This window comes from Chiloscyllium punctatum, chromosome 9 (assembly GCF_047496795.1).
Source record: "Chiloscyllium punctatum isolate Juve2018m chromosome 9, sChiPun1.3, whole genome shotgun sequence".
NCBI classification, from domain to species: Eukaryota; Metazoa; Chordata; class Chondrichthyes; order Orectolobiformes; family Hemiscylliidae; genus Chiloscyllium; species Chiloscyllium punctatum.
In genome coordinates this window covers 38,184,493-38,241,196 of record NC_092747.1, presented here as the reverse complement: position 1 = coordinate 38,241,196, position 56,704 = coordinate 38,184,493, and the positions used below count along the sequence as shown (strand labels likewise).

General features: G+C 40.8%; 1 protein-coding gene across 3 annotated transcripts; it reads right to left on the bottom strand.

Moving 5' to 3' along the window:
* Window positions 1–6,842: 6,842 nt before the first annotated feature.
* Window positions 6,843–54,460, bottom strand: katnal1 (katanin p60 subunit A-like 1). Of its 3 annotated transcripts, none has more exons than XM_072577266.1 (11): window positions 54,166–54,460; window positions 43,552–43,727; window positions 24,425–24,588; window positions 23,001–23,166; window positions 19,200–19,327; window positions 19,009–19,114; window positions 14,325–14,483; window positions 13,356–13,482; window positions 11,214–11,348; window positions 10,852–10,978; window positions 6,843–9,139 (listed from the first exon to the last, which is right to left on the bottom strand). In XM_072577266.1, the coding sequence occupies exons 2-11, from the start codon at window positions 43,711–43,713 to the stop codon at window positions 8,941–8,943; spliced, it is 1,473 nt and encodes a 490-aa protein (XP_072433367.1). In that variant the 5' UTR covers window positions 43,714–43,727; window positions 54,166–54,460; the 3' UTR covers window positions 6,843–8,940. The 3 variants fall into 3 exon arrangements, with proteins under 3 accessions (XP_072433367.1, XP_072433368.1, XP_072433369.1); XM_072577267.1 differs by having other exon boundaries at window positions 54,313–54,458; XM_072577268.1 differs by lacking the exon at window positions 54,166–54,460 and adding an exon at window positions 48,205–50,040.
* Window positions 54,461–56,704: the final 2,244 nt, after the last annotated feature.

Sequence of the window (56,704 nt, the reverse complement as noted above, 5' to 3'; positions counted from 1 at the left end):
ATGCCGGTGTTAGACTGGGGTGTACAAAGTTAAAAATCACACAACACCAGGTTATAGTCCAACAGGTTTAATTGGAAACACCAGGCTTTGGAGCGCTGTTCCTTCATCAGGTAGTTGTGGAGTTCACAATTATAAGACACAGAATTTATAGCAAAAGTGCACAGGGTGATGTAACTGAGATTATACATTGAAAATACTTTGATTGTGTGTTGAGGTTTTCATCTGTTAGAATACTATGATAGTTCCACTTCTTTCATATGTAAATCACAAAACCTTTTTTAACAGTTACATTCTCAGGTTAACTGTAACAATTGGTGTTAGCCAGATGATATATTGAAGGTGTTAGCCCCCCTGTGTTCCCTGTCTGTGCCATAATGTTTAGACTGATTCTAATCTAAAAAGTGAGTTAACAGAGTCTTGCATGGATTCACGCAGTTTTTGAGTGAAGTACAATGTAACTCTGCAAGTACAAATTCACCCACAAACGTATATGTGTGCATGTGGGTTTTTGTGTGTGTGTTTGTCTGTCTGGGGTGGGGAGCTGTGAGTGTGAGAGCGTGTATATGTGTGTGTGTGTATGTGAGTGTAGAGTGTCTAAGTTTGTGAGAGGGTGCATATGTCAGTGTGGGAGTGTGTGTCTGTAGGAGTTGGTGTGTGTGTGTGTCTGTGTGTATAGTGCAATAGTGGTCACCTGTAGCGTAACATGAACCCAAGGTCCCAGTTGAGGCCCTCCCTATGGTTATGGAACTTAGCTATCAGCCTCTGCTCGGCCACTTTTCACTGCAGCATGGTATTATAACAGATGAAAGACTCAACAGACAATCAAAGTATTTTTCAATGTATAATTTCAGTTACATCATACTGTAAACTTTTGCTATAAATACTGTGTCTTACAATTGTGTCCTCCACAACCACCTGATGAAGGAGCAGCACTCCGAAAGCTAGTGCTTCCAATTAAACCTGTTGGACTATAACCTGGTGTTGTGTGATTTTTAACAACATGCTACCCATGCAACTCTCCACCTCAAGGATGTCACTCAGTATCCGTGTTGAGCCACCACTTGAGTTCCAAAACACATAGCTCAAGTATTTTCAGTGGGGAGTATTTTCTGCACACATTGTCATTCTGAAAGCTAGTAGGATCCACGAGATCCAATTCATGACAGGTCACACTTCCATCGGTGAACTTCACTTGCCATGACTTGAACTTACTTATTCTTATTCCCAACTTTTCACATTTCTTAATCATAGAAGTATTTCCTTCATCTTTACTTTGGTCTCCTCTTATTATCTGACTTTTACTTATCCCTGGTGTTCCTCAGTTAATTCCTGATTCATCTCCCAGCTCTTGGGCCTTGGTCTGCCCCGCCCCCACTGCTCTGTGAAATTAGATGAGAAAACAAGACAGCAGAAAGAAGAAAAACCTCCCTCCCTAACTTCCACACTCATCAAACTGCCACATTCCACTGTCTGCAGGTGGCACTCCACACTGGTTGCACAGAGGCATTTTTTTTATATACATTGCCTCAGTTTTTTTCAGGAACTATCTTAACCCAGATTAACTGTCAGCCCTGGTTAATTATCCAAATTACAATAGTTCCACCCACTAGGAGAGATTGTTTTTACTCTCCTCAGCCCTAAATGAAATAGAACTGTCTACACTTTAAAATTAAATCCTCCTTACCAAATAAGCTGATCGAGCAGGGTCAACAGAGAAATCATGCTCAATAAACCTGTTGAGATTGTTACTAAAAGAGTAAGAGGGAACCCCATTTCAAGGTCTGAGGGTGCAAACTGGATTAATGCTTCACAGCAGGGAGTTCTATATTATCAGAAGTGCCATTTTTCAGATGAGATGTGAAATAAAAGGTGCTGTTTACCTTTTCAGGTGAAGACTAAACTTTTCCACAACCCCTTTTGATATGGAGCAGGAAGCATTCCTGGTGTTCCAGCAAAAGTTCCTTTCCCAATTACCATGAGAGAAGATCAATTTGGTCATTTATCTCTTTCAGTTACTGGGGACATTGCTCTCTATAAACTGGCTCTATTTTAGCTAGTTCGCTGAAGCTATTCATTCAATGTGAAGCCCATCAGGATGTCAAAAATGTGATAAATGCAAGGTCTTTTGCTTCCTTTTTGTGTGATTCTCATCCAATGTGGTGAAAGAAATACCAGCTCAGTTTCTGTGCAAAGGAATTGAATGCTGTGCAATTATTAATTACAATTTTGTACAGATATTTTGGCAGTTCCTGGCAACATTATTCAAAGGCAAGTACAGTTGCTATGACAAGTCTGAATTAAAGTATAGCCTCTCAACAAGTAGTGAGTGAAACAAGAGGCAAACATTTCAACATTAAAACAAAGGCATTTAAACCATTTGTAATGTGATGATCAAGTTGAATTAGGACTTTTGGATAGTTATACAGCTAAGAGAACTTTATATTCTTACATTGCATTCAGATATGAACCTAAAATCATCTGCAACCTGCTTTTGGGGTGATTTCAGTTGTGTTGAAAATCAGGTCAAACCAACAAAACTGGGACTTTTACAGCTATTTATAACCAGAACCTACTGAGATTCAGATTCTTTTGTATCAATAAAGACAGGGCTCTTTCACAAAAATTAAACCCAGCAAGCTACTTGATTGAACAACTGTATTTAATCACAACAGACCTCCACGGAGTGTCATTTACTTCATTTCAATTTCCTCAACCTAGTCTAAAATTGGGAGAGGTAAGGCTTACAGTATAGTAGGGATATATTGTAAGGGAAAACATTTCTAAACTATTCAGCTACTACTCAGGGCCGAGTCAGGAACACAATGATGCAAATGTATTGAAGTCATATTTTAAAGAATCAGGTGTCATTCTTTTTTATTCTTTTCTTCTTCTTTGTTTCATGTGTTGCCATAGTTTTTAAAATATCTATGTTCAATTCAAGGCACAATTTCAACAAAATGCTTACTTTCATTTTGTTAAAAAGGCTTTCATGCAATTACATGAATTCATTATATATTACACAATAGATTATTACAGATAACTTAATCTATGCATAAAAACAAAAATGGTTGCATAATTCCAGTATCAAATTAAATTTGACTTCAATGCCCATTAGTGAAGAGCATTTTATTCAGCTTGATCTTGAGTGGAAATGTTGCATCATTTACCTGACATTCCGTTCTATTTACTTCAATGGAATATAGTAAGGCATATCTAAAAGGCTACTAATATATTCTCACTCACTTTGTGTTTCCACTGTTAACAGATTTCTACCCCAACACCAATTTTCATGGATCTTTTATTTTAAAATTAATTTAGATATTTAATTAATCTCAAGTTAGCATGGCATTGTGATATTTAATAATCTGAGAAACACCTTTTTAGACCAGAATGCCAAACTTCAGCCAAGGATTTAATTTTTTTGCATGCAAGGATTACAACAGTTAATTTGTAATAGCTGTACTGCAAGATAGATCAAATTGTTGTTTAATACTGCCCTCTATAGTCACACTATCAACTTCTCAACCTGTTTTCAGAAACCTCACATGATCGCAGACTTAATGCTGAAGTAAAACAGAAAATGCTGGCTATTTCAGCAGGTGTCAGCATTTGTGGTAAGAGAAACAAGAGTTAATGCCTCGAGTCTGATATGACTTCTTCAGAAGCTAACATACATAGGAACATAAAACTTGGGAGTAGGCATAGATCATTCAGTCACAGATTCATACAACACAAACAGACCCTTCAATCCACACAGACCAGACGTACAAATCTGACCTAGTCCCATTTGCCAGCATTTGACCCATATCCCTCTAAACCCTTCTTATTCATGTACCCACCCACATGCCTTTCAATGTTGTAATTGTACCTGCCTCCACACCCACTTCTACTTCCACTGGCAACTCGTTCCATACAGAAAGTTACCCCTCAGATTCTTTTTAAATCTTTCACCTCTCACCTTAAACCTATTCCATTTAGTTTTGGACTAAAGTCCTTTAAGTCTTGTCAATTATTCAATAGGATTAGTGCTGTTTGATTGTAGTTTGAACTCTACTTTGTTCACTCTCTCCCAGAACCCTTTACTTCCTTGTCTATAAAAAAAATCAATCCAATTCAGCCTTTAATAAATGCAATGACCAAGCCTTCACTGCAATCTAAAAAAGATATTTCCACACGATTAATCATCCTCCAAGATAAAAATAGTCCTCACATCCACTGGGAGATACCTTCTATTTAAACAGTGCCCCATAATTCTGGTCTTGTCAACAAGAGGAACCATCTTCCTAATATTTACCCTTTCAAGTCTCCTCAGGATTTTATATGCTTCAATAAGATTACCTCTCATCCTTCTAAACTCATAGGGTATTGGCCCAACCTAGACTCATCAGGTTTTGCAGCATGAAAAGAGGTCAGCAAGCACCTATCACTCTCATCTCATTTGCCAGCACATGCCCATGGCATTGTATGCTATGGCATTTGAAGTGTTCAACTAAATATTTTTCAACTTTTGTGAGGATTCCCACCTCTATCCTCTTTTCAGGTTCCCATTCCAGATGGCTCACACCTGGATGCAATTTGTTTTCAAGCTGCTTCTAAACATAAATCTATAGCACTTGATATTTGACCCTTCTATTAGAGGTAAAATGTGTTCCTATGCCTCTCAATTTTGTACACCTCAATAGACCACCACCCACAACCCCAACCCCCTGCTGTAGCCTTATGTATTTCCAGGAAAATCACCCTTGCTATCTAATCTCCTTTCTTAGCAGAAATACTCTAGCCCATGCAATATCTTAGTGAATCTTGTATGCACTAGTGCAATAGTCCAATAGATCAGTGACAAAAAAAACTGTACACACCACTCCAGCTGTGACCAAACATTATATATAGTTCTATTACAACCTCCCTGATTTTGTACTCAATGCCTTGAACAATAAAGACAAAATCCTATATGGCTTTTCAGCCACTTCATCTAGATGTCCTCTTGCCTTTCAGGTTCTATGGATATGCACACTAAGGTCTCTCTGATTCACTGTGTTTCCAAGGGTCCTACCCTTCACTATTTACATCATTTGTCTACCCTTCATTCGTCCTCTCAAAATGTATCACCTCAAACTTGTCAAGATTAAGTTCCATTTGGCACTGTTCTGTCCACTTGACCAAGCCATCTCAATCATCCTGTAGTCTAAGGGTTTCCCCCTCACTAGTTACCACACAATCAATTTTCAGGTCATTGGCAAACTTTTTGCTCATACCTCCTACATACATTTCTAGATCATTAATGTACACTATGAAAAGGAAGTCAGCACTGACTCCTACAGTTATCTAGTAGAAACATGCTTCCCATCACGAAAGAAACCTTCAACCTCTGCACCTCTTGACACAAGGCCAACTTTGGTTCCAATTTGCCAAATTTCCTGGAATCCCATATCCTCTTACCCTCTTGACTCATCTCCAATGCGTGATTGATCTTAACGCCTTACTGAGGCCTTTGTAGACCTTGCCTGTATATTAATTTATACGTCTTGTCACCCTCGAAAAATTCAGATTTGTTATGCATTAACTCCTTTCGATAAAGTCACCCTTCCTGAATAATGGTATATTAACTGTCCTTCAGTCTCTGTTGCATCTCCCGTGGCCAAAAGGGATTTGAAGATTAATGTTTGAACCCTGGAATCAGGCCCTTCCCCATCCCTTACTTACCTCCCAGAGCAGCCAGGGATTGAACTCTGGCTTTGGGGATCTATCCACTTTTAAGCCTGCTAAAACTATTTCCTTCAAGCTAATTTCTTCAAGTATAACACAGTTCCCCCAAGTACCAAAGCCTCAGCATCCCTGTGGGAAGCTAAGCCAAGTGCCTCAAGAGTTCCTGTGGTAATGTCCTTACCTCGATGCCAGAAGGTTCAGGTTCAATTCTCACCTGCTCCAGAAGTATACCACATCTGAACAGTTTGATAGAAAGTATCTATTACAGTCATACTCCCTGCTTTTTAATACCTATTCCTTCTTTATAGTGAATACAGACACAAAGTAATTTCAAACCTCATCCACATCTTCCAACTCCACACAAAAAGCCACTTGGGTCTATTAAAGGCCTTAGTCTTTCTTTAATTATCCTTTTTTTCCTCTAATATGTTTATAAAATACCTGTGGAATTTCCTTTTTTTAAATGCACCAGTGTTTTTCTCATTCTAGCTCTAAGTTCTTTCAATTTCTGCTTAAGTTAATTCCCTACAAATCACTTTGAACACTGGTGTCAGCACAGTTCAGGTAAAAACCATCCCATAGCACTTGATCTCCTGGACCAAGAGGTATGGGTTCAAGTCCCATCTGCTCCGGAGGTGTGTGTTAACATCTCTGAACAGGTTGATTAGAAAACTAGGTTTAAAAATAAAATTCATGAGTCTCAGATTCTCTACCTAATCTCTAACAAGCCATCCAGCTATAATCGAACTACTCCAAAGTCTGGAAAAAAAGGAATGAAACTGAATAGACTACTCGGCATCTACGAAGGTACTAGAAATGGCAACAGCATGCCTCGCTCTGTTTCCTCTGCAAAATCCTCCTTACTAACACCTGGGGACCTGTGTCAAAGACTGTTCAGATAACATGACATAGTCATTTCTCTCAGAATAAAGTCTTAATGCCTGAGCCCATCATGGTTCATATGGCCTGTCCCACTTACAAGGTAGATTCATCACAAGTGGGAGTACAGTGGCAGTATCAGCAAAAAGCTATTAATTCAACAATGTAGATTGACTAAACAGACTGATCAGAATTATCCCATTATTCCCAGAGATTTCACAACAACTAAGAAAGAAACTTTATTTAGAATTGTTCCATAACAGCAGGATAAAACATAAATAATATGCAAAAGTAATACAATTGCTCTTACCAAAATAGTACATAAAACATTTACAATGACAATATAAAATGACAAAACAACAGCATCCCTTTTTCTATAAAGTCTTTTATTACAAAAAGTGCAAGTACTAAAAGAATGCTCATAACTAAACATTAACACTGAATTAGCGATGCATTCAGCACTATTCAAGAGAGCCAAAACTGACACTTCCTTTTCAGTCTGAATGCTGAAAGAATCAACTAACTTACAGAACATACCAAATTTCAACTGATACAAGATATTCTGGTCTATTTATCCTTCTTTAACAAACACAGTAAAATAATAGAAAAAATGAAATGCTTCCATAAATACTGATGTTTCAATACATTCTACTGTACATCCAGAGATGGATTAGTCACAATTAGCTTTCCATATTGCTACCATGTAGACAGACTAACTCAGTAAGGGTTAATAGGACTGTTTACTTCTGCACTAGTATTGCAGCTGCATGACAAGAAAATTTCGTTTAAAAGTAGTAGTTTGTTTCCTGCTTTATATGTTAGAAATAAATTTAATTCGCACTTCTTGTATTAAAAGTGTAATGTGATATCTGAATCTGTTCTGGGACTATTCATAAATTAGTAGCATTGCGGTAAATGATTAACTGATCATAATGATGCATATGAAAGCAAAATTATTAACACAGAAAAGACAACTAAATTACTCTGAAGATTAAAAACTTGCACAGAAGTAGTGTTATGTGCCTTTATGTTCCCTTTTCAAAGAAAAATAAAAGTTATACCTTTGGTAAAAGAGTAGCCAAGATTATTTTTTAATCTAGACAGGCAACTGAAAATGGAGATAGGGCTTTGTAATGGGAGGTGGGACATAAGCAGATCAATCTAATAGCATGCTGAATGGCACAGCTAATAACCAAAATATCAAAACTAAAATAAAGCTTTCGAAAGCATAGGATAGGTTTGGGTAGAGTAGACCATCTTCTCAGCTTTTTGCCAATTTTCCTCTTTATACAAAGTCACATTGATGAGCAGTTTCTTCTCCTGCTGCTAAGATATGCAATGTGACATTAGGATTTTAGAGCAAATTGATGCTTATAACTCAAGGAGGCTTTGTAATTTGAAATGTGCCATTTTGAATGAATTTTAAAAAGGATTCAAATCATGTAACATTTAAATATCAGCATGCATGCCCTGGGTTCTTAAACAGAATAAAAATTTCATTGGAACAAATCAGATAATCGCATACCATACTGAAGGTAGAGAAAAATAAAGAATAATAGAAGCTTTCGTCATTTTTCACAGAACTTAAACTCTTCAGAGAAGTATTAATAATTCTGAAAATATATTACTGTCTGTAACCCAATATTTCAAATTATGTCCATGTACACAAGAGCCTGATTATGACTTGACTATTACATACAATATTCATCCCAATCAGTAGATATTGAATTTTGCAGTGTTCCTATCAAGCTACTTTAAAACAAAAGTTCCTTAAAAAGTGAAACTTCTTAAAATTTCTCCTAATGGATAAATAGATTGCTATAATTTTGTGAACTATGGTTGTTGAATACATAGCCCATAAAATCTAAGTAGTTAAGCAACATGGTTTTTTTCCAAATTTGGCAGCTAAACCAAGTAGTTCCATTACTATGATGTACCATATCACTTAACTTTATACATTTCAACTATCTAATAAAGGAATGCTTCTGACAATAAATATAGTAAAGAGAGAGAATGAGATGTATTCAATGTAGCGGTTTTATCTTTAAAATACTAAATAATCATCTGACCAACAATACGTACCGGGTGGGGGAATCCTATTTTCTTACTAACAGGTTAATACATCAAATAATTTGAAATGACTTCATCTTTCCCAAATGTGTCAGATTAGTTTAGTAGTGTATTAAAGTGCTTTGCAAGAGTCAAGATTGCTGTAAAGTTGATTCTCAAGGCTCAAATTGATCATGTCTTGTCTTTAAGAACCAAATGTGCAAAAATAATCTTCATATCCTACGACTTTACGCAGTACACATTACTCAAAACCTTCCATTTTATGAAGTATACTACATAAATTAGTTACACTGAACCAAACTCAGCCATCCATGTTGCATACTTTTCAAGATCTGATGCAGAAACTGATTTGGAGATTTTCTTAAGAGACAATTCAAAATCATCCATGGTTACAGGCATTTGCAATTCTTCTTTGGACAAAGCTTTGATTTCTTCTGGAGACAGGCCTTGAATGCGACGTCGCATTGCCATCATGGAAGCATCTCTAAAAGCAATTAAAGCAGTAATTGTAGAATTAAATCTTTAAGTAAGATTTCTATCATGCATCAGATTCTTTGTTTCAATCCACAATTACACTGTTCATCAGCTTGGATACATCCTTCATTATTGACCTCTTCATGATCAATCAATGAATGTGGTCAAACTAGCCTACAAGAACAATCTGTGATCTAATTGTCTGACTACATTCCTAGGAAGTGTCTTAGCCCAGTTCCTACATTAAAATGCAAGGTAACATTAAAGTTAAATTCAAGGGATTTAAGTTTGATTGTTGATGCAGGAATTCATATTGACTTTCAAAATGGAGTACATTTGTGTTAAGATTTGTGACTTGGGTGCCACTTGTTATGGTTGCTGTACATTTGCTGAGCCGGGATGTTGATTTGCAAACATTTCGGCCCCTGCCCAGATGACACCTTTAGAGTTTTGGAGCCTCCTGTGAAGTGCTACTGTACTGTTGCTTCTGGAATTTACTTTGCTTCGTTTCTGCTGCTTTCAGTGGCAGGTATATTGGGTCCAGGTCTATATGCTTGAAGATGGAGTCTGTGGTAGAGTGCGATGCTTCTAGAAATTCTCTGGGTGTCCTATGTTTAGCTTGTCCTATGATCATTGTGTGGAATTTGTGGTTCTTGTCATCTGTGTATTACTACTAGAAATAACTGGTCATGGGGTTTCATGGTTCACTGTTCTGTGTTCTTTGCACCATCACATCCAAGAATGGGAGTCGATTGTCGATTTCCTCCTTTCTCGTAAATAATCCCTGTGAGTATGGTGTTGATAGTCTGGTGTGTGTTCTCTATTTCTGATCTCTTAAGGATAACAAAAAATGTCATCTACGTATCTGATCCAGAGTTTGTGCTGGATTTGTGGTAGGGATGTTTGTTCCAATCTTTGCACCACTAAACACCAGGGCCAGCTGTGCCTGGTAGCCATACACACAGATGAAAAGGACCACAAATTCAACTGGGACAACACAACAATCAGAGGACAAGAATCATGTAGAATCATACAATCCCTACGTTGTGGAAACTGGTCTTTCAGCCCAACAAGTTCACACCGATCCTCCAAAGAGTAATACACCCAAATCCATTCCCCTAATATTATGTTACATTTACCCCAGACTAATCCACCTAAGGCACACATTCCTGAACACTATGGGCAAGTTAGTATGGCCAATTCACCTAACCTGCATATCTTTTACTGCAGGAGGAAACCACAGCACCTGGAGGAAACCCACGCAGACACAGGGAGAACGTGCAAACTCGATACAGACAGACAGTCGCTCAAGGCGAGAATCAAACCCAGGTCCCTAGCACTGTGAGGCAGTAGTGCTAACCACTAGACCACTGTGCTAAACATAGGACAGCCAGAGAATTTCTAGAAGCATGGCACTCAGCCACCGAAATCATCAACAAGCACATAGATCCAATATACCGGCCACTGCAACAAACAACCAGAACCGACAACAGGAAATAGCAGAAACAGAACCAAATAAATTCCAGAAGGCACAGTACAGTAGCTCTTCACAGGAGGCTCCAAAGCACTGAAGATGTCACCTGGACAGGGAACGAAATATCTGCAAATCAACTTCTCAGCTCAGCGAACATACCCACAAGCACAGAATACACTATTGTTTCTAAAGTTTCTAGGCCACCCTTTATACCATCATTTTATCTTAGATTCATTAAAAATACTTACCTGCAAACATTTGTGATGTCTGCGCCAGAATAACCTTCCATCTTCTCAGCAATAACTGTAACATCAACACCGAGAGCAACATCTACTCCACGGAGATTTATTTTCAGTAGTTCTGCCCTCCCACGTGCTGTTAAAAAAGAAGAGAAAATGACAAGGTAATTCCAAAACATAACTAAAACAGATTATATTTTTCCTATTTCTTGTCAATAAAGCTCAGGCATTAGCTTTTGAAGATTATAATCTTCAGTTATACGTGCACCAATTACAAAATAATCACAAATTTGCCTTTGAAAATACACTGAACATGTATCTATTCACAAATGACTTCACTTGTGCCATTAACAGCATTCAAGATCTTGTACCTGTGGGCAATGAAATGTATACTCTTTTTTCCAATCTCCTCCTCAAAGCTTCATCTATATCCCATGGGAAATTTGTGGCAGCCAATACCATTACCATTTTGGAGGGATCATCATTATCTGAAGCACCCCCTACACCTGCAAATGAAAATATTAAACGTCTTTATCTTAGTGTCACAGAAAAGAATTTTCAACATTTTTCTCATCACAAAATACAGCAAGCATCAATTTAATCTAAGCTAGCCAAATATATCAAATAGTTTAGGTTTTTCCTTTGGTCAGAGCGAAAATAAGTGTGCATGTTTAATAGATCGGTTTTAATGTACATAAAGACCCTTTCCAAGTAACTGCACTCAACAATAGTTCATGATCTTTCAATGCTAGGTTAATCAATAAATCAGGTGTTAATGTAGAGGAGTGGGGAAAAGAAAATTCCATGGCTTGCAGTTGCTCTGTCATAATGTTTATTTTGTTGCACACCAACTCAATTTCTAAGTAATGAACCCACTGCCTTTCTCCCTTCACTTTTAAGGCAATCAAAAATTGCGAATGTTGCAACTCTGAATAAATTTACTTTGACAAGCACCAGCACAGAAAAGACTCTTAAAGCCAATACTGGATGATGTCAAGTGCAAACCTTGCCCAACTTATGTTATTTATTAAGTAATTTAAGACCACAAGACACAGGAGCAGATTTAAGCCAATCAGCCCATTAAGTCTGTACTACTATTCAATAATTCATGGCTGATCTGATAATCTCCACTTCCACTTTCTTCCACTTTTCCCAAAGATCCTCTATTTCCCCTTGCTAACTGAAAAGCCAGATCTCAGTCTTCAATAATGACCTGCAGCTATAACCACCTGCAAAGAATTCCATAGATTCACCATACACAGAAGAACTTCCTCCTCCTGTCTTAAATTGACAACCTCTGATTGTGCCGTCTAGCCCGAGACATTCCCACAGGGAAAAGAAATCTTTCTGCATATACCTTGTCAAGGTCCTAAGAATCATGTATGTTTCAAAAAGATCAAATTTCTTTCTAAACTTCAATGCGTACAAGCAAAATTGCTCAACCTAAGAAGATCCCTCCATATTTGGAATCAGTCCAGTGAACCTTCTCTGGATTGCCTTCAATAAAGTATATCTTTCCTTAGATAATGGGATCAAAATTGTTCACTGTATTCCAACTGTGGTCTAACTAGTGCCCAATATGTTTTTAGGGAGACCTCCCTACTGTTATGCACTATTCCCTTTAAAAGAGACTAACAGTCCATTTGTCTTCCCTATTACCTACTGGAGTCATTTGGTATTTTTTTCCTGAATTATGCAAAGAGACTCCAAATTGCTTTGTACTGTAGTTTCTATTTTTTTCTCTACTTAAATAATCAGTTCCTCTTATCCTTCCTGCCAAAATGCATAACCTCACATTTTTCCACATTATACTACATCTGCCAAGCTTATATCTACTTACCTTAACTCTGCAGAGGAGAATACATCAATTAATGACGGCTGATAGTTAATTGTCACACTAACCATAAATTTTAAAGGAGGCAGGTTGACTGATTTATTAAGGCAGAACCCTGAGAAGTGTACCACATAAATGATTGTTATCTATTTTGCCGAGTAAAACTGGTACAGGTCCACTTCTTATGGTAATGTCTTGACCAGGGTCAACCAGCCTGGTTAAAACTTATGCAATACTTGGCAACAAAACAATCAGTTAACAATTTTCGTGGAAATGCCTCTACAAATTAGAGTCTACTTGCTAAACAATGAACACTCCTCTCCTAAAGTATAAATATTGTTGTTTTCCTTTTTTTGGGCACTTCTTACAAAATGTTCTGATGAATGCATGACAAAAAGGTTCAATGAAATGTATCTTTTTTACAATACTCTAGTTCACTACGACCAAATGTCTATAAAACAATGAAACAAATAATATGCAATTTTGTTTCAGCTCTATCCAGTGAACAAGACCAGTAGTAAAATTACTAAAGTCAGGGAGAAAAAAAAATCAAGCATACAGACAGGCTTATCTGAGTGGGGCTATTTCAGAAGGTTGAAGGTGTGATAATAATACTTAAGTTTTTTTTTTATTTATGTGCAGTTCATTTACGAATGCCTTTAACAGACAGGAAACGTACCATCCATCTGAATGAGTAGCTCTGACTTGACTCTACGGCTGGCTTCATGCTCATCAGATGTACCCCTGCGACTACAGATTGAATCAATTTCATCTATAAATATAGTTGTTGGAGCATAAAATCGGGCCTGAAGGGTGGGTGGGGGGGGGGGGGGGGGGAAAGAGAGAAACCATATCTTAAATATCCACTTTAATAGGTTTATATATCAACCAAAAGAACACCACTTGCTGATAATACAAACAATACAATCTAGCATTCCCTCGTTACAAATGAGAATAAAACAAAATCCATACGCAGCCTAAATAAATGGGCCGAACTGTACATACTCTAAGTAATCTTCTAACATTTATAACACACCACTTATGCAAATGGCCTAATTAGAATGTTTAATTAGACACATTATTTAGGCTATGTTTAATTCAGTTTTGTTTTCAAATTCCACTCATTCCCAATTTATCACTGAGCTGCTTATGATCAGTACTTTCCATTAAGATAATAGTTGGTCAAAGCTATGGGATATCATATGGTAATGCTGGTCTTTTACATGGACTTTGTGGAGTGTATAAATTACAAAACTTTGTTTTCAGTACAGAATGAGACAGTCAAACCAAACAAAGTAAAACAGTAGTAGCAGCATTGAACTAACTATTTGCCAAACAAATAGGACAACCTTACACAATGAGAATCCTGCATCCAAAATCATGATGAAAAATGCAATGTTATCTTTTGGGTTCTATATTAATTTTCACATACAATCATAGCAATGTGGATAGACCTGGCCTTACATTTTCATGTTTGGGACTGGAAGGACAACTGTCAAGGTGGCAGGGGTAGTAGAGAATAGAATTAAGTCATGTGACTAACCCTGCTTTTCTCGAAATTACAAATATTCCTTTTCACATCAAATTTGTTCTTTACATATATAACATCAAGAAACCAAATAGAAAATACATAAGCAATTTTACTTACCATTTCAAATAACAAACGAACCAATTTTTCGGACTCTCCCCTGTACTTTGAAGTTAATGTGGAAGAGGACACATTAAAGAAAGTTGTTCCACACTCTGTAGCCACAGCCTTAGCTAGCATGGTTTTGCCAGTGCCTGGTGGTCCAACCATTAAGACACCCTGGAATATGAAAAGTATTAGTAGAATTTCACTTCAAATTCTATTCCAAATTTGAAGAATATTCAGAATAGCAAAGTTCTCCTCTAGCTCATTATACTCTTGAATGGGAGACAAGCTCGAAATAATGTCAGAATTTTGTAAATCTAGATTCCTTCTTTGTTGAAGTTGTATACAAACAATTTATGTACATCAGCCTTTGCCCTTCAACTCTTGGGAGGTTTAAGTTATGGGAACGTTATTCCTTGAAAGTCATACTGCCAAGATGATCATTTCTCAATCCAGATTGTCACCTTTACTGGCTTGTCCAGAGGGACTAGCATCTCCAAGCAACAGCAAGAACAGACAAATGCAACAGCATAGTCTTTGAAGCAAAGTAGGTCACAAAGCGATATGAAGGACTTCACATGAAGCAATTATACAAAAGAAATCCAGTCTTTCACATCAACCTTCTTCCTGTACAATCTTTAAAATCTACAGGCTGCAAGACGGTATTCCATGCAGCTACTGAAGAAACCTGGAGTCTTGCCCAGTCCAGCACCTGCTCCACTATCAGTAAGGGAACCAACAAGTAATTATTAGACCCATCAGTAATATAAGCAAGGGATCCAACATTGGGATTTGGTAGCCCCAGTACTAAGTTAGTGTCATACTGTCGTGAACAAAAAAAAAGTGGAATGCTACCAACTGATTTCTACGCCAAGGACAAAGATCGTTAGACTACGTAAATAACCAGCAAGTATAACAGTAAATGTCATTTTTAACAGAGAAACATAAAAAACATGAACAGTGTAGGCCAAATCAGCATTTATGGCCTGCTCTGCCATTCAATATGATCATAGCTGATCATCCAACTCAGTGCCCGGTTTCCATTTTCTCCCACCCCATAGTAACTGATTTGGAGAGGTCGGTGTTGGACTGGGGTGTACGAAGTTAAAAATCACAACACCAGGTTATAGTCCAACAGGTTTAATTGGAAGCATTAGCTTTCAGAGCACTGCTCCTTCATCAGATGGTTGAGGAGTATAAGATTGTAAGACAGAATTTATAGCAAAGATTTACAGTGTGATGTAACTGAAATTATATATTGAAAAAGACCTGGATTGTTTGTTGTGTGTCTCATTTTTTTGAATTACCATGTTGGTTTCGGTTCTTTCATATGTAAATTGCAAAACTTTTTTTGTCAGCCCAGATAATGCATTGAAGATGTGAGCTGCCCTATGTGAGACTATCTGTGCCACAATGGTCAGACTGACTCTAATCTAAAAAAACAGATTTGAAGAATCTTACATAGATTCACATCGAGTCTCACACAGGGCAGCTCACACCTGACATGCATTATCTGGGCCGACATGACACCAATTTTTAAAGTTCACTTGAGAATGTAATTTTTTTTAAAGTTTTGCAATTTGCGTATGAAAGAACTGAAATCAACATGGTAATTCAAAAAAAAAATGAGACTTAAACAATCCAGGTCTTTTTCAATATATAATTTCAGTTACATCACACTGTAAACTTTTACTATAAATTCTGTGTCTTATGATCTTATACTCCACAACCACCTGATGAAGGAGCAATGCTCCGAAGCGAATGCTTCCAAATAAACCTGTTGGACTATAACCTGCTGTTGTGTGATTTTTAAACTTTGTATACCCACTGATGCCTTTAATAGTGAGAAATATATTCAACTCCTTTTTGAAACTATTCAATGTTTTGGCCTCAACTGCATTTTGTGGCAGTGAATTCCATGGGGGGGGCTCACTATTCTGAAGCAATTTCTCCCCATCGGAGTCCTAAATGGCCTTAACCTTGAAACTGCGACCCTTGATTCTGGACATCAGGAGTACCTTTCCTCCGCTTAACCGGTCTAGTCTTGCTAGAATTGATAGGTTTCTACAAGATTCCTCATTTTCCTTCCTCAGGTAAGGAGACCAAAACTGCTCTCAATACTATAGGTGTGGTCTCACCAAGGCAGTGCAAGGCCTACTGCTCTTGCACTCTAATTTTCTCACTATGAAGACCATCATAACATTTGCCTTCTGCACTGCCTGCTACACCATGCTTCCTCAGTGACTGGTGTATGGGGGCACCAAGGTCTCATTACATCTTCCCACTTTCTCAATCTAATTGTCATTTAGATAACAATTTGCACTCCCATTCAAGATGTAGTGGATAACATTCTCATTTTTAAATCAGACATTGAGTGTTAAAGACCTACTCCAGGACTCAAATACAAAAACTTTGGTTGACACTCTCCTGCTTTAACAAGTGCACAAGTGGAAATGTTATCCTTGTACTAAATATTAAACCAAAGTTCCTTCTGCCCTCTCAACTGAACATAATAAATCCATGGCACTATTTCAAAGTAGAGCAGGGAAGCTATACTTGGTTTCCACTAAGCATCCCTCAATTAATGTCACAAGAAAATGTTTACCTTGTTCTTATCATATTACTGTCCAGAGGAGCTTGCTGTGCCCAACTTGGCTATGTTTCCTACATTACAGCAATAACAACACTTCAAAAGTACTCAATTGGCTGTAAATTGCTTTGTGGCATTCAAAGAACTTTTAAATCTCAATATAAAATGGAAGTGTCTCTTTTTTCTCATCCAAGTTTCTCAAATGGGTGAATCCAGAACTCAGGCACATGGTATTGAAATCAAAGCTATCCCACATAGTAGCAAAACTAGGAGGTTTATTCTGCAAAAGGTATGTGGAACTTTCTCACCCAAAAGGCTGTGGGTGCTCATTCAAATAAAATTTTGAAGACTGAGAATTTCATTCTGTAAGAGTATCAAGGGGTTTAGAATAAAGAAAGACAGGTCAACCAAAAAAGTTATTAGCACAAACTAATTGAATGGCGGGACAAGCTTTTGAATTGCCTATGCCTTTTCCAGAGGATTAATCTTAACAGAAGGAATAAAGAAAACTGTAAAATTATATGACATTGACAAAAGAATTTGCAGTTTTTAAAAATTATCTCCAAAAACAAGAAAACGATTAAATACATCAGTGGATTCTGAAAAACAAGTCTCTGTTCAAAACACTGCTTATTTGCATCTAAAATAATAAAATAACAAATATTGATTCAAATAAAATAGTTACAGCACACTATATATTATAAATATAATTTTATACATGAATTCCACAAGAGAATACATCTAATAACTCATTTTTTAAGTGGCAACAGGAGCACCAGAATTATTTCTAAAATAATTATGTACACCAACTTTCAGTGGCAAGATTACATTTTATTTAATTCGTTCATGCGATGTGAGCATCATTGGCTGGGTCAACATTTATTACCCATCCTCAGCTGTGTTCTTGGTGAGCTACCTTTTTGACTTTAATACTCCATTTGCTATGGTTGACTTACAATGCCATTACGGAGGGAGTTTCAGGATTTTGACCCAGCTACACTGAAGAAATAATGATATACCTCCAAAGTCAGAATAATGAGTAGATTACAGCAGGGGCTTTCAGGTGGAAGACAGCTGAAGACAGTTGGGCCTAAAACCCTGAGGAACCCCTGTAGCAATGTTCCCCTGGAGCTGGGATGAATGACTCCCAAAGGTGAGCAGCACGGTGGCACAGTGGTTAGCACTGCTGCCTCACAGCGCCAGAGACCTGGGTTCAATTCCCGCCTCAGGCGACTGACTGTGTGGAGTTGGCACGTTTTCCCTGTGTCTGTGTCCTCTGGGTGCTCCGGTTTCCTCCCACAGTCCAAAGATGTGCAGGTCAGGTGAATTGGCCATGCTAAATTGCCCGTAGTGTTAGGTAAGGGGTAAATGTAGGGGTATGGGTGGGTTGCGCTTCGGCGGGTCGGTGTGGACTTGTTGGGCCGAAGGGCCTGTTTCCACACTGTAAGTAATCTAATCTAACCATAATCATCTCCTTATGTGCCAGATATGATTCCAACCAGCAGAGAATTAACCCCCCCATTTCCACTGACTCCAGTTTTGCTAAAGACATTTTGTACAAAACAAGAAAATAATGCAAAACCTTCAGAAATCTTTGGCTAGGCCTTAGCTGGAACGATGTGCACAATTCTGAACACTTGAAAAAGAATGTCATGGCCTCATGGTGGAGACAAAACTTATCCCAGAGAGCTAATTTCCTTTAAATCCTGATATGTGGAGAGTCTGGAGAAGTTGAGATTCTTCTTTTCTGAAGGTTAAACAGAGGGACAGCTAATAGAGAAATTCAAAGTGGAGGGGTTTACACAGAGCAGGTATAGAGAAACTATTCCCTTTGCCAAAAGGCTAAGCACCCAGTTCTCAAATTTAAAATAATTGGCAAAATAAAACGAGATGAGAAAGGAGCAAAAATGCAATCATACAGAGTTAAGATCTGGAACACAACACCTGAAAATATGGTGGAATCAGATTCCATGGGCATTTTAAAAAGACAATTCAACGTGTTCTTGAAGATTTGTTAAGTGTCAGGGAAAAGTGGAAGTGTCGGTCACATGTCTCTGTGCTACAAAATATAATAATTCTATAAAAATCTCAACAGAAACTAATTCTTACCTTCCAGGGTCGCCTTATTCCTTTGAAGAAGTCAGGCATCCACATTGGTAGCACAACAGCTTCTCTCAAAAGTCTCTTGGCATCTTCTAAATCAGCTATATCATCCCTGAACAAAAAATGAACATGCTAGGTTTTGCAGCCGTGACCAAAGCCAGAGTATTTTTAAAACTCCAGTATTAAAATTATAATACCAATGGACATTGGGATTCCTGGAAATAATATCTCTCTCCAGAACGTCAACCAAGTCCTTATCATAACCAGTTCCATCAAATCTTTTCCCATCTCCATCTCCTGATGCTTCCTGCAGGTTCCTTCTGCTCTATAATCAAGTTTACAAGAGATCATAATTAATATTTTATCATTACGATACATCAGGGCACAAAGACAAAGTAAATTTTCAAAGCACATATCAGGAGGCAGATACAGATTCATTCAAGACCTATTCTTTGAGCATGAGTCAACGTTTCATGCATGAGCTCTTCATCAATGTGATTTCTGATGAAGAGCTCATGCTCAAAATGTCAATTCTCCTGCTTCTTGAATGCTGCCTGACCAACCATGCTTTTCCAGCACCACACTTTTCGACTCTGATCTCCAGCATCTGCAGTCTTCACTTTCTCCCATTCTTTGAGCATGCAAATGGTGAGCATCAAAACAGAGTTAAAAATCACAACACCAGGTTATAGTCCAACAGGTTTAATTGGAAGCACACTATCTTTCAGAGCGCCACTCCTTCATCAGCTGGTTATCACAACCAGCTGATGAAGAAGCAACACTCCGAAAGCTAGTGTGCTTCCAATTAAACCTGTTGGACTATAACCTGGTGTGGTGTGATTTTTAACTTCGTACACCCCAGTCCAACACAGTCATCTCTAAATCAGCAAAACATAATTGGTGAAATGCAGCTATTGGACACTTAGAAAGGCAGAAGACAGATATATGAATGCTGTCCAAGATTAAGAATGGAGTACTTAACTACTTTTACTTAAAAGAAAATAATTCGATATTGTACAATATTTTAATATTTGGTTCCCACTAATAAAATAGTCAAAATTAATTGACTAGATATTCCTGTGCTAATAACAGTAAAGTTGGAGATATTTAGCACAGCTGTACAGGTGAGGCACAGAGAAATTTTTAGGTACACTGTAGTATGTACATATGCAAACAGCAGTAGACCATCTGCACTGCCCACAGGATTTCAATATTGTATTCACTGACCTCACAGTTAACAAATAAGAAATAGCAGCAGCAATAGTTTGGCCTGACCGCCTGTTTGAAACAAAGTATGTTCATTACAACATGTAGTGCCTTCAAAATCTCTTCATGACTGAAGAATCCAAGCTATCAAGGACACAAATACTAAAACGTATTACAGTTTCTAAATTGTGGGAAGGATCTCACTTTTTAAAACAATTTAAAGTCTCTTTTAAAACATCCATGATCCATAGATATATAAATGATTTTTAATATGATTTGCTTGGCTTTATTAAAATTTATTAAGATCATTCTGCTAACCTAATCGTTTGCTTCAATTACTTTTTAACATGAATTTACACTGTAGTTTAATTTGGACAGATTCTGAATGTTCATCTATTCACTATCCTTCCCAACCTGTATCCTTTCTAATTTCTTCAGATTTAGTGAATACTGCACAGCCATGCTGAAACTGGAGTGAAATTTACAAACTACACCTCCACTTCAGACTTTATTTCGTGATCAATGGTGCATGTCATTGCTTCATTGCTAATCACCAAATTCAGACCAAAATCATTACTGAATGAAATTCTGCTGCTGTAACACTGCTAAAGAAGCCATTTCTAGTGAGCAGTCATGTTTACTTTGTCTAGTTTTATATTTTGAAGTCATTGCACCATTTTAATTTTAGGCAGAACACTTAACTGCTTGAAAAATACAACTGGAAAAAAGCAATAAAACAAATGTTCATTATCAATGGTCCTTAAAATCTTCATTCACCTGCTCAGTGAAATACAATTTTATTTTTCAAAATTTAAAAAGGATCCTTATGGAATTTATTTCTTCATTGCAATTAGAATCAATTGATCCTTCTGGTGCTTCAGAGTTACACTATTTGTTTGCATAAAAACAATATCAATAAAAAGTTCAAAATAAATAATGTGAATTTATTTCATTGCCACATGTAGGTTGAAAATTGAAACTGATAGATCAAACATATTGAATTTCCTACACCTTATGGCAAAATCAGATTTAAATGATTACAATTTACAACATACCAGATTACCTCACTGAGGATTTGGAAGGGGAAAGAAACAAATCTGATGTAACTAGCCACATTCCTCAGATGATGAAGCAGTCCATGCCTATATGACATCATTCAGGTTTGGCCTGACAAGTTACAAGGCCTTCTTCAGCAGTGGAAAAAGTGAGGACTGCAGATGCTAGAGATCAGAGCTGAAAATGTGTTGCTGGAAAAGCGCAGCAGGTCAGGCAGCATCCATGGAACAGGAGAATCGACGTTTCGGGCATAAGCCCTTCTTCAGGAATCCTTCCTGAAGAAGGGCTTACGCCCGAAACGTCGATTCTCCTGTTCCTTGGATGCTGCCTGACCTGCTGCGCTTTTCCAGCAACACATTTTCAGCTTCTTCAGCAGTCCCTTGGGACAGATAATTAGTTGCTTCCACTCCCACCCAAAGGGTTTTATAGATTGCACAATGGATTTAAACAATCAGAAACTCTGAAATACACTTGCTGTGTTTGAAGGGTTGGGTAGAAAGGTTGCTTGGAGATTTGCACACTTCCTCCAAAGCCTCTGTACATTCTAGTGAAATCTTTTGATGTGTTGGTGCCTTTCTGGATGAACATTCATATTTCAGTCAATCACAGGCTAGGGATTCCCATGAGTAAGTATGAATATACAACATTTTCAAGAATGCTTTGAGACGATCCCCAAAGCAATTCTGTTATCCTCCTGAGAATCTTATGTCCACAATTTGTCTAATTACAACAGTTGTATCTGGTGCAAGACAAACAAATGACTTGTTCTGCCCAGAAGAGCTCATTTTTTATTGATTAGCATCTACACACTCTGCAAGTTGACTTGGCAGAGCACACTGCTGTTAGAACACCTGTCTTGACAAACAAATGGAAGGATCTTGTGAAAGCACGACTAATGGTATCTCCAATGCTTTGAGGTACCGGCTGTAGATTGTCTAAATCTTTGCCCAGTAAACTTAGATTTCAAAACTGACACTATGTCCTCAATTATGCTTTTCCTCACTAGGCCAAAGACCAAGCAGAAGACAATTATGAATCTGTATATGTCACAATCTGCTTTGGCATTTGCACTGATACTCAAGCCTTCTTACTCTGAGTTTGTGACAAAAGTTAAAGAAGAATGCAAAATACTCAAAGTGCCCAACTGATCTGTCTGTTAGACTCAGGCGAACAAATCTGGATTCAGGGTACTCCTTTTGCTTCTTTCAAGTGTTTCTGATGTAATTTCCGCATCCTATTGAATACATAAGGCAGTTGGCACACTAACTGCTCTGTTTCTCTAGTCATTGGTTACAGGCAATGGCTTAGAGGAAATGGTAAAAGGGAATATCTGATGATCTTTGTTAGTTCGCTGCAGATTGCGCAAGAGAACAAGACCAATCTTGACTCTTTGCAGTCTGGAAGTTTTCTGTTCCTGTGCTGTTCCCACAGTAGCTGATCAGGTGGACAGCCAGAGAGGTGCTGTCATGCCGCAGGCTACGGGTCTTAATGAAAAGACCAATTAAACAGTTTCTCTGGGCAAATCTTGTCCTGAACATACACCCAGGCAGAAAGAAAAATGAAAATAATCATTAACATAATAAAAATAACACAAAGTACGTGGCTTGAACGAGGCATACAATTTGATGATTTCAACATCTAAAAAGTTATAGATGATAACTGGTCATCCTATGAGCAAAAACAATTGTCAACAAGTTTCATAATTGCACAATTAACAAGCAGCACCAAAATTATACCTTGTCCTCTTTCCCTCTTGTTTTGGAATCACCGCTATGCTTGCTGCTAGATTTTTCAGCTCTACCAGCCTGCTGACCTCGACCCACAAGACCTCTTGCCTGGACAACAGGTGACTCTTTCCGTGCAGGTTTAACCTCACGATTCTGCCGCTTCATCAAAGGAGCTCTGTGAAATTCAACACGACTCTGTGTTAAGCAGTATTCATGTGTTCCTGTCAAATGATGTCCAGAAAGTAAGCCATTACTGATAATACACCAATTCAGCCTATCCAAAAGGAAGTATATTCAGGACTTGGGGGTGACCAGTGTAATGCCTGTAGTCAGTACATGGACCTCAGATGTTTATAATCCATATCATTGTCTTAGATGAGACGGGGAAATAGCTCTTGAGGTACAGTGGTAGTGCTCCTATGTCTCAGCCAAGGAAACCCGGATTCAAATTCCATTTGCTCCAGAAGTGAAAACATCCCTGAACTGGTTGATCTAAAAAGAATAGATGAGGAGGGGAACCATTCAGTTTTGTGTAAGAGCACTTCTGGAAACAGAACAAAAGAAACTAAATAGACGAGAGGAAGAAGGGCTCTGGTACAGTAGTGGCAGTGACTCTTCCTCTGGGCCAGAAAGCCTGGGGTCAAGTCCACGGGAGAGTTATTATGGTGCAAGGTCAAGATGCTTCAGACGAGATTGAGAAGACCTCCATCAGGAACTGAACCCACGTAGATGACATCATGCTGCGATGCAAACCAGCTGTCTGGCAACCAGCTCCCAGATGCATTATATAGGGAAGAGTAAAATTATAGAACTTGGAAAGCAGCATACCGTTCAGTAAATAGTGGTATGCAGAGGGAGTTTACAAGCCCAATGAATCAAGTTTCTAATTAATGCTGCAAGCTTGTGGCTAGAATTTCTGGCTAGAATATTTAGAACTAAAGGTCATAGTCTCACAAAAAGGGGGATCAGTAATTAGAATTTGATGACATTAAACTCCATTTGAATGACCATTGCTTATAATTGTCGAACCTAAAGGACACTGCATACTTAGAGGATACTTTAGAACGAGATCAATAAATATTTGGGTGAAAGGGGAATAGTGGAAAATGGGATGGGGTGGGACACTGGAGTTGACATAACTCAGGTGTGATCAAGGTGCAGCAACCTTGCTGGATGGTGTGATCTACTGCAGCTGCAATTGCTTATACTATTTGAACAATATTAACCACAGACTACTTTTTGGCCTTACAACATTGACTTTGTTACTCCCCACCCCTTCACATCCCCTTAATCTCAACCCTTTATATTAAAATTTTTTGAATATTGACGTTGGAAATAGATTTTATTTTAAAGGAGTCTTAACTATTAAAGAAAATTCATACCCAAAACTCAATTTTACTAAACTAACATTCAGTATTGCTAATTTTACACACCGGTGTTCAACAGGAATAGGTGGTGGCCAAACACTGGGATCTCTGGAAGATTCATCTTGCTGAGGTACAGAGAAATCAGTTGGAGGTTTCTCTACTCTAAAGCTTTCCAAAGTGTTAACAATACTTTTGACCTGCTCATATTCTTCGACTAAGTCTTGACGCACCTGGAAAATAAACAACAGTAATAGCCTTTTATTATTCCTGAAACAGAATATTTTTCAGTCCTGTTTTAACCTGCTTACACACTAGATTTTCTAGGTGTACTTGACAATGATCTGGGTGCATTCAAATTGGCAAGGGTATCCTCAAGAGAGAATTCATTAAATATTCCCGCCTCAGGCGACTGACTGTGTGGAGTTTGCACATTCTCCCCGTGTCTGCGTGGGTTTCCTCCGGGTGCTCCGGTTTCCTCCCACAGTCCAAAGATGTGCAGGTCAGGTGAATTGGCCATGCTAAATTGCCCATAGTGTTAGGTAAGGGGTAAATGTAGATGTAGGGGTATGGGTGGGTTACGCTTCGGCGGGGCGGTGTGGACTTGTTGGGCCGAAGGGCCTGTTTCCACACTGTAAGTAATCTAATCTAATCTAATCTAATATTGTTTCTTGGAGCAACCAGAGAGGAAGCTCCTCTAAATCAGTTGGAGGGCAATCAACTTGAGTCCATATTAGTGTTCAGGACTTAAATAAAGGTCATTACATCGGCAGTAAGACAGATCTGATCATCCGGTACCAGTGGGAAGACTAAAAGGCAAGACAGTTAATGAGCAGTTGCACAAGGATATACTCAATTGCTCCCAACTAAAATATATTCCAGAAAGGAAGATAGTTTTTCTTGGCAGGGTGCAGAATAAATTACCATGGCTAAGCAAAGAAGTTGAAGATAATATAAAGACAAAAATCAGGGCATACCATAGTGCAAATGCAAATGGCATGATGGAAGATTGAGGAATGTTTAATGTTCAAAAGGTTAATAAAAAAAAGTAATTAAAAGCAAAGGCAAATTATAATAGAAAAGCAGGGCAAAGTAGAAAACGGAATAGCAACAGTTTCTAGAAGTATGTAAAAGGAAAGTGTAGCTCAAGTAAATATTGGTCTCTCGGAGAATGAGACTAGGGAGTTGATAATAGCAGTCATGAAATCATTATTTTGCTTCAGTTTTCCCAAAATTAACAGGTAATGCAGTGGTTAAAGGAAGGAGGAACTTAAAACAATTACCACCACTAGGAAAAAAAGAACTGCACAAACTATAGAGTTGAAGACAGATAAATTACCAGAGCCTCATGATTATATCCTAGGGTCCTAAGGAAAGTGATATCCACTGATTATAAGAATCCAAAATTCCCTGGACACAGAAAAGGTTTCAGTGGATTGGAAACGAATATATAACATCCTTATTCAAAGGGTGGGGGGAGCAGAAAGTAAGAAACTGCAGGCCAGTTAGTCTAACATGAGTCATATGAAAATTGTTAGAATCCATAATTAAGGAAATAAAAACAGGACATTTTGAAGTCAAATCACAACCAGAGTCAGTATGGTTTTATGAACAGTAAATTACAGAATCCCTACAGTGTGGAAGCAGCCATTCTACCCATCGTTTCCACACGGATCCTCCAAAGAACATTTTACCTAGATACACCCCCTCTACTCTCCCTCTATAAACCTGCTAATCCACCTAGCCTGCACACCCTGGACATTATGGGCAATTTCGCACTGCCAATCGACCTAACCAGTGGGAGGAAATCCACACAGACATAGGAGAATGTACAAACTCCACACAGACGGAGGGTAAAGTTGAACCCAGGTCCCTGGCGCTGAGGGGCAACAGTGCTAACCACTGAGCCACTATTCCAACCCATATTTTGAAGATGTAACAAGCAATATGGATGATTGATATCCTGTAGATGCAGCATATCTGGACTTCCAGAAGGCATTTAATAAGGTGAAGCACTAAAGTTTAATGTACAAGGTAAGATCACATTGGGTTACGGATAATTCATTAACTTTGATAGAGAACTGGTTAACCACCAGAAAACAGAGTTAAGATAAATGGGTCTTTTTCTGGTTGTCAAGACGTAGCTAGTCCAGTGCCACAGGGTTTGGTCCTTGGACCCCAAACATCTAAAATCAATATTAATGACTTGGACTTAGAGACAAAGTACTATAGCCAAATTTACAGATGACATTAAAATAGCTCAGAAAGTAAGCTCTAATGAAGAAATAAATTTACAAATGGATACACAGGTACATTAAGTGAATGAGCCAAATTTAGGAAATGAAATTTTGTCAGTAAGCGAGAGTTCATTCAGTTTGGTCAGAAGAATAGAAAGACTGGGCAATCCAAGATGGAGAATGGGAAAAATTTCTGGTTGTAACAGCTGCTCCTTTTTTGAGGTGTTTTAGGTGTTGAGGTGATTTCCTCGAATTCCAGGAGCAGCAATTACTGTTTCATATGCTGTTGCATTGTTTTGGAACTTTGGGAAAAAAAAAGTGAAAACAACAGCAGTTTTAAAAGGAAGAAGAACAGAAAGGAAGCGCATGGTGAGGACAGTGCAGGAGAGAGAGAGAACCTGCACAGTTACTGCCTTTGCTGTTTTGAATTCATGTATTACTGGACATCAGAGAGGATCTGGGAAAATTGACAAACAGTGAAATTCACAGCTAACCTTGGAGGAACCTGTTTGGGCGAAGTTCACAGCACAAAATCAGATAAGTTAATCGTTGATTTAAGTGTGTCCAATAAAAAGGCTGCAGTAGTGAGTAGAGTGGGTTCTTTCTTGATTATGCGTTTTTGGAGATATGTCTTTTGATTAAACTTAAAATATAAGCCATAACTATTAATTTAACCTGGGGCAGTATTTTGCAGAGGAAGAAGACAGTGTTATTTTCTGGGTCTGTAGATTTTGAAGGAGCAAAAATGGCCTTTAGTACAGTGATATGTACTTCTTGTCATATGTAAGTGTTTAAAGAGAGTTTAAGGATTAGTGCAGATTATATCTGCCATAAATGCTGTTGGATGAGAATTTTATCAGACCGAATGAGAGACAGGTAGAAGCAGAGAAGAATTTGATAGATGGCAGTAATTGGGGGGGGGGGGGGGGGGGAAAGAGTCTCAGATACAGTCACAAAGATGGGTTAACTCCAGGAAAGGTAAGAGAGGTAGGCACCCTAGAGAAGGAGTCTTTTGTGGATATACCCATTTCAAACAGGTACGCTGTTTTGGAAAATGTAGGGGATGATGGATTCTCAGGGGAACGTAGTGCAAACAGCCAAGTTTATGGTATTAAGATTGGCTCAAATGCAACGAGGGGTACGTTGGCTTCCAAGACATCAAAATTTTGTTAGGGGATTCTGTAGTCTGAGGTACAAACAGACGTTTCTGTGGCCAGCAGCGAAAAAGCAGAATGGTGGTTGCTTCCCTGATGCCAGGATCAAGGATGTCTCAGAGAGGGTGCAGAATGTTCTCAAGGGGCCAGCAAGAGGTCATTGTACACATTGGTGCCAACGATATAGGAAGGGAAAAGGTTGAGATTCTGAAGGGAGATTACAGAGAGTTAGACAGAAATTTAAAAAGGAGGTCTTAGAGAGCAGTAATATCTGGATTACTCCCAGTGCTACGAGCTAGTGAGGGCAGGAATAGGAGGATAGAGCAGATGAATGCATGGCTGAGGAGTTGGTGTATGGGAGAAGGATTCACATTTTTAGATCATTGGAATCTCTTTTGGGGTAGAAGTGACCTGTACAAGAAGGACGGATTGCACCTAAATTGGAAGGGGACTAATATACTGGCAGGGAAATTTGCTAGAACTGCTTGGGAGGATTTAAACTAGTAAGGTGGGGGGGTGGGACCCAGGGAGATAGTGAGGAAAGAAATCAATCTGAGACTGATACAGGAAGAGCACAGCAGTTCAGGCAGCAACCAAGGAGCTTCGAAATCGACGTTTCGGGCAAAAGCCCTTTTTATTCCTGATGAAGGGCTTTTGCCCGAAACGTTGATTTCGAAGCTCCTTGGATGCTGCCTGAACTGCTGTGCTCTTCCAGCACCACTAATCCAGAATCTGGTTTCCAGCATCTCCAGTCATTGTTTTTACCTCTGAGACTGGTACAGTTGAGAACAGAAGTGAATCAAACAGTTAGGGCAGGCAGGGCAAGGTAGGACTAATAAATTAAACTGCATTTATTTCAATGCAAGGGGCCTAACAGGGAAGGCAGATGAACTCAGGGCATGGTTAGGAACATGAGACTGGGATATCATAGCAATTACAGAACATGGCTCAGGGATGGGCAGGTCTGGCAGCTTAATGTTCCAGGATACAAATGCTACAGGAAGGATAGAAAGAGAGGCAAGAGAGGTGGGGGAGTGGCATTTTTGATAAGGGACGGCATTACAGCTGTGCTGAGGGAGGATATTCCCAGAAATACATCCAGGGACGTTATTTGGGTGGAACTGAGAAATAAAAAAGGGATGATCACCTTATTGGGATTGTATTATAGACCCCCTAATAATCAGAGGGAAATTGAGAAACAAACTTGTCAGGAGATCTCAGCTATCTGTAAGAATAATAGGATAGTTATGGTCGGGGATTTTAACTTTCCAAATACGAACTGGGATTGCCATAGTGTTAAAGTTTTAGATGGAGAGGAATTTGTTAAGTGTGTACAAGAAAATTTTCTGATTCAGTATGTGGATGTACCTACGAGAGAAGATGCAAAACTTGACCTACTCTTGGGAAATAAGGCAGGGCAGGTGACTGAGGTGTCAGTGGGGGAGCACTTTGGGGCCAGCGACCATAATTCTACTTGTTTTAAAATCGTGATGGAAAAGGAAAGACCAGATCTAAAAGTTGAAGTTCTTAACTGGAGAAAGGCCAATTTTGACGGTATTAGGCAAGAACTTTCGAAAGCTGATTGGAGGCAGATGTTCGCAGGTAAAGGGACGGCTGGAAAATGGGAAGCCTTCAGAAATGAGATAATGAGAGTCCTGAGAAAGTATATTCCCGTCAGGGTGAAAAGAAAAGCTGGTAGGTATAGGAAATGCTGGATGACTAAAGAAATTGAGGGTTTGGTTAAGAAAAAGAAGGAAGCATATGTCAGGTATAGACAGGATAGATCGAGTGAATCCTTAGAAGAGTATAAAGGAAGTGAGAGTATACTTAAGAGGGAAATCAGGAGGGAAAACACATTTGCTATTCACCTTATCTATGCTCCTCATGATTTTATAAACCTCTACAAAGTCACCTCTCAACCATCTACACTCCAGTGAAAACACTCCCAGCCTATCTGCTCTCTGCTTATAATGTCTAAGCAGTCCCAGTAGCATCTTTTCTGCACCCTCTTCAGTTTAATAATATCCTTCCCACAGCAGTGTGACTTGAACTGTACACATTACTCCAAAAAATGGTGTCACCAACATCCTGTACTGTCATAACATGACATCTCAACTCCTATACTCAATGATCTGAGCAATGAAGGCAAGTGCGCCATACACCTTCTTCACTGCCCTGTCTAAATGTGATGCAGCTTTCAAGGAACTAAGAACCCGCACCACTGGGTCTCTCTGTTAGACAGCACTTCCTTTTCTAGTTGGTGCCAAAATCAACAGAATGTGCAGGAGTAGTTATCTACTCTAATGTACAGAACATCACTGGGTCCAATTGTCATTAGGCTGCCAGAAATCCAACCACTTGTCTGTGTTAATAGACCAGTACTCAATTCATGCATAGTTTGCCGACCGTCACAGATATAAGCTTATGCAGTGTTTGCAGGCAGCTGCTGTCACGATGCCTGTTTTCTGCCCTATGACTCTATCCCCTCTTTATTTGAACCTTATAGCATTTGGACAGTGGGGATTAGCTGCAACACTTTGGGACCCTCCTTCATGACGACACCATTTCCTTGCTTCACAGGAATTATCAAAGACACAAGCTGTGCTGAGGGAGGATATTCCCAGAAATACATCCAGGGAAGTTATTTGGGTGGAACTGAGAAATAAGAAAGGGATGACCACCTTATTGGGATTGTATTATAGACCCCCTAATAGTCAGAGGGAAATTGAGAAACAAACTTGTAAGGAGATCTCAGCTATCTGTAAGAATAATAGGGTGGTTATGGTAGGGGATTTTAACTTTCCAACCATAGACTGGGATTGCCATAGTGTTAAAGGTTTAGATGGAGAGGAATTTGTTAAGTGCGTACAAGACAATTTTCTGATTCAGTATGTGGATGTACCTATGAGAGAAGGTGCAAAATTTAACCTACTCTTGGGAAATAAGGCAGGACAGGTGACTGAGGTGTCAGTGGGGGAGCACTTTGGGGCCAGCGACCATTGTTGTATTAGATTTAAAATAGTGATGGACAAGGATAGACCAGATCTAAAAGTTGAAGTTCTAGATCGGAGAAAGGCTAATTTTGACGGTATTAGGCAAAAACTTTCAAAAGCTGATTAGGGGCAGATGTTCGCAGGTAAATGGACGGCTGGAAAACGGGAAGCCTTCAGAAATGAGATAACAAGAATCCAGAGAAAGTATACTCCTGTCAGGGTGAAAGGAAAGCTGGTAGGTATAGGGAATGCTGGATGACTAAAGAAATTGAGGGCTTGTAAGAAAAAGAAGGAAGCATATATCAGGTATAGACAGGATAGATCAAGTGAATCCTTAGAAGAGTATAAAGGGATTAGGGGTATACTTAAGAGGGAAATCAGGAGGGCAAAAAAGGGGACATGAGATAGCTTTGGCAAATAGAATTAAGGAGAATCCAAAGGACTTTTACAAATACATTAAGGACAAAAGGGTAACTAGGGAGAGAATAGGGACCCTCAAAGATCAGCAAGGTGGCCTTTGTGTGGAGCCACAAAAAATGGGGAGACACTAAGTGGGTATTTTGCATCAATATTTACTGTAGAAAAGGATATGTAAGGTATAGACTGTAGGGAAATCAATGGTTACATCTTGCAACATGTCCAGATTACAGAGGAGAAAGTGCTGGATGTCTTAAAACGGGTAATGGTGGATAAATCCCCAGGACCTGATCAGGTGTACCCGAGAACCCTGTGTGAAGCTAGAGAAGTGATTGCTGGGCCTCTTGCTGACATATTTGTATCATCGATAGTCACAGGTGAGGTGCCGGAAGACTGGAGGTTAGCAAACATGGTGCCACTGTTTAAGATGGGTGGTTAGGACAAGCCAGGGAACTATAGACTACTGAGCCTTACCTCTGTGGTGGGCAAGTTGTTGGAGGGAATCCTGAGGGACAGGATGTACTTGTATTTGGAGGAGCAAGTACTGATCAAGGATAGTCAACATGGCTTTGTGAGTGGGAAATCATGTCTCACAAACTTGATTGAGTTTTTTGAGTAAGTAACAAAGAAGATTGATGAGGGCAGAGTTGTAGATGTAATCTATATGGACTTCAGTAAGGCGTTCGACAAGGTTCCCCATGGGAGACTGATTAGCAAGGTTAGATCTCATGGAATACAGGGAGAACTAGCCAGTTGGACACAGAACTGGCTCAAAGGTAGAAGGGTGGTGGTGTAAGGTTGTTTTTCAGACTGGAGCCTGTGACCAGTGGAGTGCCAGAAGGATCGGTGCTGGGTCCTCTACTTTTTTGTCATTTACATAAATGATTTGGATGCAAGCATAAGAGGTAAAAGTAGTAAGTTTGCAGATGACACCAAAATTGGAGGTGTAGCGGACAGCGAAGAGGGTTACCTCCGATTACAAAAGGATCTCGACCAGATGGACCAATGGGCTGAGAAGTGGCAGATGGAGTTTAATTCAGATAAATGCGAGGTGCTGCATTTTGGGAAACAAATCTTAGCAGGACTTATACATTTAATGGTAAGGTCCTCAGTAGCATTGCTGAACAAAGAGACCTTGGAGTGCAGGTTCATAGCTCCTTGAAAGTAGAGTTGCAGATAGATAGGATAGTGAAGGTGGCGTTTGTTATGCTTTCCTTTATTGGTCAGAGTATTGAGTACAGGAGTTGGGAGGTCATGTTGCGGCTGCACAGGACATTCGTTAGGCCACTGTTGTGTGCAATTCTGGTTTCCTTCCTATCGGAAAGATGTTGTGAAACTTGAAAGGATTCAGAAAAGATTTACAAGCATGTTGCCAGGGTTGGGGGATTGAGCTATAGGGAGAGGCTGAACAGGCTGGGGCTGTTTTCTCTGGAGCTTCGGAGGCAGAGGGGTGACCTTACAGAGGTTTACAAAATTATGAGGAGCATGGATAGGGTAAATAGGCAACGTCTTTTCCCTGGGGTCGGGAAGTCCAAAACTAGAGGGCATAGGTTTAGGGTGAGAGGGGAAAGATATAAAAAGAGACCTAAGGGGCAACTTTTTCACGCAGAGGGTGGTATGTGTATGGAATGAGCTGCCAGAGGCTGTGGTGGAGGCTGGTACAATTGCAACATTTAAGAGGCATTTGGACGGATATATGATTAGAAAAGGTTTGGAGCGATATGGGCCAGGTGCTGGCACGTGGGACTAGACTGGGTTGGGATATCTGGTCGGCATGGATGGGTTGGATCGAAGGGTCTGTTTCCATGCTGTACATCTCTATGACTCTGTGACAACTTATCTCTAAACGGAGCGAAACCTTACTGTTTCAGTGCAGCAGCATCTGGACCTGGGTGGCCCCATGCATGAATCACAGAGAACCAGTATGCAGGTGCAGCAGAAAACAGAAAGGCAAACTGAATTTTCACATTTATGGAGAAGAGTATAAAAGTAGGAAAGTTTGCTGCAACTCTACAGAGCATTAGTGACAGCACACCTGGAATACTGCATACAATTACAGTCCCGTTACTTGAGGAAGGATGTTGCTGCATTGCAGGCAATTCAGAGGAGGCTCACTGGATTGATTCCAAAGAAATGGGATTTGTCTTATGAATGAAGATTGAGCAGTTTAGGCCTATTCTCTGTCCCATCTAGAAAAATGAGAAATCAAATGGAGATATTGATAATGATAAAGGGGGTAGGCAAAGTAGACATAGAAAAGATGTTTCGTCATGTTTGGCAATCGAAAAAGGAGGTCATATATTTAGGATAAGGGGTAGCAGATTTAAAATACAGATGAGGAGAAATTACTTCTCTCTAAATGGTCATGTATCTGGGGAATTTACTATCCTACAGTGTGATGGATACTGGTACATTGAATAAATTTAGACAGATTTTTAATTATTAATGGGGTGAAGGCTTATGCAGAGGAGGCATGAAAGTGGAGTTCAGGCCGAGATAAGACTAGCCATGATTGTATCAAATGGCAAAGTAGGCTTTAGGGGCTGAATTGCCTACCCCTGCTCCTAGTTCTTATGTTCTTACAGAGCATGATGCATTGGTTGTAATTTTTCAAAAATTATTGTATTCCAGAAAAAAAAAAACAGAGGATTGGAAAACTACTAACATGACATGACTATTCAAAAAGGATGGAGGCAAAAAAACAAGTAACTATCGGCTGATTAGCCTAACATTTGTTGCTGGAAACGTACTGGAATCAGTTATCAAGGAACTAATAGCAGAACATTTTGAAAATCATAATCTAGTCAAGCAGAGTTAGCACATCTTCATAAAAAAGAAATTGTGTCTGACTAATTTATTAGATTTTCATGGAAGTCTCAATCAGAGTGGACAGAGGTTAACCAATAAATGTGTTGTATTTTGACTCTCAGAAGGCATTCAACAACATATCTCATAAAAGGTTAAGTCAGAAGATGAGAGCTCACAGTGTTGGAGGTAGTGTATTGGCATGGATAGAGAAATAGCTCTGGGGCAAGAAACAGCAAATGGGGATAAGGGGCTTTTTCTCAGGTTGGCAATCAGTGACCAGTAGGGTTCCACAGGGATTAGTGCAGGGACTGCAACAAGTTGCAAATGGAGTATGTTGTAGGAAAACTCAAAGTTGTTCATTTTTGAATGGAGAACAAAAATAACAGATTATTTAAACAGAGAAAAACTATAGCAGAAAGCTGCAACAAAGGGACTTACGGCTCCTTGTGCACAAAACACAATACAGTTGTAGCAGGTAAATAGGAAAGCTAATGGAATGTTGGAGTGTAATGGAATGTTCAAGGGTATTGGAGTTTAAGAGTATGAAGGTCTTAGTGCAACAGCACAAGATTGGAGAGATCACATCTAGAATACTGACAGCAGTGCTGGTCCACTTAAGATATAATTTCATTGGAAGCAGTTCAGAGAAGACACCCTTGGATTATCCCTAATATGGAGGGATTATTTTATAAACAAAGACTGAACAGGTTGAGACTGTACTCACTTGAGTTTAGAATAGGGAGAAGTGGTCTCACAAGAATGTATAAGATTCTTAAGAGGTTTGACAAGTTTAATGCTGAGGATGTTCCCCCTCATGGCAGAGTTTAGGACCAAATGGCACATTCTCAGAATTAAGGACTTGCATTAAAAGGTTGAGTTGAGGAGATCTCTCCAGACATCAATTGTCTTTGGAACTCCTTACCATAGAGAGCTGCGGGCAGAGTATGGTGTATATTTAAGGCACAGATAGATTTTTGTTCAGTCGGAGATTCAAGAGTTATGAAGGGAAGACAGAAAAGTGGACATGAGGAATGTCAATTAGCCATGAGCCTAATGAATGGCATAGCAGGCTCAAAGGTGAAATGGCCTGCTCTTATTCCTAATATATTCTTACGTCAATAGGCACCACTCCCTCCCAATTATTTTGGTAAGTCAAAATTAATATAACCAAATTAAGCTTTTAACCCAGCTGATAATGGAAGAGGGATAAATAAAGCAAATTATCAACAAAAATAAATCTCATGTCATATTCAAACAGAAATATGGGACATGTCAAATATAAAACCTGCTGTACTTTTCTGGACATAGGAAAAAGATGGTATTTTTCAAATGCAAAGACTTGCATGGTCATCTCATCAGTCAACAGGTAAAATTTCTTTATTCTCCAGCATGACTTTCTCCATTCAGACTTTCCCTTGAAAGTGGTACTGAGCTGCCACATTCAACACTACAAAACATATGCTTTAGGTAAATCAACAATGCCATTAGGGAGGAAATTCCAGGACTTTGACCCAGCAACAGTAAAGGAATGGTGATACATTTTCAAGTCAGGACAGAGACTGGCTTGAAGGGAAACTTCTAGGCAATAGTGTTTTTAGGTATCTGCTGCCCTGCCATTCCATACGGAACTGGTTGTGGATTTGGAAGGTACTGTTTATACGGTCAGAGATGTACAGCACAGAAACAGATCCTTCAGTCCAATTCATCCAAGCCTACCAAATATCTGAATCTAATCTAGTCCCATTTGCCAGCACTTGGCCCATATGCCTCTAAACCCTTCCTATCCATATACCTATCCAGATGCCTTTTAAATGTTGCAATTCTACCACAAAGTTTTACCTGCACATCCACTAATATCATTTATTGTATCCATTGCTCCCGATGCGGTCTCCTCTACATTGGGGAAACTGGGCGCCTCCTAGCAGAGCGCTTTAAGGAACATCTCCAGGACACCCGCACCAATCAACCACAGCGCCCTGTGGCTCAACATTTCAACTCCCCTTCCCACTCTGCTGAGGACATGGAGGTCCTGGGCCTCCTCCACCGCCGCTCCCTCACCACCAGACGTCTGGAGGAAGAACGCCTCATCTTCCGCCTCAGAACACTTCAACCCCAGGGCATCAATGTGGACTTTAACAGTTTCTTCATTTCCCCTTCCCCCCCCTCACCCTCGTTCCAAACTTGCAGCTCAGCACTGTCCCCATGACTTGTCCTACCTGCCTATCTTCTTTTCCACCTATCCACTCCACCCTCCCCCCGCCCCCAACCTATCATCTTCATCCCCTCCCCCACTCACCTATTGTACTCTATGCTACTTTCTCCCCATCCCCACCCTCCTCTAGCTTATCTCTCCACGCTTCAGGCTCTCTGCCTTTATTCCTGATGAAGGGCTTTTGCCCAAAATGTCGATTTTACTGCTCTCGGATGCTGCCTGAACTGCTGTGCTCTTCCAGCACCACTAATCCAGAATCCAATTCTACCACCCTCTACCACTTCCTCTGGCAGCTCATTCCATACATACACCACTCTCTGCGTGAAAAAGTTGCTCCTTAGGTCCCTTTTATATCTTTCCCTTATCACCATAAACCGATGCCTTCTAGTTCTAAACTCCCCACCCCAGGGAGACGACCTTGTCCTATCCATGCCCCTCATGATTTTAAAAAACCTCTATAAAAGCCACCCCTCAGTCTCCAACACTCCAGGGAAAATAGGCCCAACCTATTCAGCCTCTCCCTGCTCAAACCCTCCAACCCTGGCAACATCTTTGTAAATCTTTTCTGAACACTTACATTTCACAACATGCTTCCAAATGGAGACCAGAATTGCACACAATATTCCACAAGTGGCCTAACCAATGTCTGGTACAGCCGCAACATAACCTCCCAACTCCTGTACTCCATGCTCTGTCTAATAACGGAAAGCATACCAAATGTCTTCTTCACTATCCTATCTACCTGTCTATCTATCTGCGACTCTACTTTCAAGGAACTATGAACCTGCACTCCAAGGTCTCTTTGTTCAGCAACAATCCCCAGGACCTTACTATTAAGTGTACAAGCCCTGCTGTGATTTGCTTTTCCAAAATGCAGTACTTCACATTTATCTAAATTAAACTCAATTTGCTACTCCTCAGCTCATTGGCCCATCTGATCAGGATCCTTCTTCGCTATCCACAATATCTCCAATTTAAGAATTGTTGGTTAATTTCTGCAGTGTAAGCTGCGAACATTCCCACTTCTGACCTTATGTTGGAGGGAAGGTCACTGATTAAGCAGCTGAAGATGGTTGGGCCTAGGACACTGTCCTAAGGAACTCCTGCAGAGATGTCAAAGAGCTGTTATAATTGATCGCCATTAACCATAACCATCTTCCTAAATAGTTTATGGCAGCCATTTAGACTGACTTAGTACCAGCTTTGATCTATGATTTTTGCCAAACTAGTTCATTTTAACCAATAGAACAAATCCTTACAATTGGCTTACATATTTCAAATACTTAAAAAAAAAGAGGATTTCTTCTCATTGTTATCCTACTAATTTGCACTGAAAATGTTGCATCACCACAAATGAACAAACCCATCATTGCGATAAAAAGATATACAATATATTTAATTTGGGAATTTGAAATCTTAGAAGAGAGGCAGATGTATGGTTTCACTTCTTTGAAGATTATTTATTGTTAAAAGGTCACAACGTCATTTGGAAAATTACCTAAATATATCTTATCCAAAAAAGGCATTTGATAAAGTCAGGTGCCTAGCAGATTCTCACTAGTATTAATGGTCGAGACGATGATAGATCAGAAGCCACTAGTTAAGACTTCTGACTTCAGTTCAGAAGGAAGAACAGTTTCATCCTAGCAGGTGTATAAAATTCTCAGTTCAAGGGAACCAGTACCCTGACAGAACGGTGTCAGTTTAAGAGACTTTCAAGCTGTGAGAACTTTGTATGGGAGTCTTTGAGGTATTAGAACTAGGGGGTTTATGCTATCGAAATTGAAAAATGGTTCACATCAACAGACTTGCTGACAGCCATATCAGCAATTCAAGGACGAAAGTTGCTAAGAATTTAAGTAAGAAATTAAAGAGCTGAAATAGGACTGATATTAGTCTTGGATTGAGTATCTGTAAAGGATAGTGTTGGGAAATATGATAAAACTTGTTTTATTCTTTGTCTAAACTATCTTAATATATTTAGCAACATTGGTTTACTTTGTGTGTGTTGGAATCATAACAATTTACGAGTGATGCCTGATGTTAACTTCATTAATCATCATCTACAGCAAAGCATTTGACAAGATGGGGAAAGGGATTTTTTGTTAAATTGTGTTCTCATCTTAAAATACTTAATCAAGTGCCAGTAAGAACATTTAGTAAAAGCATCCTATTTCGCTATGCACACCTAAAACATCAAAAACTCACGTTTCTATGCCATCAAATTAGTGGCATAAAACATTCTAAGCCAACCTAGCTGACTCAAACCTGAATTCCTGACCCACATCTTTTCCATTACAACGACAACCTACTTTAATCTACTTTCACTTTCACCTCCACCTCCATGACATTGCCCATATCTGTTGCTGAAACTCTCATTCAAATGTTTGTCACTAAAAAGAATAAATGCTCTATTAAATCCCCATCCTCCATTAATTCTAGCATTATGAATTCTCCTGTCCTTCTCTTATTGTACACCAAGTTTCACTTGTCTGTCAGCTAATTTTCACTTCATCCCTTAATACTTCCCCACTCACCAGTTTTCCTCTAACCCTGGCCTTCAATCAAATTTAGAAGGATATGGCGAGAACTGATTGAAACTGACAACACAGAGGCACCTGGCTAGGGTGGCTGTAGGGAAGATGTTTCCACCAGTAGGGGAGACTAGGGCCTGAAGAATGAAAGGGCAACCCTTTAGAATGGAGCTGAGGTGGAATTTCTTCAACCAGAGGGGATGAATCTGTGGAACTCACTGCCACAAAAAGCAGTGGAGGCCATCATTGAGAGTATTTAAGACACACATAGCAAGGTTTTTGATTAGTGAGGGGACCAAAGATTATGGGGACGAGACAGAAGAACAGGGTTAAGAAACACATCAGCCATGATCGAATGGAGGAGCAGACTCATTGGACTGAATATCTTATGGCCTTCTTCATTCCTTCTTCAGCTTGATGACAGATCTTTCTTCCTACCTCTGAATTAACAGCACAACATAAATGAGAGCTATTCCTTTTCTTCACAGGAGAAATAAAGCAATGAAGCAAAGAATGACTGAGAAAATTAATCTTAAGGAGGTTTTTAAAAGAATAATTTTAAAAAATCAAAACTCATTAAGGAACAATGACAATGACATTCAGGTGGTTGAAAGACACTGCAATTAATGGTGAGATTAAGGAGAAGATGAATATGAAGACGACCAGAGTTGGACAACAAAGGAAGATTTAGCCTGGAGTACAGTGCAAGAATTTAGGTTGACACTAGAAGAATTTGAAGTAAACAAGACATCGGTGAAGATCACTAAACCCAGGGTGCTCAGCAAGCAAGACCTGACTCAGATCAGCCAGTTGAGTTTTAGATGAGCTGGGAATGTGTGGACAATAATTATCTTTGTCCAAGATTATCTTTGGAGAGTTGATGAGATTTCCTCAAATGCATTCTTGTCAATTTTTTGTCATGGTTTAGGATTTCTGTGAAGTGTTTTCTCCAGATGTTCCATCCTTACTCTGTACGAGTTTGAGAGCAAGGGTGTTATTGGCTTGGCACTGAAGAAACCCAAGGCATCAAGCTTGTCAGCAAAAGCTGCAGCTCCTTTGTTTTCTCAGTCTACCACTGATATTTGATTTCCCTGTTCTCCTTTGTAACTCTGCCTTTGCTATTTGAGTTCTCCTCTTTTCCCCACTTATGATGATTTGCCAGGCATGGAGAACTTTCCTCTTGTTGATGAGGTCTTCAATGATGATGTCATTCTTGTTGCACTAGTGTTTTCTAGTCCTTCACAACATGAGATAATGACTGTTTTTAGCTCTTTTTAGATTTCTTCCATTCCAATAAGATTTTGGTGAAGACATTGTTGGACAGTTACTAATCTGCTCAGCTCTTGAAGCCACTCAACATTCAGTTTTTTTTTTCTGAGCTGTTTCTTAGTCTTCAGCTGTTGCTTGTGGTATTTGCTGGACATTGAAGAGTGGATGAGCTAGTAGTTTGTCCATCACTCCGCTGCACAGATGAAGAAGGGCATATGCCCGAAACGTCGATTCTCCTATTCCTCAGATGCTGCCTGGCCTGCTGTGTTTTTCCAGCACATTTTTCAACTCTGGTCTCCAGCATCTGCAGTCCTCACTTTCTCCTGCACAGATCATTGCTCTGGTAATGAGGATATCCTTTTGGTCTCAGGATAAATTGATGACGTAGTCAATCATGTAGGTAAAAACAATGACTGCAGATGCCATAGATGCCTTCCAAGAAGTCTTGAGCTTGCCTTTTTGGTAGAATAGTGTGTTGGTGATGACCAGCTGATCTGAAATGCACTGACACATGATTTGGGAAGGACAAAGCTATTTGAGATCCTAGGATCCATAGACAAACTGGATGGACTTTGTCGAGAGTGTGATGCTGGAGGGGGGCAGGGCAGGTTGGGCGGCAGCCGAGGAGAGGAAGAGTTGACGTTTTGGGCATTGGGCCCTTCATCAGGTTGGTTTTTATTCTCTCTGCATCTCACTAGCTATTGGGAAACATGCATCGGCTGAAAGGTCCACTGGCTGAAAAAATCACATTGCTCAGCCATATGAAGACCTGTGACGGAAACTCATGACTTGAAGTAGACACTGTCCTTAAAGTGAAGGACAGCTGGAAATGATCAACTTCTGTACTTTGATATTGAATTATCAATTGTAGGAAGTAGTGGAAAAAATGATGCGGGGTCATTGGTTTCCCTTTCTCGGTAACAAAATTTCCAAGTTAGAAAATGTAATAACTATGAGTCACTTTATTTTCAGAGCAATCACCTTACAAGCATTGTAAATAAAAATGTTATTTATTGTTCATTTTTCAGTTTGGAATTATGTTAACAGCAATACAAAAAGTTGCAACCTAGTTTTTTGTGCTTCACATCTGGGAATGAATAGTAGAAAAGTACCAATTTTAATCTTTTTAAAAACTGGCAAAATCTAAATAGTGAGGAGATAAAAATATTAAGGTTTAATAAAAGAAAGGTTGTATCCTTAAATCGTGATTAAATGCAGTATGCCACTGGGAATGTACACTAGTTCTTCTGTTACCCTGTAGCCATACCAAATTAGATTGTTGAAACATATTTGGTCAAATGCACTTAATGGTAAGGTCCTGGGGAGTGTTGTTGAACAAAAAGACCTTGGAGTGCAGGTTCATAGCTCCTTGAAAGTAGAGTCACAGGTAGATAGGTTAGTGAAGAAGGCGTTTGGTATGCTTTCCTTTAATGGTCAGAGTATTGAGTATAGGAGTGGCTGCACAGAACATTCGTTCGGCCACTTTTGGAATATTGCCTGCAATTCTGGTCTCCTTCCTATCAGAAAGATGTTGTGAAACTTGAAAAGGTTCAGAAAAGATTTACAAGAATGTTGCCAGGGTTGAAGGATTTGAGCTATGGGGAGAAGTTAAATAGATTGGGGCTATTTCCCCTGGAGCGTAGGAGGCTGAAAGGTGACCTTATAGAGGTTTATGAAATCATAAGGGGCATGGATAGGATAAATGGACAAGGTCTTTTCCCTGGAGTGGGGGAATCCAGAACTAGAGGACATAGATTAGGGAGAGAAGAGAAAGATATAAAATGGACCTAAGGGGCAACATTTTCACACAGAGGATGGTATGTGCATGGAATGAGCTGCCAGAGGAAGTGGTGAAGGCTAGTACAATTGCAACACTTAAAAGGCATCTGGATGGGTACAGAGGAAACTCGATTATCCGAATACCAATTATTCAAAAATCAGATTATCCAAAGGGGATCTCGAGGTCTCGATAGAAACATTACATCAAAGATGTGTTTCCAGCAGTGATCGCATCTTTTGTTTACAGTGATTAAACAGGCACCGCCTCCAAATGACTAATGTCTCTCTCTCTCTCTCTCTCCCTGGAGCTCTACAGAGGGGTGTACCTCCCCCCAGGAATAATCTCTCCAACATTGCCCTGTACAGGGAACCTGTCAAACATTTGCAGTAAAATGTCATATGTGTGGCTGTGGCTGTGTGCTATTTGGAGACTTACCCCACAAAGGCAACTGCAACAGCAGTAGTCTTATTGTTGGTGTGCATTCCGGCTGCCCCGGAGAGGGGCTGGGGGTGGACGGGGTGTGGTCATAGGCTCTTGCGCTTTGTGCTGGGGGGCAGGGTTGGACGTGGTTGGGAGCGGGGTCCCACACACTGTGTTGCTGCAGTCTCCTGAACGGGGAGCAGACTTTAAAACTCCAAGCCCCAGAGGAAAGGTTGTTAATGGATTTTCCGAATAATCGATTATCTGAACGAAATAGTGCCCAGCCATCTTATTCAGATAATCAAGTTTTCACTGTATATGAATAGAAAGGGTTTGGAGGGATATCTGGCTGGGTGCTGGCAAGCTGGACTAGGTTAGGTCGAGATATCTGGATGAGTTGGACCGCAGGGTCTGTTTCCGTGCTGTACATCTCTATGACTCTATGACTTTTTGCATATATCTTGAGGTCAGCTTCTATATAATGTTATCAAGGAGCAGCATCTAAATAAAGAAAATAAAAGGAGGCTCAAAGTGAATTCTCAGAGTCCAAAGATCATTGTGGAAGTGAAGTGAGAGATCATGAGTTTTGAAACCTGCTCAAAACATTAGGTACAGATAAAAGCACACAGTGTGGTCCCATAAAAGGTGAAGCTGTAAAATAATAACTAGTAAATCATTTATTGCCCAATTCCTTTACTAATTTATTTAATTCATAGATATTTCTAATTAACCTGTTCAGACACGTCATTACACACTGCTGGGGCAGATGGCACTTGAACCTAGACCTTCTGGCTTAGATGTAAGGACACTACCACTGTACTACTAGAACAACTTTCGAATTTTACCATCTGCTGTGGTGGGATTTAAACCCATTGCTTACAACGTTAGTCTATTTGTCCAGTGATGCGCCCACTGCACCAATACCTCCCACTGATTTATTTTATACACTTGTCCCCCAATGCTGCATGTCAAATGTGATCTTATTTCCCCATCTAGATTTCTACCCTCATCTTTACGTTCAATTTAACTAATTTTACTTATTTCAGCACAAACCTACCAATATTGTTTAACATCATATTAAGCAACTGAAGTAGGACATATGTATTTTAATCAAGAGATGTGTTATTTGATAAGGTACAAACATTAAAATTCAAAAATCATTTGGGAATAAACAATTCTCAAGTCAGTGCTTGAATAGTAGGAACTACAAACATTTCCTGATCTCCAAATATTTTGATTTTAAAATGTCTTCTTCACCTCACCTCCTTTAGTAAACAATAGTGAAATTGAGATTTAAAAAAAGCTAGCCAGCAAATGTGTAAACACATACGCCAAGAAAATATAGGGTGAGCAGAAAATTTGATAGCCATACCTGCTGCCATTTCACCTTTAATGCTGGATCTCGGATTGACTGACTGTGTTTCTGAATCTGCTGGATTACCCCTTGGTAGTAAACCATTGAAGAATCATAGTTTCCTAAAAGGGCATATTCCCTCCCTTTTTTCACATTATCATAAATTTCTGCTAAACTCATGTTGCTCCACGCTCCTGAAAGATGAAAATACTAGAGAATTGAACATGCTTTGGAATCCATGCATATGCATAAGAACATTTTTTTAAAATTACTTGCCCCACAAAGTTTAACAAAGTCTTGAATTTTAGTCACTACCATCAGTTTAAAAGGTACTTTGTTTTAGAAATTACAAGATTAACTTGATTGATTTTAATTTACAATATTCACTTCATGACATTGATTAATTACAAGCAATAACCTGAGAAATGGAGATATTGATAGCAGTTGGAGTCCCAGCCATCACTCCAGTATCACCTGTTTATAGGCAATCCAAAATTAATCACACCAAACTCTTCACTTCTCATAATCTAGAGTCTTCCTCCCCTCCAAATATTTATCCAATTTTCTCTTAATAAATGCATTTGTGTATCCTCAAAAAAGCATTTCATCCACCTCCAACAACATTCTGTTTAAAAATATTTCTCTCTTCAGATCTCCATTTCCCCTTTTTAGTGGCAACTTTAAAATTGATAAGACATATTTCCTCCTGATTTCTACAAGAAAAGTTTTTCCTAGTCATTCTCTCAGGAACATTTCATAACTTCAAAATCCCTGAAGCCTTCTATTACCTTTACTGTGTCAGGATCAGTAAAAAATGCAGCAAAAAAAATGTAGTTGAACCTACAAGATATGTGGTATCTCTGATCATTTAAAGTGTCTGCTACCAATGAGTAGAATCCATACTGTAGAACTTAAACACCAAGGAGCAGAAAATGATCACGGGGCTTGTAAATAGACACCCAAACTCTAGTGGTAATATTGGGTAAGGCATTCAATGGAAAATTAGAGATGAAAGCAATAAAGTTACAGCTGTAATTGTGGGTGACTTTAATCTGCACACAGAAGGGGCAAACCAAATCAATAACAATATCATAAAGGAGGAATTCCTGGAATGTTGTATGGGTTGGTTTTTTAGCTTCAACATATTGAGGAACCAATGACAGTAAAGGCCATTCTAGAAGGGGTATTGTGTAATCATAAAAGAATAATTATCAGTCTAGCAATGTAAGGTCCCTTGGAAAGTGTGACCATATGACAGAATTCTTCGTTAAGTTAGAGTGCGGCATGGTTAGTTCTGAGACTAGAGCCCCAAGTCTAAACAAAGCTCACTAGGATGCTGTGTGACACAAGCTGGCTTGGATAAATTGGGGAATGTTACTTAAAGTGATGACTTTGGATAGACAATGGCAAACAGTTGAAGAGAATGGAGGAACTACGACAATTATTTATTCCTGGTGGCACAAAATTAAACTGTGAAAGGTAGCCCAATCAGGGCTAAAAAAAAAGGAAATGAGGGTCATATAAGATCCAAGGAAGGGGCATACAAATTGGCCTAAAACAAAAGCAGAATTGAGGTTTGGGAAGAGTTTCATTTTCAGCAAAAGAGGTCATATCAATTGAATAAGGAGGGTGAAAAGACAGTACAAAAGCTAGCTTTTGGGAACATCCAAACTGATTATAAAAGCTAACCGCCAAACTTCAGGAGATAGAGAAAGACATGGTGAAGCCATGCAGGACATGAAAACATTAATGGGATTTTTAAAAATTGAGTTTGTCGATCATAGATCTGCATAGGGCGAAGGATAAAGGGATTTGGTACGAGTTTTGGACCCCAAGCAGTATGTTGGATACCAAGTCTACAGAGGGTGTAAAGTGAGAGACAAAAAAAAACTGCTGAAGCTGGAATCCAAAGTAGACAAGCAGGAGGGTGGAAGAACACAGCAAGCCGTGGTAATAGGGGACTCCATAGTGAGAGGAACTGACCGGGGTTTTTGTGGCAGCAGGGGGGACTTAAGGATGGTGTGTTGCCTTCCTGGGCCAGGGTGAAAGACATCACAGACAAAGTGCAGGAAATCCTCAAGGACGAAGGTGAGAGCCAGAGGTGGTGGTACATGTCGGCACAATGATGTCAGGAAGAAGAGGAGGAACATACTACAGCGGAGCTTCGAAGAACTGGGAAGAAGACTGAAAAGCAGGATGTCCAAGATGGTTATCTCCGGTTTGCTTCCAGTTCCTCAGGCTGGTGAGGCCAGAAACAGGGTGATAATGGACTTGAACGTGTGGCTGGGGAACTGGTGCAGGAAGCAAGGATTTAAATTCTTGGATCACTGGGGTATGTAAACATAAATTATACAAGAGAGACGGTTTGCACCTTAATAGGTTAGGGACCAGCATTCTGGCAGGCAGGTTTGCTACTGCAGCACAGCTACGTTTAAACTAAGTAGTGGGGTGAGGGGACAAACTGGATGTTTTAGAAAGAAATTGAAGGGAAAGTTAGAACAAGGGAAGTCAAGAAAGACAACTGTATCAATGAGGCAGAAAACTCAAAAAGGGATCATGCTGTAAGGTTGAGTGAAATAGGAGTTGATGGGAAGGATGAGGGCAGTAACAAATTAAAAATACTATACATGAATGCACGAAGCATTAGAAATAAGATGGATGAGCTTGAGGCTCTTTTGGAAATTGGCATATACGATATTGTGGGGATAACTGAGACATGGCTTCAAGTGGACAGGGCCTGGGAAATGAATATTCAAGACTACACGTGCTATCATAAGGACAGACTGACGGGCAGAGGGGGTGGGGTGGCCATGTTGGTAAGGGATGATATTCAGTCCCTTGCGTGGGGGGGGGGGGGGACCTAGAATCAGGGGAATGTAGAGCTGAGAAATTCTAAGGGTAAAAAGACCCTCTTGGGAGTTATCTACAGGCCCCCAAACAGTAGTCTGGATGTCGGATGTAAGTTGAATCAGGAGCTGAAATTGGCCTGTCGCAAAGATTTTACTACAGTTGTTATGGGGGATTTCAACATGCAGGTAGACTGGGAGAATCAGGATGGTATTGGACCTCAAGAAAGAGACTTTGTGGAGTGCCTCCGAGATGAATTCATGGAACAGCTGGTGCTGGAGCCTACCAGGGAGAAGGAAATTCTGGATCTGGTATTGTGCAACGAACCAGAATTGATCAGGGACCTCTACGTGAAGGAGCCATTGGGAAGTAGTGACCATAATGCAATAAGCTTCAATCTGCAATTTGAGGGGGAGAGGGTACAATCGGAAGTGACTATATTTCTGTTGAATAAAGGGAACTATGGAGCTATGAGGGAGGAGCTGGCCAAAGTTCAATGGTGCAATACCTTAGCAGGGATGACAGTGGAGGAACAATGGCAGATATTTCTGTGTATAATGCAGAAGATGCAGGATCAGTTCATTCCAAAAAGGAAGAAAGATCCTAGGAGGAAGCATGGGTGGCCGTGGCTGACGAGGGAAGTTAAGAAACATATAAAGTTAAAAGAGAAAAAGTATAACATAGCAAAGAGAAGTGGGAAAACGGAGGACTTGGAAGCTTTTAAAGAGCAACAGAGGATTACTAAGAAGGAAATACGCAGAGAAAAAAAAAGAGGTACGAAGGTAAACTAGCCAAAAATATAAAGGAAGATTGTAAAAGCTTTTTTAGGTATGTGAAAGGCGAATAAATGGTTAAGACTAAAATTGGGCCCTTGCAGACAGAAACAGGGGAATATATTACAGGAAACAAAGAAATGGCAGAAGAATTGAATTGGTACTTCAGATCTGTGTTCACTGGGGAAGACACAAGTAATCTCCCTGAGGTAACAGTGGCTGAAGGACCTGAACTTAAGCGAATTCATATTTGCCAGGAATTGGTGTTGGAGAGACTGTTAGGTCTGAAGGGTGATAAGTGCCTGGGGCCTGATGGTCTACATCCCAGGGTATTGAAGGAGGTGGCTCAAGAAATCGTGGATGCATTGGTGATTATTTTCCAGAGTTCGATAGATTCGGGATCAGTTCCTGCGGATTGGAGGGTGGCTAATGTTGTATCACTTTTTAAGGTGGGAGAGAGAAAGCAGGAAATTATAGACAAGTTAGTCTGACCTCAGTGGTGGAAAAGATGCTGGAGACTATTATAAAAGGATGAAATTATGACACATCTGGATAGCAGTAACAGGATAGGTCAGAGTCAGCATGAATTTATGAAGGGGAAATCATGCTTGACTAATCTTCTGGAATTTTTTGAGGATGTAACTCTGAAGATGGATGAGAGATCCAGTAAATGTAGTGTACCTGGACTTTCAGAAAGCTTTTGATAAAGTCCCACATAGGAGGTTAGTGAGCAAAATTAGGGCGCATGGTATTGGGGGAAAGTACCAACTTGGAGTGAAAGTTGGTTGGCTGATAGGAAACAAAGTGATAAACGGTGCCATTTCGGAATGGCAGGCAGTGACCAGTGGGGTACTGCAGGGATCAGTGCTGGGACCGCAGCTTTTTACAATATATGTTAATGATATAGAAGATGGTATTAGTAATAATATTAGTAAATTTGCTGATGACACTAAGCTGGGTGGCAGGGTGAAATGTGAGGAGGATGTTAGGAGATTACATTTTGAGTGCGAGCAGCAGCTAAGGTAAGATTGTTTGTTTTAAAAGTACTTACCGGTAGCGGGCAGCGGTGTTTTTTTTTCACTCTCTCTTCACAGAAAGAGCGGGAGCAGCAGGGGGAAGTGACGACGACCAGAGAGGCAGCCGAGACCCGGAAGCAGTTGAGCGTAAGCTTACCTGGGTAGGTTTGTTTCCCCTTTAAAAGCGCGCAGCTGAAGAACCCGAGGCACTACGGAGGTAGTGCCTCCCACCCGCCCTCCTCCTCTAACCTAATAATAAGATCCGTTGTGGTAAGTAGGTAAGTGCTGAATTTTGCTTGTTGTATTCTTTAGACCCAGTTTTGTTTTAAAATAAAGTTAAGCTTTAGAGGGATGGCAGTGAAGGCAATGCAATGTTCCTCCTGCAACATGTATGAGGTGAGGGATGCCATGGACGTCCCTGCTGATTACACTTGCAGGAAGTGCACCCATCTCCAGCTCCTCCAAGACCGTGTTAGGGAACTGGAGCTGGAGTTGGATGAACATCGGATCATTCGGGAGGCAGAGGGGGTCATAGATCGGAGCTATAGGGAAGTAGTAACTCCAAAGATGGCAGATAGATGGGTGACAGTGAGGGGGACTGGGAGGAAGCAGCCAGTGCAGGGACCCCCTGCGGTCGTTCCCCTCAAGAACAAGTATACCGTTTTGGATACTTGTGGGGGGGACGACTTACCAGGGGTAAGTGACGGGGCTCAGGCCTCTGGCACGGAGCCTGTCCCCGCTACTCAGAAGGGAAGGGTGGAGAAGAGCAGAGCAATAATAATTGGGGACTCGATAGTTTGGGGCACAGATAGGCGGTTTTGTGGGAACGAGAGAGACTCACGTTTGGTATGTTGCCTCCCAGGTGCAAGGGTACGTGATGTCTCTGATCGTGTTTTCCGGGTCCTTAAGGGGGAGGGGGAGCAGCCTGAAGTCGTGGTCCACATTGGCACTAATGACATAGGTAGGAGGAGTGCTGAGGATGTTAGACAGGCTTTTAGGGAGCTAGGTTGGAAGCTCAGAGTTAGAACGAACAGAGTTGTTGTCTCTGGTTTGTTACCCGTGCCACGTGATAGAGAGTCGAGGAATAGGGAGAGAGAACAGTTAAATGCGTGGCTACAGGGATGGTGCAGGAGGGAGGGATTTCGGTACTTGGATAACTGGGGTTCTTTCTGGGGAAGGTGGGACCTCTATAAACAGGATGGTCTGCACCTGAACCTGAGGGGCACCAGTATCCTTGGGGGAAGGTTTGCTAGTGCTCTTGGGGGGGGGGTTTAAACTAACTCTGCAGGGGCATGGGAACCCAGACTGTAGCTTTAGGGTGCAGGACCTGGAGTGTAGGGAGGTTAGGAATATGGCATCAATCTTAAAGGAGGGTGCCTGTAAACAGAAGAGTGGCTTGAAGTGTGAATACTTTAATGCCAGAAGTATACGAAATAAGGTAGGTGAACTTGCAGCGTGGGTTGGTACCTGGGACTTCGATGTGGCTATTACGGAGACATGGCTAGATCAGGGACAGGATTGGCTGTTGCAGGTTCCAGGGTTTAAATGTTTTAGTAGGGTCAGAGGTGGGGGTAAAAGAGGGGGGGGGGTGTGGCTTTGCTTGTCAAAGATAGTATTACAGCGGTGGAAAGGAAGATGGACGAAGATTTGCCATCTGAGGTAGTTTGGGTTGAGGTTAGGAATAGGAGAGGTGAGGTCACCCTGTTAGGAGTCTTTTACAGGCCTCCTAATAGTCTCAGAATCGTTGAAGAAAGGATTGCGAAGATGATTCAGGAGAAGAGTGACAGTAATAGGGTGATTGTTATGGGAGACTTTAACTTTCCTGATATTGATTGGGAAAGCTATAGCTCAAGTTCGTTAGATGGGTCAGTGTTTGTGCAATGTGTGCAGGAGAGTTTCCTGACACAATATGTAGATAAGCCAACAAGAGGTGAGGCCATACTGGATTTGGTTCTGGGTAACGAACCAGGCCAGGTATTAGAACTAGAGGTAGGTGAGCACTTTGGGGACAGTGACCACAATTCGGTGATTTTTACTCTAGTGATGGAGAGGGATAAGTGTGTACTACAGGGCAAGAGTTATAGCTGGGGGCAGGGAAATTATGATGCGTTGAGGCATGACTTAGGATGTGTGGATTGGAAAAGTAGATTCCAAGGCAAGAGCGTAATTGATATGTGGAACTTGTTCAAGGAGCAACTATTGAATGTCCTTGATAAGTACGTACCTATCAGGCAGGGAGGAAAGGGTCGTGTGAGGGAGCCGTGGTTTAATAAGGAGTTGGAATCCCTTGTTAAATGGAAGAGGGCGGCCTTTGTAAAGATGAGGCGTGAAGGTTCAATAGGGGCGATTGAGAGTTATAAGGTAGCCCGGAAGGACCTGAAGAGAGAACTAAGAGCAGCAAGGAGGGGACATGAAAGGTCCTTAGTTGGTAGGATTAGGGAAAACCCTAAGGCTTTCTATAGGTATGTTAGGAATAAAAGAATGACTAGAGAAGGAATAGGTCCAATCAAGGATAGTAATGGGAAGTTGCGTGTGGAGGCTGAAGAGATTGGGGAGGCACTGAATGAATACTTTTCGTCAGTATTCACTCAGGAACAGGACATTGTTGCCAATATGAATACTGAGGCACGAATAAGTAGAATGGATGGCTTTGAGATATGTAGAGAAGAGGTGTTGGAAATTCTGGCAAGGGTGAAAATAGATAAGTCCCCTGGGCCTGATGGCATTTATCCTAGGATTCTCTGGGAAGCAAGGGAGGAGATTGCAGAGCCATTGGCCTTGATTTTTGTGTCCTCTTTGTCTACAGTAGTGCCAGAAGACTGGAGGCTAGCAAACGTGGTTCCCTTGTTCAAGAAGGGGAGTAGGGATAATCCTAGTAACTATAGGCCAGTGAGTCTCACTTCTGTTGTGGGCAAAGTCTTAGAGGGAATTGTAAGGGATAGGATTTATGCACATCTGGATAAGAATAATGTGATCAAGGATAGTCAGCATGGTTTTGTGAAGGGCAGGTCGTGCCTCACAAACCTTATTGAATTCTTTGAGAAGGTGACTAAGGAGGTAGATGAGGGGAAAGCGGTAGATGTGGTATATATGGATTTTAGTAAGGCGTTTGATAAGGTCCCCCATGGTAGGCTACTGCAGAAAATACAGAGATATGGCATTGAGGGTGAGTTGGAGGTTTGGATTAGGAATTGGCTGGCTGGAAGAAGACAGAGGGTAGTAGTTGATGGCAAAGGTTCATCTTGGAGTGCCGTCACTAGCGGTGTTCCGCAAGGATCTGTTTTGGGACCATTGCTGTTTGTCATTTTTATAAATGACCTGGAGGAAGGGTTAGAAGGTTGGGTGAGCAAGTTTGCGGATGATACGAAAGTCGGAGGAGTTGTAGACAGTGAGGAAGGATATGGCAGGTTACAGCGGGATATAGAGAAGCTGCAGAGCTGGGCAGAAAGGTGGCAAATGGAGTTCAATGTAGCTAAGTGTGAGGTGATTCACTTTGGTAAGAGTAATAAAAAGATGGGGTACTGGGCTAATGGTCGGATACTTGGTAGTGTGGAAGAGCAGAGGGATCTTGGTGTCCATGTACACAGATCTCTGAAAGTTGCTACCCAGGTAAATAGTACAGTGAAGAAGGCATATGGCGTACTGGCTTTTATTGGTAGAGGAATTGAGTTCCTGAGTCCTGAGGTCATGCTGCAGTTGTATAAGACTCTGGTGCGGCCGCATCTGGAATATTGTGTGCAGTTTTGGTCGCCATACTATAGGAAGGATGTGGAGGCACTGGAACGGGTGCAGAGGAAGTTTACCAGGATGTTGCCTGGTATGGTAGGAAGATCCTATGAGGAAAGGCTGAGGCACTTGGGGTTGTTTTCATTGGAGAAAAGAAGGTTTAGGGGTGACTTGATAGAGGTGTACAAGATGATTAGGGGGTTAGATAGGGTTGACAGTGAGAACCATTTTCCACGTATGGAGTCAGCTATTACAAGGGGGCATAGCTTTAAATTAAGGGGGGGTAGATATAGGACTGATGTTAGGGGTAGGTTCTTCACTCAGCGAGTCGTATGTTCATGGAATGCCCTGCCAGTAGCAGTAGTGGACTCTCCCTCTTTATGGGTATTTAAGCGGGCATTGGATAGGTATATGGAGGATAGTGGGTTAGTGTAGGTTAGTGGGCTTTGATCGGCGCAACATCGAGGGCCGAAGGGCCTGTACTGCGCTGTATTCTTCTATGTTCTATGGACAGGTTAGGTGAGTGGTCAGATGCATGGCAGATGCAGTTTAATGTGGATAAATGTATGGTTATTCACTTTGGTGGCAAGAACAGGAAGGCAGATTACTACCTAAATGGAATCGATTTAGGTAAAGGGGCAGTACAAAGAGATCTGGGTGTTCTTGTACACCAGTCAATGAAGGTAAGCATGCAGGTACAGCAGGTAGTGAAGAAGGCTAATAGCATATTGGCCTTCATAACAAGAGGGATTGAGTATAGAAGCAAAGAGGTTCTTCTGCAGCTGTACAGGACCCTGGTGAGACCACACCTGGAGTACTTTGTGCAGTTCTGGTCTCCAAATTTGAGGAAAGACATTCTGGCTATTGAGGGAGTGCAGCTTAGGTTCACGAGGTCAATTCCTGGAATGGCAGGACTACCTTATGCTGAAAGACTGGAGCGACTGGGCTTGTATACCCTGAAGTTTAGAAGAATGAGAGGGGATCTGATTGAGACATAAGATCATTAAAGGATTGGACACTCTGGAGGCAGGAAACCTGTTTCCACTGATGGGTGAGTGCCGAACCAGAGGACACAGCTTAAAAATAGACCATTTAGGACAGAGATGAGGAGAAACTTCTTCACCCAGAGAGTGGTGGCTGTGTGGAATTAGATTAGATTACTTACAGTGTGGAAACAGGCCCTTCAGCCCAACAAGTCCACACCGCCCCGCCGAAGCGCAACCCACCCATACCCCTACATTTACCCCTTACCTAACACTACGGGCAATTTAGCATGGCCAATTCACCTGACCTGCACATCTTTGGACTGTGGGAGGAAACCGGAGCACCCGGAGGAAACCCACGCAGACACGGAGAACGTGCAAACTCCATACAGTTAGTCGCCTGAGGCGGGAATTGAACCCGGATCTCTGGCGCTGTGAGGCAGCAGTGCTAACCACTGTGCAACCGTGCCGCCCACAATGCTCTGCCCCAGAAGGTAGTGGAGGCCCAGTCTCTGGATTCATTTAAGAAAGAGTTGGGATAGAGCTCTCAAGGATAGTGGAATCAAGGGTTATGGAGATAAGGCAGGAACAGGATACTAATTAAGGATGATCAGCCATGATCATATTGAATGGTGGTGCAGGCTCGAAGGGCAGAATGGCCTACTCCTGCACCTATTGTCTATACACCTCAAACATTAACTTCTGGTGCTGCCTGGCTTGATGTGTTCTTTCTTCCAGCCTCCTGTTTGTCTGCGGTCTGCTGGTTTGAACTGCGTTCTTATATCGAGTCCTTCATTCTGAAGACACACATGTTTATTGTCATTTTCAAACAAACTTGGTGAATGCTCAGCCAAAAGGACAGGGAAGCAGACAGAGGAAATCACTATTTTCAAATACATCTGCAAGAGGAGGGGCGAATTTAAGAAACGTTGTTGCTTCGGTTATACTGTGCACAGATTTCGTGTTCTAATAATAATCGCAGTTCTGCTTCCCGTGTTTTTCGGACTGGGAGCTAGCGAGTGCATTCTCGTCTCCCAGGACAACAGCACCTCGGCGTCTTCAAATACTAGGGAGGGGTGATCGCGAAAGCGTCAAGCCACGGTCAGCATGATGCCAGACACCGGCTCCTTGCTTACACTTCATTGTGCCGAGATCGGGGTTCATTGCAAATCCCGGCCATCAGAGTCTCACAGCATCCCCCACCCTCACGCACCCAAGTCCGTCCATCCACCCATCCTCCCGCCGCTCAGTTTCAGCATCCGCCTGCTCCTCTCGGCCGGGACTGACCTGCAAGTGGGCGGCGATCGCTGGGCCTCACCCGGGTACCAGGAGAAAGCGCGACACGGGTAGACCCAGGCCGGGAGAGGAGGAGCCTAGGAAGGCGGTGTGAGGGCGGGCTGTGGGCGGCCTTCCCCACCCACGGCGTTGCCTTACCCGCGGGACCGTGGATAGGTTGCAGGTCTCGGTCCCCGTCTCCGGGTCGGTGTTACCGCCGGTGCCGGTACCAACACTTTCGGTCACTATGCCTCAGGCCGGCGCCGCTGCTTCACTCCGCCCCCAGGGCAGGCGGTTACCATTGACAGCACGAGCTCTGGAAGCCCGCAATACGTCACAATCACCCCGCGGCTGCAAACACCGGCCAATCAGCCAGCGAGTTCCAAGGCGGTTTTTTTTTCAAAATAGAAAAAGTCATTCCAGGGTGTCACCATGGCCAGGGGAGGGACAGCAGGATGATGGACTATGGGTCATAGGCATTGGTTGAGCAAACCCACTCTCACTTCATCACTTTTCTGTCTGTTTTTAATTTTCTTTTTTTTTAAACAGCAGGTCACCCCCTGCAATCCTGATGTTGCCTCTTCTCAGTGGAAATGTTATTTTTTTTCTGATTGTTCTTTCTGGGGTTAGGAGCATCACTGATAAGCTCAACATTCACTGTGTGTCCCCACCTGACCTGGTAGTGGTGGTGGTGGTAAAACATCGTGTGGCTTGCTGTGACATTTCAGGACAGGACAGAACAGTAAAGAGTGGTTTGAAGTCATATGTGACCCAGACCAGATAAGCATGGCAGACCTTCTTCCTGGAAGACATGAGTGAACTAGATGGATTCTTATGATGGTATGGTAGTTTCATGTATTGTACAATATAGCAGTACTAAATGAATACTGGAGGCTCCATTAACAAACTTGATTGAGATTTTTGAAGAAGTAACAAATAGGATTGATGAGGACAGAGCGGTGGACGTGGACTATATGGACGTCAGTAAGACATTCGACAAGATTCCCCATGGGAGACTGATTAGCAAGGTTAGATCTCATGGAATACAGGGAGAATTAGCCATTTGAATCCAGAACTGGCTTGTAGGTGGAAAACAGAGGATGGTTTGTCATGGGCCACTCTGTTTCCTTTCTTCCTGGCAGTGGAATATAAGTAAAGCTTTACACACTTGTTGTTCTTCACTGTGTCCGACACCTGCACACACACAACATGGGTGCTAGGGAAAAATAAGTGCTAATGCTGTTAGGCAGTAGTGTGAGTAAAAAGAGAGAGAAAAACAGGAGTGTCAGGCATCCTATTCACTCTGAGAGAAGACAAAACAAAAGGTGGTGGAGGGCTGTTTTTCAGACTGGAGGCCTGTGACCAATGGAGTGCCACAAGGATTGGTGCTGGGTCCACTACTTTTCATCATTTATATAAATGATTTGGATGTGCACGTAGGCGGTATAGTTAGTACATTTGCCGAGGACACCAAAATTGGAAGTACAGTGGACAGCGAAGAATGTTATCTTACATTATAACGGGATCTTGATCAGATGGGCCAATGGGCTGAGAAGTGTCAGCTGGAGTTTTGATAAATGCGAGGTGCTGCATTTTGGGAAAGCAAATCTTAGCAGGACTTATACACTTAATGGTAATGTCCTAGAGAGTGTTGCTGAGCAAAGTGACCTTGGAGTGCAGGTTCATAGCTCCTTAAAATTAGAGTCGCAGGTAGCTATGATAGTGAAGAAGACATTTGGTATACTTTCCTTTATTGGTCAGAGTATTGAGTATAGGAGTTGGGAGGTCATGTTGCGGCTGTACAGGATGTTGGTTGGGCCACTTTTGGAATATTGTGTGCAGTTCTGGTCTCCTTCCTCTTGGAAGGATGTTGTGAAACTTGAAAGCGTTCAGAAGAGATTTATAACGATGTTGCCAGGTGTGGAGGATTTGAGCTATAGGGAGCGGTTGAATTGGCTGGGGCTGTTTTGCCTGCAGTATCAGAGGCTGAGGGGTGACCTTATAGAGGGTTATAAAATCATGAAGGGCATGGATAGGATAAATAGACAAAGTCTTTTCCCTGGAGTTGGGGAGACCAGAATTAGAGGGCATAGGTTTAGGGTAAGAGGGGAAAGATATAAAAGAGACCTAAAGGGCAACATTTTCATAAGGGTTATAAAATGAAGGGCATGGATAGGATAAATAGACAAAATCTTTTCCCTGGGGTTGGGGAGACCAGAATTAGAGGGTATAGGTTTAGGGTAAGAGGGGAAAGATATAAAAGAGACCTAAAGGGCAACATTTTCATACAGAAGGTGGTGCACGTATGGAATGAGCTTCCAGAGGAAGTGGTGGAGGCTGGTACAACTGCAACATTTAAAAGGCATCTGGATGGGTATATGAATAGGAAGGGTTTGGAGGCATATGGGCCGGGTGCTGGCAGGTGGGACTAGATTGGGTTGGGATATCTGGTGGGCATGGACAAGTTGGACCAAAGGTCTGTTTCTTTGCTGTACATCTCTATGACTCTGTAAGTTCTGCCCAATCTAATGATCAGACTTGAATGGAGTTA

Bases quoted from the DNA above. Each gene is read 5' to 3' on its own strand.
- katnal1 (XM_072577266.1), bottom strand. From the start codon at position 43,713: ATGAGTTTAGCAGAAATTTATGATAATGTGAAAAAAGGGAGGGAATAT. The intron at 24,589-43,551 runs GTATGGCTATCA...TTTATTTTCCAG, and splicing joins TAAAGGTGAAATGGCAGCAG to GTGCGTCAAGACTTAGTCGA. The intron at 9,140-10,851 runs GTAAGTATTTTT...AATTGCTTTTAG, and splicing joins GACATCACAAATGTTTGCAG to AGATGCTTCCATGATGGCAA.